This window comes from Papaver somniferum, chromosome 10, assembly GCF_003573695.1.
Source record: "Papaver somniferum cultivar HN1 chromosome 10, ASM357369v1, whole genome shotgun sequence".
Lineage (NCBI taxonomy): Eukaryota > Viridiplantae > Streptophyta > Magnoliopsida > Ranunculales > Papaveraceae > Papaver > Papaver somniferum.
The window spans coordinates 31791914-31864002 of NC_039367.1; the positions used below are offsets into that span (position 1 = coordinate 31791914).

The window sequence follows — 72089 nt, forward strand, 5'->3', positions numbered from 1 at the left end:
TGTTTCCGTTTAGGGTTCTTAACCGGCTCTTGATGCCATGTTAAGTTTCGGTAAATTTCTGTGTGTTTCATTCATTCATCACTTCTTAATTTATACAAGACCAAACTTGGGTTACAAGACACAAACCCTAGTCCTACCGATTTGAGACCGATTACTTGGGTCTCAATTTTGCTACGTACGTAAACAGCCCATCTGCATGAACTATCCAGGTCGGTCTCAGAGTCCAGACCGACTACGTAGTCCTCAAGACACAGTCTTGAGTCCAAACACTACATATCACCTATATCTCCTAATACTATTTCTTTGTCTTTCTTTAACTGGCTAGTAATCATACAGGGCATATCTAGGATAGAGGATGGATAATTTGGTAGTGATATTACTATCTTGCACAAATGGGTCATAAATTGCAATTGAATGGCTGCTAGTCAGTTATGGAAACATTTTTACTTAGCAAGTGATTAAATAAGAGAATTGAGCAAAATAATATCTGAAAACTAAACTGAAATACACCATTGATTGAAAAAGAATGAAACAATTTGTCATTACAAATTGAATGAGAATGAGTTTCAGCAACAGTCATCGTTTAAGCATGTAGATTTAAAACAAAGAAGTTCGGTTTAGAATTCCAAAACATTCGGACGTCGCCAGCTTCTAAACTCATGGCCTTGACAAATTCAGATGAATGTAGTAATGGGTATGGCCAGGGTTAAGTCCCATTTATCTATAGCTTTCTTTTACACTGGTTATAGCCCTTGGGAAACATTCCAAATTTACATTTTCCATTTCTAATTTGGGTTTTTATATTTTACTTTGTCAATTTTCTTGCAGACTCAGCTCTTGTCAACAATCTATGCTAATCTGCAGAAGGTGGCAAGGATTACTTTGCAAGTGCAGCGGGACACCAAGTAGGTTTTGAGACAGAAGGGAGACTAACTAGGTTTCCCAAATGCAGTGGGACACCATCTACTGAAAATCTAGCTTTGATCAGACAAGAAGGTGGTGCAAGGCCATCAACTACATCAGCTATTGTTGAGTTAGACAGGGAAAATGAAATCGTCTATATCAGCGACAATGAGGGATAAAATCAAGGAGACTGCTTATAGTTTGTAATTAGATGCAAATTAGAGATTTTACAATTTCTGCAACTTACTTTCGAAGATTACTTTGACTTGAATTTTCAAGTAGTTGCTGCAGAAATCTGTATTTTTCCTAGCAGCTTATTTGGATCCCCTGAACTGTTTTGGTATACCTGCACAGTATGGAAACATTGTGCATTGTTCAGTCGTTCCTTAATCCAGTAGCATTTTTCGTTTCAGTCTTTTGCACAGAAGTGCATGCAAAAGGATGGCTGATAGTCAGTTATGCGATAACATTGTACTTAGCAAGTGTATGCGTAATTATCGAAGAGAATTAAGAAAAATAGTATATGAAAACTAATAACATAAATTGCACTACACCATTAATTGAAAAAATTGTCATTAAAAATTGAACCAGGATGAGTTTAAGCAACAGTCATTGTTTAAGCATGCTTCTTGAGTAGTTTGAAAACAAAGAAATTCGACTCAGAATCCCAAAACATTCCGATCTCGTCGCCAGCTTCTAAACCCCCTGGCCTTGACAAATTTAGAACACCATCCTCTTTTTAATACGTAGGAATTAGTACTTGTCCATTTCCTGAACTGAGTCAGACACTAAAAAATGAAACGAAAAAAAAGGTTATGGCATCTGACTCGTATGATATCGAATCAGATCCAAACAAAAAATAAAAAGGTGACCAGAAGCCTCCTAGTCCTAGACTAGTAGACACCGATATTAGGGTCTGATCTGAACTGAAGGAAACTGAAACGTTTCATTCAATTTCAGAAAAGCAGCACCAATGGCACCTCTGACAAACACAGGTGGTGCTACTGTTGTAGCAGCAACAATATTCATGGCCGCCATTCTCACTTGCTTCTTACAAAACCCTCAATCAAAATATTATTCATTCAGAAAAATCTTAGAAGAAGAAGAAATGGACTCATTTGCAACACTCCTTCGATCAGAATCAACGGTCAACAGCCTTCCTGTTATGGTTGCCAAGTAAAAATTCTTAACTTCTCTTTGACCCCATTTAAGTTTTTCATGTTCTTTCTCAATTTTGATCAAAAATGTAAAATTTTTGATGGTGAGTTTGCATTTTTGTTTTGAGATTCTTGCAAATGCTGAGTTTTTGAATCCTGGGGGGAGCGTGAAAGATAGATTAGCAGCCAAAATCATTGAAGAGGTGAAGTAATCCGTAACATCATTTCATTTGAGATTTAGTTTGTTTAGACTGTCAATGGATTCATGAAATTAAGCTCATTCTAAACATGATTGTTCTAGTTGCAACTGTGATTATAACTCTTTAAAGCTGCCCCTTGCTTGAAAAGTAGACTACCTTTGGTCCTTTGGATTAAAAGCTAAAGTTTTTGTGGACCAAATAATTTGTTTTGCATATTTGGATTGAAAGCTCTTGAGAAGGTAGTTACGCCTCTACTCCTAATTTGAGATACGTTAAGTATCTGTATGACATACTTTGGACTCGAATGAGTTAGAATTCACTATAAATTCAAAGCTTGGCAATATTCAGAGTAGCATGCCATTTTTGTTACCGAAGCACATTTGGTTCGTATTAGCTATGGCTTAACAACATTATTAATTGCACATTGCTGAGCTCAAATTGGCCGGTTACTTTGCCTGATAACATCTGACCTCAACTATGTATGTCAACTCCAAGGTCTTAGACCAAGTAACAAAATGTGTGTGCATTATTTTTCATCCTTTTTGAACTCCATTGTTGAATCTAAAAACTGGTACCAGTTGCTCAATTCTGAAATCCAGTTCCGGCATATAATTTGTTTCCACATCCCTTCACCAATCCTTAACTAGAAGATAGTTCATGTTCAGACTAGTCACTGATACTTAAAATTGCAGCTGCTCGTATGTGGCGATCAAGCTGCAGACTAGAGAGGGATATTGAATACTTATCAAATAAGAACATGAAGTTGTTGTATTACAGTGCAGGGAAGAGTAGTCTTTACATATGTTGTGCTACTGAAACCAGAGCAGATAGTCATTTGTTCTTACGCTGCAAACAGTCTCTAAAGCTGTGTAACTACTTTCTAAACAGTTTTGGGGTCAGTCGAGTATTCTCTGATAGCTGAGGAAAAGCAAGGAGAACCAAATTTAGGATCTCTTACCTTCTGCAATCTGGTGGACCATTTGGAAAGACTAAATGAAAGGCTCCATGGGCTCAATTGGTCTCTTCATACGAAACTGTTCGATGGTTTCTGTTTGAGTAACTTAATATGTAATTGGGTTTCCGTGATTGACAAAAGCTAACTATTTTCCTTTGTATCTTTGGGATTTCAGCTTTTCAAGCCTGTTCATAAAGTCAACCGTTATGATTTTCTCATTGCAAAATGGCAGGGTGGAGAATATTGAGATATGGGAGGATCCTTGGTTGGCTGGTAAACAAAGTCATTTTATCTTCAAAGATATTTGTCAAGTGGAAAATGATGTCTCAAGAGTCAATTTCATGGTGCAAGTTTCGAATGGATGGAACTCAGAGCTTATAAACAAGCTAGTTCCACGTAACATTGCTGAGCAGATTATGAGTATCTATTTCCCAAACTCTGAAGACCAGATCAAGGACAAAATTACGTGGCTTCACCATCCTAATGGCAGCTTTTCTACAAACTCCTTCCAGAAGATGAAAAGAAGTAATCAACTTTCCTCTTGTCATTATCAAGTTGACTGCATCCCTTGGAAGAAATTGTGGAAAGTTTCTGACATTGATCCTAAGGTTCTGATGTTTATGTGGAGGATGTTGCAGGAGGGCCTTGCTCTTGCCACTGGCATTGGAAGATTTGTTAAAGACATAAACATGGAGTGCAGGCTGTGCAATAATGCTTTGGAAACAACTGATCATCTGATGTTGCATTCCCAAGATAGTGTTGTTCAGCTCTCCTATAAATTTCAGAAGTGCCCAAGAGTTCTTAAATTATCAGAAAATGTGGTAACCAAGTTGCTCACATTTTGGCTAATCTGGTTTCTAACAATTGGCTTCCTTCTGCTCCACTTTGTAATTGTATTACGGCTCTGCTTGAATCAGAGAGTTACTAGTTCCTAGCTTTTATGTTTTGTTCTTTCAGTGCAGCAATTTTTCCTTGGTATCTTTTTAAGATGTCATCTCTTTGACGACTCCACATTTTAATGAAATTTGCCCGGAATATGGCCATCAGACCAAGCAAGAATTACTTGAAAGAGTCACATAGCAAGGTGAGGATGCTGGATTGATGAGCCCATCTTCATATTGCTCATCCCCAAATATTATTTCAAAAGCTAGCTTTAAGGCTGTGGTACTGCCAACCACTTTGCTTGTGCACAGATGAAAAGGCTTTTGAAAGCTGCATCTTGGTAAATGAGTTTTGGCATTGCATCCAAAATGGTATTCTTTGTTTACACCAACCTAAAGTTAATCTCTTTCATAAATATAGCATCACTGACTGATAAAAATAACCCCTTTTACCCACACATAACTGCACTAAAGTTAACCTTTACAGGGGTATATTGGTAAAGAACCAACTCTGCTCAGTCTGTTACAAGGACTACTTTATCATCCATTTCTCTCTCCCTCTTTTTCAAATAAGAAATATCAGAAGTTCAACATCTTTTAAGTACTGTAGTACCTTGTTTGTTTGCAGAGATGGGAGATGAGTAACCAAACCCTAGACTCTTCTCAACTGATATCACCTTCATCTCTCTCAATAAATCCACTAGTTTCTATCTTCATCACCACTCTTAACTCATCTCGCAATCTCTTTCTAATCATCTAAGCTTCTTTTAGAAAATTCATCATCTTCAGGTATGATTTTCAAATCTACCAATTCTTCATCCATGCCTTTTCTTTCATTGTTATATGGGTTTTATGTGATTTGGAACATGGGTTTTTATTTATATTCTAATTTGAGTTCTTAATTGTCTTCAAGGGGGAAAGAAATAAGGAGAGAAAAGAAGATTAAAGTTTTGTGAAGGTATAAGAATTTCATTCCATGTTGTTTTCTTTTAGAGCCAGGGGTTTCCTATGTTCATACTCCACTTGATTATTTTGTTCTTTTAGGATGGTTTGATTTGCTGGTTCAGTATTTGATGGATGTTTTTTAGCTTTTAGATGGTGTTTGTGAAAACGGCAAGGAAAGAAGTATATTTGATCATTAAGCATGATAGAGTATGTCATCTCCTATGGATTTTTGTGTCATGCTATGTGAATATTGCTAATTTATCTAGTCAGTATACCTAAGATGTTATGATATACTTGTAGACATAGACATAAGAGTATGACTTTTGTGTGCTCTCGTATTGGCTCCTTACATGCAAGAGCATCAGTTACTAAGTTAAGCATGTAATCCCTTTGAGGTTACGCTTGTTTTTCAAAAATAAGCATAGGGAATTTCAACACAAAAATATTGATTCCTGGATTCGTCATTGATTCCTGGATTCGTCAAAAACAAGCATGTCCTACCATTAATTTTTTGTCCTTAATTGTGAATTAACCTTTTCATTTTGAGCTCTATAAATACTAAATCTCATAGGAAATCGTTTATTATACCCATTGCTCTCTCTGTCCTACTCTCTCTCATATGATGTTTGACATGAAGTCGTTTTACAATAGCAGTAGTTTGTTGGAGTGCCTAATTCTCTCTTCTAGTATCTTTATACCCACAAGTAGGACAGTACCAAGTGCATAACTCACCTTTGCTGCCATCATCGTGGTTTCACCGAGGACATGGTTTCGCTAGAACAAGAGGTACCCGTTTCATGGTGAATGGCAAGCCACTGTACTTGAATGGTTTTAATGCATATTGGTTAATGTTCATGGCATCTGAGCTATTGAATATTATGCACGTTGTCCTTGCTTGTTTAATTGTTTCTTCTGATATTAGGACAGCAAGGAAGACTGATTGGCCGTAATGATTGAAGTCTTTTCTATGGAATTTTTTTTCTAGTTTAAAGGTTCTCTATTTCAAGTTGATCTGCGGTGTTTATTTTGCTATTTCCTATTGTACAATGTGATTTGCTTTAGCTTAAAACCCCAAAGAAAATTAAACAGGGTCCCAATACAAATTGATTGATTCCATTTGCACTTGCAGGTTTCATCTGCTGCAGTTAAGGTGATTGGTTTGTCAAAAAGAGCAACTGAGGAAGATCATTATCAGATCCTGGTAACAACTTCCAACTTTGATTTTGTTTCAGTTCTTATTTGTATTTTTATTGTTTTGCTCTTGGTTGGAATTATATGTATGTATCATTCAACTTCCAACTTTGAATGTGCTATAGTGGGCACAAAATATGGCAATTATACTCTGATTAGTCATACATACATTTGTATAGTGGCTGGAGTCCAGTAAATTAAGGATAAGTGGCAATTATACTCTGATTAGTCATACATACGTTGACCAGTTTATCCTCTATTATATGGGAGCATTTGGCATGGCTATAAGGTAGGTTACTGTAGTAGTATATAATTATTTTTGGAAGTAAATATGTCGTTTTGGATTTGCAACGTGAACTGTGATGCATTTCAAAATTTTGGAAGTAAATAACTTGTTTTGTCTAACACTTCATATCTAAACATTTCAAATTTTGGGTACTCATGGTGTTGTTTTGTCAATTTTCGATAAAATGATACAAGCCAGGACAGGATGCATAATTTTTGAAAACTGTCATTTGTTTACAAGCACAAAATTTTTGAATGAGAACAAGTTGCAGAGGGGAATACCCAATATTGATTATGCATGCTGTCCTGGCACCCTGTGATCCATAGGACGATGCAGTTACAGTCGAGTACCCAGAATGGCTTATTGTTGTTGGTGTATGTACCCATCTTATCCTTTTGCCTAATGCCTGGGGTTTTGTTGTTGTTATGTCCATGCCATGGTTCTCACTACGACATTTCAGGCTGGATTCGAAAGGGCCAACCACCAAAGAATCCGGAGTACCTACTACTTTTTGGTGGATAACAAGTTTATTTATGCTTTTAGGATTTTAAACTTGAAATTTACTGTAGAATTTATTGTTTGGTGATGTTTGATTACATGAAAAAGAAAGATGGTTAAAGAGTCTATTGAATAAGCTGGTAGTGGTAAATGTTAATGATATAAAATGTGCACAAGGCCATTTTCTGTCCAAAAATATTCAGTCAGCTGGTAGTGGTAAATGTTAATTTGCTCCAAGCTGAAGCTACTGATTTGGTTAAAGATGCTACTATTTAGATGTATGGTTTAGTTTTAGATGAATGGTTCAGTCTTATTAAGTGATTAAAAAGACATTGCCTGCCTAAACAATGAATGGTTCAGTTTTAGATGTTTGAATCTTGTTAGTGATTGTTTATACTCATCATGCCTTCTTTTATTTTCTAGGTCTTTTCTTGTCCAATCTCTAATGGTAACCAAAAGGAAGTTTGTTACTGTGTATGGTGGGGATAGCTTTACCATAACCACCGATGAGCAAAAACACGCCGTTCCTTACCGAAATAATCAATTTCATACTTTTAATGCTGTAAATGGAAGAGGTCATAGAGTTGTAGATATTTTACTTGTCAATGGTTCGGCAGCTAATACCCTTAGTCTTCTGGAAGTTGCTGGCGGTAATGTGCTTAACAGCAGGGGATTTGTTTGGGATGGAGACACAATGTATCTTATAAAAGAAGGTTATGATATGAACTTGTCAGAGCTAAGAATTTATTTAGAGGGATCATTCGGCGCTGGCGTAGTCCCACCGCTAACAAGGCACAATAAGTTACTGAGGCTTTCCACAATAGCCGAAAATGCATTAAGCAGTCAAAGAGTTACAACATTTATTACGAACAGGGGAGATTTCTCCTCTTTAGGCCGGAAAGTTGTCACGTATTTATCTTTACCCTAATCCCTAGCTACTAGATTTTAGGTTGTTTTTTTCTTTTGCTTCTTATTATTTATTTTTTTGATGCAAAGAAAAATATATTACTTAGACGAAAGGACCAACATTGTTCATATCCTCCAATATTGCACCTGCAATAAAACTTGGAGGGTGGTGTAACCAAACCTTTGAAAACATATAATCCTAGCGTGCCTAGGTAATTTATATGCTGGCTTATTTAACTTTCTATAGAATATGTCTTGTAGTTTCATTACATTGACTGCACGTCTTGCACATATCACCTGTATATCCCATAATTATCTATCATGCACTTCCAAATAGATTTTTAGGTTTTTGCATATTTTGATTCATATATGTATCCGATATGTGCAGGAATGTAACTGCTGGTTTGACCACTTATACAGAAGAGGGTTTTAGAGTTGCTGATTTGAGTGAATGTAATATCGCAGTCAAGCTGATGAGGGACTGTAGTATTAGATTCAAGCTCATTGCACCTCTAGCTGCTGTCACTGGTCGCAATGCTTTTAGACAAGCCTATGTGGATTTCCTAAGGGTTTTGCGTGGTGTGAATCAAGCAGACACTCCAGTCTTGGCTGATCTCTTCCAGATGCTCACTCCTCCGGAGGATCATTTGGACTCGATTCTCTGGAGGCAAGCTGAGGATTTCGTAACAGCTCCACGATCTGTTCTTTTCCATCCATTTCAGTGGTATGGAGAAGGGATTTGCAGTTTTTTCACCTTGTAAGCAAAATACTAGAGTTTGTGTGATGGTTACAATGGTAATTATTATCAGAATTGTGAAGGGGCAGTGCGGCAGTTTTTGGTTGACATGGATAGTATTGACCGTACGGGAGCTGGTGGCAATTTGGACTGGAGTCAAACTATTCAAGCTGAATCAGCTGATGTATGGGAGATGATTGATGCTGGGTATACTGCACGTCAGCGTACTAGTCCACTACACTTGATCAGGCTTATTAGGAATAAGTATGAGCATATTGAAGACATAAACAGATTAGTATACCAACATAAATTAGGATACCAACATACATAAACAGATTTCTATTTTATCCATGATTTACACTTGGAAACTCACTTCTTGCTCACATGGTAAAAGCTTTGGACATATAAGTATAAATGTATCTCAAATTCTGCTCCAAAAGTTATCAGAAAGTGGGTTCCTGATCTCGTGTTTGCTTCTGTTCTTTTTCTTTTATCAATATATTAACCCCTCAAAAATTTCTTGTTTCAGGAAGTTCTTGAGGAGACTGCAGATACATATTGGTGTTTCTTCGACTCTCTGTTTCCGCGCCTGTTGATTGACTCATATAGGGTAGTGCAAAAACACTACCGTACGCTGGGAAGTGTTTTTAGGGGCTACTCGCATGTTGACAGTATGAAGGAGTATATTGGTTGGGGCAAGTTCTGAAAGTGCCAGAATGGAAGAAGCTCTAAAGTATGCCATTTAAGTGTGCCAGGAAGAAATAGTTTAATAGTTGATTAGAACCTGCTATTTACTCTTCCTTGTTTGTTTTTTGTTACTTGTTGCACACATGATTTATGGTATCCATTATCCACTCACTGGACTGTCATTTTGCAGCGCACAATTTTAGAATGGTTGTTTTCGTAAAATATTCTTAATTTTAGAATGGTTGCGTTCGTAAAATAATTCTTAAAATCATAATATTCTGAGAGAACTCTAAAAAGGTTGGATAAGAAGAAGAATCATAATGTTTTTTGTACCCGTATTCTGAGAGTTCCATCAAAACATGATAAAACTCCAGGCGCCTCTCTTAGCTATGGAATCGGCAGCAAAATTCACCTCACGAAATGCATGAATAACATAGCGTATAGTCTGATTGAACATGATATTAATTCACGAAATGCTTTACGACCCAAGGGATTGAACTGTTGCTGAAAACCTCTATAACGCTAGCTGGATCTGATTGAATAACAGCATACACCTCTGCCATATATTGAATCTAAATCAATATCTTCCTACGTATTTCCCCGACGAACAACCCATCTCAAGAGCATGAATAACAGCATACACCTCTGCCATAAAGCTTGTCAAAAAACCGAGTTCAATGCTTTGAGCTCCAAGAACACCACAGTCTCGCCACTTCCTGCTATCATGCCAGCACCAGCTTTTCCCGGATTGCCATTGGAAGCATCACACGGTCGATTTCAGGTGGATGCCATGTGCTTTCAGTGGGGATAATGAGCTTCACCCTTTCTAAGCCCCCCAGAAATAATTTAACACTCCCAAGTCCTCAACGTCATTATGCATATTACCACGCAAACAATGAGTAATCATGAATCGGATGATGCACACTCAACTTGAACTGAGCCCTTCGCCTTATCATTGCCATAAGCTACTTTTTTCCCCAATTTCCACAGTTCAAAGCGCACCACAAAATTCACAAGAAGCCATAGATCCTTAATTTATTATGCTCTTTCTAGGCTCTGCAGCATAAGAACTGGGCAGAAAACAAGCTGGTGATGAACCAAAAACCCCTGCCATCCAGTTCCAAGCTCTTTAGCAAACTACGTTTCCAAATAATGTGTTCTATAGAATCCATCTCTTGATCACACAGATGGCATTTAGAAGCAATTGGCAGTATCTTTCACACAGATGGCATTTAGGAGCAATTGGCAGTATCTCTCGTGAGCAGCAGAGCTTGCACATGCACCGACTTCCAAAATTGCACTGCAAGAGTAGATCAAACTGCCTTGGGCCAAATCAAACTAGCACCTAAGCAAAAGGAACATGCTTATTTCTGATCAATTCTTTGGCTGACTTGCAGAAAATATGCCCTTTTCATCTGGAAACGAAACCCAAGAGTCGTCGCAGACAGAGGGATGAGGCAACACCTGGAGTAACCATGATGGACCTGATACAATCAGGAAGCACCCAAGCATTATTAACAATCAAATCACTAACTTTGGAAGGGTAATCCAATCTCAAAGCTTAAGGAAAACCAATCAGCTTGGCTATGCTATTTTCTCCACGCCAAGCATCAAAAAAAGAAAAAAAAAATGTCTTTTCCATTCACTGCTATATGTTGGTCTATTTGGAAATGCAGAAACGCAATAACATGCATAAAACGACAAGGTTTTCATTACAATGCTCCAATTCTAACTTCTTCTGGAGCAATGAGAATAAGATCACTAAGCCTACTCTTTTTGTATGAAAACCCAAGAATATAATGCTACAACCATCCCTCTTTGGGGTTTGGGGCTTGTGCCCAAAAATCGTATACAGGCTCTTAGCTACTTTTCTTTCTCGACATCCAAATGATGACTGTATAGTGAACCTGCAAGGCAACAATTACTCGACTACTTTACATGTGCTTGCTGCTAAGCTTAGCTAGTGCGAGTGTTGGTTCAAAAATTTGGGCCCTTAGAAACCGGAGAGTGCAAGACTGTCATGCAACTTCGTAGATCCACAGCTACCAAATGTCTACCCAAGTTAACGTATATAACTAATTTACGCTCTCTCAACAACTGCAGCTTATCAGTAAAACTGAAAAGGCAAAAATGCACATGGATTAAAATTGACTATCTGCACAAGCAGACAAAACCCTTGATTTTTCAAATTATGATAACTTAACAAGTCGAGGAAAATCAATACTTTACCTTGTATGGTCCTCAAGCAAGTCTTCAAGTTTCTCTTCTTTATCAAAATGCCAGCAAGCCCCATGCACAGAAAACTGACAACTTACAGAGGCTTTAAAAATTCACCCATCCAGTTAGTAATTACAGCTTCCATATGAATGGTTTCGAATCAGTTCTTTGAAGAAAACTAGACTCGATTAGATTTTGTTCCTTCACAACTTCAATTAGATTTTGCAAGAAAATGTATACCTCTGATAAACACCATTGCAGCAGGATCCATGTCTGACATCCCCCACATTTGACAACATCCAGAAGAGAGAAAAGCCAAGGAGTAGTACTGGGATTGATTAGCTGCCTTTAAGAATTAGTTGCATACTCACAGTCGCAAAAGACAATGACCCACAAACCCTCTCTAAGGCTTAGAATTGTTCTCCCTTACTGATGCTCATAACTGAACCTAGATGCTGTAAAACATCTAAAGTTGGAAGGTTGCATAAGAATAAGCAAATGTCACATAATAAGAGCAGTACTTAAAGCTAAATCCACAGAAAGCAGAAGTAACTATGTCTCTCCCCATCCACTGCTATACATACATTGATGTTGCAATACCGAATAAGCTAAATATGCTAGTCCTTTGGAGAAAATTCAACCAATAATATTCATTAGTATGTTTCTATAATTTTGCCTGATAAAAAACTATTAAGAATTAGCAAAAATCATCCAAAAATGTAATTCAGATAATTCAACACTTTAAGATACATCTAAACGGGTTTCAATTGATTTATATCCAAAAAATTAAGACAATTGATTTCACTAACAAGATATTTGGATTGGAAATTGAAACTGGATACATGTCATAACATCTGAAATACTACTACTTACACATATGAAACCCTAATCCCCAAACTTCTAAAACAAAAGAAACCACCAATTTCTGAAAACCTAAAAAGCAGAAACAATGAATTAAGAACTGGTAAATTTGGTCACAGCTTTGGTACCCTCAGAAACGGCATGTTTAGCCAATTCACCAGGAAGAACAAGACGAACAGCAGTTTGAATCTCACGAGAAGTGATAGTTGGTTTCTTATTATACCTAGCTAATCTCGATGACTCCGCAGCAAGTTTCTCAAAGATATCATTGATGAAACTGTTCATGATACCCATAGCTTTACTGGAGATACCAATATCTGGATGAACTTGTTTCAGAACTTTGAAGATGTAGATCTTGTATGTCTCAACAGATTTCTTTGATTTCTTCTTCTTCTTATCTGTTGATGAAGCATCCTTGCTTGGTAGTTTCTTCTCAGCTCTGGGTTTGCTCTCTGCTGGTGCTTTTTCAGCTTTCTTTTCTTCAGCGGGTTTCTTTTCTGCTGGTTTTTTGTCTGCTGGTTTCTTCTCTGCTTTCGGCGCCATTTGATCGGAAACTTGAACGGAAAATGAAATGTTTCTCAGAGATAGAAAAGAGAAGGTGTTGGCAGTGTGAAAAATGAAGGAGAGAGTCAGGTTACTTATATAGGGGTGTTGGTAGAGTATGATTGGTGCATTTTGTTCATACGGATCGACAGTTTTCACCGTTGATTCTTATGAAGGTTATGAAAGGCTTAGATTTTTCATAAAAACTAAGAAGATATATTCAAAATTTTGGGGAACCATGTCCTTGGAGATTGATAAATTTGGGCTGGAACGGATCAGGAAACAAAATCGTTTTGGTTCGAAGTCATTAGAGCAAGTGCAGTGGTGGGAGTATAACCAAAGAAGGAAAAAAAGACCAAATTTTAGGTTTAGTCTGGTGCGTGACGCTACGGTGGAAAAACTAAATTTGGTCAGACGTACATTATACGTTCACCCGGTGTGGGGCGTGAACTATACCAACGCCTGGTGTGGGACGGGGACTATACGTTCGTCCGGTGTAAAAAGATTCAAAAATAAAATATAAAAAATAAAAAAAAAAATGGGGCGGAGGTATTAAGCCCGCCCCATGCATTTCAAATTTGTTAAGAGTGGGGCGGAGGTATAAACCACGCCCCACACAAAAGAAAAAAAAAAAAAAAAACGGGCGTACATTATACGTTCGCCTGGTGTGGGCGTGGACTATACGTCCGCCTGGTGTGGGACGTGGACTATACGTCCGCCTGGTGATGGGGCGTGGACTATATAAACGCCCGACTATATTTGGGTTTGGTCTTGGTCGCAGACCAAATTTGGTCTGAATTTTAGTCTTTGATCAAATTTTGATCGATGGTCTGTCCCACTACGCCTATCCACTGGACACTATATTGGGTTTAGTCGTCCATTGTGGACGCTCTTAGCAGGATCTAAATTTTTCCCAACCTATACTAAAATTTTAGTACTAAGTATTTTCTATTTTTTTGTTTCTTTAAGTTTCAAAATTTTTAATTTAGTGCAGATCTTTTAGAGATGTAATTGATCGTAATATAAGCTAAATTTTATATGAGTGAAACTGCATAGATATGGAGTAGGTACTGGATTACCTCCCAAGATAAAGTTTTACATATGTGGTTATGGTCTAAGAATTCTTCAATGTTAGGTTTTCGGTTTCGATCAGAAATAAAAATTGGGTTTTGAGTTAGATTGATTTGTTTAAATGAAAATCAAGAAGAAATCATGTCAACTAAAACGGAAATCAAATGAAAACTAAATCGGAAACTTACTTCGAGTAAGTCTCCAAATTAAAGCATCGGTAGCACGGCCAGATGACCAGGAAAATTTCATTGTGATCTTTGTTTAATTTTGTAGTAACTGACCGAACCAGCTTTTTCCTTCCAACAGAAATAACCTCAAAACCACTACCCAATATTTAGAAATGCTATTATAAAATAATCAAGTTCATGTAGCATGATGCAAGGATACTCAAATATATAGTTTTCACTGTTTGGTAAATACATCATTTGTTGTTACAGGAATTAGGAAAGAAGTAAATAACAAATTTTAGCTACAAGGGCAATAGGCTTCGTACCACAACATCAAGGCAATCCATATCTTTGGGTTGGAATACTCAAAGCAGTCAACTTTATAGGAGGTAGTGGATATGTGACGGTCATCCAAAACCCGTTTATTCAGAAAATTAACTACCATCAAAGTGAAGAACTAAGGAACACTACCACGCTTGGATCAGCAGAACCATGTAACAAACTAGCCCTACCAGCAATCAAATGGGATGTTTGCCACAGGAAGATTACATACAACCAGCGATATGAACACACTAGAAACACAGTATAAATTAGGCAAGAGCAAAAGCTGACAAAATGCAAATCATTGGTAGCTTACGGGTCAACACGATTGATACGACACATTTCACAAAAAAAATGTGGTGGAACTGGTGGTACACCCTCCGTGGGTTTTTATGGAATAATAACACAACCAATATGTTGTCATACTTGACATCGTGGATCCTCACACTGTAATAGGAGACACCAGTCACTAATAAGCAAAATAAGATCGAAGGTAAAAGAAATTAATATAGCTCTAACATGTGAGCGATTGCATTAACAGTCTCATATCCCCGTTCTCTTCAGCAGAATACAATTTTTATGGTCATCTTAACAACTAACATGAACTAGAGATGCACGTTGGTTCCGCATATCAAAGGACATTTTTTACCCTTCTAGGGTAATTAAAAAGCATTTCCTCAAACAATGCACTAAAAGATGCATTGGTGGACTTATAGTGACTGTAATTCTCGTTACATTGGTGGACTTATAGTGTCTGTAATTCTCGTATCCACCTGCATACCATATAATATATATATTTCCTAAAGTCTCTTTGTTCCCTCTCCTGGTAAACATGCTATCACAGATCATACAACAATACACATTAGTTGCAAACAATATCTTAACATTGATATTTCATCTTATAACAAACGCCAAAAACTGATGATCCTATAGTATTACCTTCAGATTACTTATAGCATGTAAGCAATCATCTTCAGACACAGAGTCACGAGCAGACTTTTGCCTTTGACAAAGTAGAGTGCAAATCTCCTGCCATTGAGCGACCTTGTAGCCAAGCAAATGTCCACGTTTTGAACCTTGTCTTAACCAAATAATTAGCAACATCTCAGCAAAAATAATAAAGTAATTACATGTTGAATCTGCGGACATTTTAGAAAGATATTCTTAGTGTACAAGATGAGTATTACCAAGTTCATAATAGAAGTCGCCAATTCCCAATAGCTCAGCCCATAATCCTTTGTTTGAAGCCAAGGGATCAACCCAATTTTTGCACACATCTCGGGGAATTGTGATCTGAATGCAGGATTCTTCCGGATATCATTTTACACCAACTATTCCTGGTATTCTTCTCATTTCTTCCCCCAATTTGAGACCTGAGACAACTCAGTATACCACAATTACATTGGATACGATTTTTAAGTCAACAACGTAAATGTGAAGGGTAAAGGAGATTAAGATGCTCTGAGTTCATAAATAAAATTAAACTTTTTTATTGGAAATTCAAATTCAAATTAAATCGATTTTCAATTCAAAAACCTAGAAAATTTGTTGACAAAATTTTTCTAAAAATTTCAACTCAAAACGGAGATCTATATGAAATAATTGTGGATCTATATTCTGGTCATCTTTTGAATAAAGATTTCTAGATGAAATCAGATGGATTAGGTTTTCAACAGTAAACAAAAAAAAATTCATCTGATATTGATTTGGAAATCAACAAATCAGGAGTTTAAATCGAAAGCAAAGATGAAGATATGTCGAACTTATTTTTATCATCATGATTTGATGATTAAATCTTCATCTCTAGTTGTTGCTAACGATTTTCATTCATTTTTGTTCACCGATACACACTGAAATCGCAAGAACACGAGTTGTTGGCGATGTTTAATTGTGAGAACTTGATTTCGAGAGAGAAATATTGTTTCGGATCTGGAAATGAAGAGAAACCATTTCTGTAGAAGAAAAACTCGTCTGGAATAGAGAGAGAGAAAATCTGAAAACGAAAATATATGATCATATTCCTCTTGTTTAATACCAAAGGGTAATTTGGTATTATTAAAATTCGTAATAATTAATTATGGGCCAGATCTGATGAAAATTTGATTTTTTGGGCCTAGCAATATCATTTTCCTAGTATGGAGTTGACAGTGAATGATCCATTTAATAGGTCTTCTATATATTGAACCCATATAATAGGGGGTTCTAGTATTTTTCACTAGTTTAAACTATCTACTTGGAATAAACAACTCCAGTTCGTGCAGAGCACGGGCACAACACTAGTTTATATAGGAAAAAGTCATGTTTGATCGGATCCGGTTTGCTGTGTAAAGTCACTTACGCAAGGTCCACGAGAACAATCTTCGCGGGTAGAGTTATAGCTACCCACAACCGACCCGTTATTAGGCGGGTCTATGCAGCCCACTTTCTTAAGAGGCGGTTCCGTCACTAGATTATATAGAGGGAAAATTAGGCTAAGTCCCAACCCCATGGATAACCCATAATATGAGGCCCTTAATTAAAAGAAGTTTAAATCTAGGCCCCGAGTTATTAAAACACATCCATGCCCTTTTATATATTGTCAAGCCCCAAATTAAATAAAATTTAAATTTAAGCCCAAAATTATTAAATCTAGGCCCAAAATTATTAAAGTATAGTGCAAATGTGTAAACAGAAGTTACACATGCATATGGCATGTGTATCCAGAAGTTACACATCCTTATGACATGTGTAACGCAAAGTTACACATCAAGAAAATAGACGTTAAAAAGAACGCATACAAAAAATACATGTATTGCTTTAATATTCATTTATAATAATTTTTTAGCATGTGTAACTAGAAGTTACATACGCACCTGTCTAGTGTAATTGAGAGTTACATATGCATCTATCTAGTGTAATTGAGAGTTACACATGCATCTGACTTATTCAGCGTCAACTTCAATTCCAGCGAGACCAATACCAAAAACAAGCAATTAGCTTTTATGAATTTATCGGAAACCTGAAATATAACAACAAACAAACATGAAACAGTAAGAAAAATTCAAAAGAATATTGTTCAATATTTAACCAATGCCAAAACAATAATGCAAATGAATATTATTCAGTATTTAAGAGAACAACAAAAATAAAAGAGAAGAAAAATTGAAGATGCATCTGGCTAGTGTAACTAGCAGTTATACATGAAATGACATGTGGAAAAGCTGAAATATACATGAAATGACTAGTGTAACCTGAAATATAACTAACAGTTATACATGAAATGACTAGTGTAACTCTCAATTAGTGTCAAGTCTGAAAAAGAACAACAAAAATATGCACTGAAACGCTACATAAACACTATTTCATGGGACTGTATACCTGGCGATATGTATTTATAAGTTACACATCTAATTAGCATGTGTAACTGGTAGTTACACATCCATTTAGCTTGTGTACCTATAAGTTACACATCTAATTAGCATGTGTAATTAATAGTTACACATCCAAAAAAGGTCAGATAACTTACAACAAATCAGCATCCAACCTGATTAAACTCCGGCAAGTCCTCAACTTCTAGAGCTAAACGGCCATGGGTTTCATATACCTGGAACCACAAGAGTTAAAAATGCATCTTACTAGCAAAAAATCACATCAAAGCATCATATTAACAAGGTTCAAAGACAAGTTATCTGAAATTACAATAACAATAGTTGATCCTTGATTCTCAGCAGAATAAATCATACATGTCAGAGCTAAAAACAAGTTTTAAATGACACGGGGTAACTCACCATTAATTATGTTATACCGAATCAGGATCCAAAGAAAGACGCATGCAAGTCTCACAATTTTATTCTGCATATAGTTGTCCTGCAAAGTATTAAGACAAAAAGGTACCATAATATCAGATTAAAATGAAGTTTCTGCTCTTCTTGTTACATGAAATCTCCTGAATTGCAATCACACAACGAAAAAGTTGTTTTTATGGTCCCAATAACAAGGCAACGTAAAAAGGGAAAAATGCACAACTGGCAAATAAACTGCTTTACTAATTTGAAGGAACTAAGTGAATAAACTATAATTAAGAGATCAGTTGCAATAAGAACTTAAATATATGTGTAATACGACTTGTGATAGACACATTTTCGTGTCTAATTTGTCCTCAATGTCCGTATTGTTGGAACTCTATTTTTGTACTAATATTGTGTTTTTATGTATTTTTAGGAAATAAACATTTTTTGGAAAATTCGGCTCGAAAAGTTGATTTTGGCACCCGGAGGACAAGTTTTATTTGGACCCTCGCTTTTGGATAAGGGGTAACCTAATTACTAAGGGGCACCCCAGGTCACCCCAAAACAGGCAGATGCTATTCGCACCCCACATCTGGTTAGGGGGACACCACCTTCTTCGTTTGAACTTAAAAATTGGCGGGAAAAAAAGAGCAGCTCTCTGGTGAATTTTTAGATCGAAATTTGAAGGATTTCTGGGTAGACTAAAGGGCTGAAACTTAATGGGTAGTTGTGATATTCCTAACAAAGATGGTATGGGTGTTTGTTTCGATCGAAATTGGATGGAAAATTCGTGAAAAGAAAACAGGGCAGCCCGTGCATGAAAAGAATAATTCACGAGTTTTTGAAGATTTATGCGTGTTATGCTCGTGTATGATGACTTTAGAAACACTCTGAACCGTATATAAGGAAAATAAGGAAGGTTGGACAGCTGCAGATGCTCGAATGAAGAAAAAATATCCGGAAAATATTTTCTTTAACTGCCGAGTTTAATGAAGAATATTGAGAATTTTGGCATAATTAAATGGGGCTAAGGAGTATAAATATGTTGGGGGAGTTTAGAGAACCAGAGGAGACAAAATCACGAGTTGCAGGAAAGATGTTCTGCTGGTGCTGCTGAAGAACATGAAGAACATCAACCCACGGTCAACAGTCACGGAATACAGTCGTTGTTCTACAGCACTCCGCTTCTATCGTTAATACAACAGTCTTATTTTTTATGTTTCTCATGTAACAGTCAGTCTGCAACACATATAAACGTTGCGATTGAACTGTTTTACCCCTTTTGAGTCTATTCATCATTGTAACACATTTGTGAGCAATGAATACCAATTTTGAGAGGTTTTCCAATATGATGAGCTAAACTCAACACTGGGACGATGGAGGAGGCCGAGCTTCATACATGGGTAATTTTATTAATTCTTTTTCAGACTTAAATTGGTTGTTAGATGGGTCATGCTTAGCTTAGGTGATTTGATTTACCATGCTTAACATATACAATCGATGTTTTGAGAATCTACCCTGGCAAAAATAGAGTCCATGTTTATATTTATTGAGCTAAAATTGTTGAGAATAAATAAGTGAACCTCATGTTATGAAGATTGGCTAAACCCTAAGTCCCAGTACCTCTTGCCCATATTGTCAATATTTGTGTATATATATTTTCCCTTATTTTCTTTATCAAGTCTTAAAACAAATTCTCAACAAATATGAGTGAACGAATCATCTTACTACAACATCATTGAAAAATACCATCAATTTTTGGCGCCGCCGACGCGGATTTGTTTATAGATTTTTTTTTAGGTTTTATTTGTTCTTTTTTTACGCGCTTTGCTGTTTTTGTTTGCTTTCATATTTGGAGCTAAGCTAAAGGAAAAAAAAGTGCTGAAAAGAAAATCCCAAAAAGGAAAGAAAAGAGAAATCCAAAAGGAGTGAAGAAGAAGAAGAAGATTTTGTATATTATTTTATTTTATTTTATTTTAGAAATTGTAATTAGGGTTATATTTTTGTAATATTTTTATTTTTGGACCTTTTTTATTTTTGGACTTTATTTTTGGACATTGGACATTAAATTTTTTTAAACCCTACGGAAGGGTAGTTTCAAATATAAACTGCACAGGGAAGGACGGCGATTACGATATCTCCTCGGCCCCTCGGGTTCGTACATGACATAAGAGTTGTGGCCCGAGTCGACTTCAACGGTTCATCCCCCGTCTGGAACGGGAGGTAAGAATTCTAAACACCCGCGAATCCCCTGTCAGCGGGTTTACTGGATGATTTTGTATGCATATATGTTGAGGACCTGAAATCGGATTTAATTTTCTAGTAAACGGCAAGGCCTGGCCAAATCAAGATAAGGACTCGGATTTCATCACCGTTTCCTTCTTGCCCGCCTTAGGAACACGTAACCTACGCAAACCTAAGCTTAAAATACTGACTAGAACGATACCGATAGGGAATCGAGCTTAACAAGACAATCATTTGAAAAATATTGGTTACTCTTTTAAGCACACCTCAAAGTTCTTGACGGTTTCTGCGAGTTGAATGCGTGACTGCGCCGCCTTGTATCGGTGAGGTTTTGGGTATCAAAGCTCCACTGAGCTTCCCTCTCCTCGATTCAACTTGCTTTAACTCAGATTGATTCCAGAGGGGTTTGCTTAAATTGTAACGAATTACCTTTCGAAGGATTAGAAGCTGGTCTAGAAACAATCTAAGTGGAGCCATCATGCTTTTTGTTTGCTAGATAAATTAGGCTTGTTGTGGTCGAGTCAGCCTTCTTTGTGTTTGTGTAGAATTCCCTTGCAGTTAGGATATCAAACTGGTATTATAATAGCCATCACAATGAATATGAATATCCAACTGAAAAATATGGACATCACTCTTTTTATGACCATAATGTGAATAGTGGTTGGGAACGCCAACCTTTCGAAGGTTATGGGTTATACCCTGGTGAGCCAAATTATTATCCACACGTGCATCACTCTTACGAGCAAGAAGATTATAGTACTAGTTCTTCGTCTCTGGAGGATAGAATCAAACTATTGAAAAGTAGTCCTTTTTATGATACCTGTGTTCCTATTCCTCCTTTAGAAGAGTCCCTCAGGAAGTTAGCTGAGTTGACGCGTAAGTTAGCTGAGATGAATAGTATAGACGAAAGAACTACAATAATGAGTGAACCTTCTTTAGAAGACCACCTCAAGCGGATAGCTAAGACGAACGAAAGAATTGCTCGAAATTACTTGAATTCCCAATATAGTGTATCCAATAATACCCTTGAGAATGAAGATAATTATTTACATAATCAAGATAACGAGGTTAGAATTGGTAGCACTACTTGTTTTGATGAGGTTCGATATTTTTCATGTTATTATGATGAGGATAGTGTTGATGGAGAATCATACATATGTAGGAATAGTGGTCAGGAAATGGTTACTCCAATTGAGCTTTACAATGATAATATTATTTCTAGTTCAAATCCAAATAATTTTAATAATTATTCACCTATTCAAAAGGACGAGGATTTGACTAGAGATACCCTCATTTTAGACGATGTATTATTTCCTGTTTACAAAGCCGATAATGATTTAGAGGAACGAGTTTATTCTGAGAATAATGTTTTAGTCTAGCGATTTAGAAACAATAGTCTTAGACGAAGAAGATGAACTCGTAGAGATTTTAAATATGAGTGAGGATGCATCACCTGAGTATAACCTAAAAGAAGCAATTAACCATTTTCAGGATTCCGATGATCTAGAAATTTTAGTTAGTCTATCTAGAGACACCCAAAACTCTAAGTTTGGGGGTGATTATCATTTTCCCTATGCTTTACCTTTAACTCTTAGAAAGTCTCCTCGTGTAGGACTTGACATTTGTGCCTCAACCATCTTACAAGATTATCTTCATACACATTTTATCTAACCTAATGATGTCCAGAAAGAAGCTCAGTTGTTAGAATCCCATCCTCTGGTTGATGTGGTTTACCTAGGAGATAATACCCAAATTGACTTTGTTTTCCCGCCAAAAACTTTTCTTCCAATTGTGGGAACTTATGATTTTCAGATGTGTCGGATATTAAGTTTTGAGACTGAACCTAATTACTTTAGGAGAATAGGGTCGACACATTTTCTTAAGGAAGACCACCTCTTTCATTGTGGTCAGCTGTGTGAGTCAAATCTTATTGACTTAGAGGATCCCCAATTATTCAGGTTGTTGTTATGTGCTTCTAAGTTCTTAGTTGAGTTTTTCCAGACTCTAGTACCTGAACCGGATCTTAGCTTTGAGGAAATCCAACCGATGAAAACCTTTTATTTAGACCCTTTTATATAGCCTAAACCTGAACCGCAACTAGATGTAGTTGTCTTAAGCAAGGGTATGCTCAGTATCTTCTTGGTCTGTTGCAGTTTCCTCTTCTTGTGGGTAATACTTTTTGATCCAGATGACCCACAATTATTCCGGCTATTGATATATGATTCTACGAGGTGACTAATTCTTCCAATTTCTGGCTGAAGACTCCAAAATTAGCACTTCTTGGGAGGTAACCCATTTCCATGCAACACGGTAATATCTTTCCTTAACTCTTTTGCTTCAAATGGTAACAGTTTCTCCTTGTTCATGCTTTTAATATTATCTTTAGAACATTGAGGACAATGTTAGACTTAAGTTTGGGGGTATAGGAGAAACTTTTTAGTTGCAATTATTAAACTCCAGAGCCTAGAGATTTATGCCTATTAAGGTTGACACTAACCAATATAAGTGGATGGAAACATCTTGGTTGTAGGAGTTGAGGAACCAATCTGATTATATGGAAACATCTAAAGAGTCTATTCATAAAAGCACAGAGTTCAGGTGTTAGAATTAAAAAAAAACATGATAGTTTCGCCATATTTCGTGATGGAAACATCGAAAGAATCCTGATCACTTCTTTTTCTTTTTATATTTTTATCATTACTTGGGTGAAATAGAGTGACTGAGATACCCAAAAAAAAAAATATTTGAGACTAGACCATTAGACCAACCAGAATAAAATTCAATAAAGTCAACCACTGAAACCCTTGTATATGCCAGTTGGATTGACCTAGAGTTAGGATTATCGACCACTGGTTCCCTTGTATATGCCAGTGTGTTGATATTAGTCCAGACCAGTATCTCAGTCCATTAGGATAGGTTCACCTTAGTTAAACTTCATTTACGTTTTTTTTCTCTTCTTAATCTATGTGATTGGTTGACTCCGATTTATGATGTCCAGAAACTATCTGAGTAGAGCTCTGTCACTTTATATGAATTTCAGTATACTTGAGTGCAAACTCGTGTGCACCAATTGGAATTTCGCATCAGGGTACTTCCTCCTATAGTCAATGATTGTATGCCAACAAAGGGGATTCTTTAGTGCCTTCCAAGGTTCTGTGTAGATAGCTAGGGTCTGGAATATTGGTTTTTGTGGGTACACCTCTGATAAACCCACCCGAGATTAACTCGGTCACTTTTCAAGAATAAATTTTGCTCGAGGACTAGCAAATAATAAGTTTGGGGGTATTTGATAGACACATTTTTGTGTCTAATTTTTCCTCAATATCCGTATTGTTGGAACTCTATTTTTGTACTAATATTTTGTTTTTATGTATTTTTAGGAAATAAACATTTTTGGAAAATTCGGCTCGAAAAGTTGATTTTGGCGCCCGGAGGACAAGTGTTATTTGGACCCTCGCTTTTGGTTAAGGGGTAACCTAATTACTAAGGGGCACCCCATGTCACCCCCAAAACATGCAGCTGCTATTCGCACCCCACATCTGGTTAGGGGGACACCTTCTTCGTTTGAACTTAAAAATTGGCGGGAAAAAAAGAGCAGCTCTCTTGTGAATTTTTCGATTGAAATTTGAAGGATTTCTGGGTAGACTAAAGGGCTGAAACTTAATGGGTAGTTGTGATATGTACTAACAAAGCTGGTATGGGTGTTTGTTTCGATCGAAATTGGCTGGAAAATTCGTGACAAGAATAAAGGGAAGCCCGTGCATGAAAAGAATAATTCACGAGTTTTTGAAGATTTATGCGTGTTCTGCTCGTGTATGATGACTCTAGAAACAGTCTGAACCGTGTATAAGGAAAATAAGGAAGGTTGGACAGCTGCAGATGCTCGTATGAAGAAAAAATATCCGGAAAATATTTTCTTTAACTGCCGAGTTTAATGAAGAATATTGAGAATTTTGGCGTAATTAAATGGCGCTAAGGAGTATAAATATGTTGTGGGAGGTTAGAGAACCAGAGGAGACAAAATCACGAGTTGCAGGAAAGATGTTCTGCTGGTGCTGCTGAAGAACACGAAGATCATCAACCCACGGTCAACAGTCGCAAAATACTGTCGTTGTTCTACAACACTTCGCTTCTATCGTTAATACAACAGTCTTATTTTTTCTGTTTCTCTTGTAACAGTCAGTCTGCAACACATATAAACGTTGCGATTGAACTGTTTTACCCCTTTTGAGTCTATTCATCATTTGTAACACATTTGTGAGCAATGAATACCAACTTTGAGAGGTTTTCCAACATGATGAGCTAAACCCAACACTGGGACGATGGAGGAGGCCGAGCTTCATACATGGGTAATTTTATTAATTCTTTTTAAGACTTTTGCATTAAAAATTAATTGAAATATGATTTGATTAAATTGGTTGTCATTTGATTAGATGGGTCATGCTTAGCTTAGGTGATTTGATTTCCCATTATTAACATATACAATCGATGTTTTGAGAATCTACCTTGGCAAAAATAGAGTCCATGTTTATATTTCTTGAGCTAAAATTGTTGAGAATAAATAAGTGAACCTCATGTTATGAAGATTGGCTAAATCCTAAGTCCCAGTACCTCTCGCCCATATTGTCAATATTTGTGTATATATATTTTCCCTTATTTTCTTTATTAAGTCTTAAAACAAATTCTCAACAAATCTGAGTGAACGAATCATCTTACTACAACATCATTGAAAAATACCATCAACTTGCGTAACCGGAAGTTACACATGATACGACTTGTGTAACCGGAAGTTACACATGCATAAGGCATGTGTAATCGGAAGTTACATATCCAATTAGACTAGCAGTTACACATTCAACGAATTCTAAGGTTTCCCGACCGTGTCATATCCTGAGTATCCCTAGGAAGTTAACAATGCAACGCATTGTAGTTGACAAGTTATGCTGACAATAATAAGGTAAAGACTTATGAGAAAATAATATACAGTCACGTTCAAATAAGCGAATTGAGAAAGACCTTTTATGAGCAGCTAGACCTCGTATGAGCAGATAGAAGGGAATGACACAGTTTATCAGAAGATATAATTTGAAGGATAGTAGTTCCAGTAATATTCAAGACTGGAAAGAAGTTTGATCAATATATTACTGTAAATATAACATAAACAAACTACCAGAAAAATAAATTATATTAGAAAAGAAGAAAAACCTGGACAGCTCCAAAATTTCATTGTGATCTTTGTTTAACTCTATAAGAACTGATCGAACCAGCTTTTCCTTTCCAACAGACTACCCAATATCTGAAAATGCCATTCTAAAAATAATCTAGGTCATGTAGTTTTCACCGTTTGGTAAATACACCATTTGCTGTTACGAGAATTAGGAAAGAAGTAAATAACAAATTTTAGCTATAAGAACAATAGGCTTTGTACGACAAGGGATCACATCAAGGCAATCCATCAACACGCCCATATACTCGTTCTCTTTAGCAGAATACAATTTTTATGGTCATCTTAACATCTAACATGAACTAGAGATGCACATTGGTTCCGCAACTCATACATGTGCAGATAAAAGGACATTTTTTACATTTCTAGGGTAATTAAAAAGCATTCCTTCAAAAAATGCACTAAAAGATGCATTGGTGAACTTATAGTGACTGTAATTCTCGTCGCATTGGTGGACTTATAGTGTCTGTAATTCTCGTCTCCACCTGCATACCAAATAATATATCTATTTCCTAAAGTCTATTTGTTCCCTCTCCTAGTAAACATGCTACCACAGATCATACACCAATACACATTAGTTGCAAACAATATCTTAACACTGATATTTCATCTATTAACAAACGCCAAAAACTGATGATCCTATAGTATTACCTTCAGCTTACTTATAGCACGTAAGCGATCATCTTCAGACATAGAGTCACGAGCAACCTTTCACCTTTGACAAAGTAGAGTGCAAAGATCCTGCAAGTTGATCAAACCCCAATTGAGCGACCTTGTAGCCAAGCAAATGTCAACGATTTGAACCCTTGTCTTAACCAAATATTTAGTAACATCTCAGCAAAAAAAAAGTAGTTTCATGTTGAATCTGCGGACATTGTAGACAGATATTCTTAGTGTAGAAGATGAGCATTACCAAGTCCACAATAGAAGTCACCAATTCCCAATAGCTCAGCTCAAAATCCTTTGTTTGAAGCCAAGGGATCAGCCCCAATTTTTGCACACATCTCGTGGAATTGTGATCTGAATGCAGGATTCTTCCGGATATTATTCTACACCAATAAATTTTAACGTCTCCATATAATTAAGTCCCAAAAATAAATAATATTTACATATTTAGAAAATAAATAAATGAAACCTTATGTTTGCGAGCGAAATCCTCTAATTGGGAACGAAAAGTGGTGAGTTGTTCCTTCATAAGATCTGTTCTGATCTTAGCTACATTTTCTCCAAGTAATCGATATTGATCCCTAGAAGCTGCTGCTTTCTGCAACCCACCAATTCCTGGTCTTCTTCTCATTTCTTCCCCGAATTTGAGATCTGAGACAACTCAGTATACCACAATTACATTGGATTCGATTTTTAAGTCAACAACGTAAATGTGACGGGTAACAGAGATTAAGATGCTCTGAGTTCATAAATAAACTTAAACTTTTCTATCGAAAATTCAAATTAAAAATTAAATCGATTTTCAATTCGAAAACCTAGAAAATTTGTTGACAAATTTTTTCTGAAAATTTTAACTCAAAACGGAGATCTAGATGAAATAACCGTGGATCTAAATTCTGATCATCTTTTGAATAAAGATTTCTAGATGAAATCAGATGGATTAGGTTTTCAACAACAAACAAAAAAAAAATTCATCCGATATCGTTGGAAATCAACAAATCATGAGTTTAAATCGAAAGCAAAGATGAAGATATATCGAACTAATCTTTACCATCATGATTTGATGATTAAATCTTCTTTTCTAGTTGTCGCTGACGATTTTCATTCAGTTTTCTTCACCGTACGCATTGAAATCGCAAGAACACAAGTTGTTGGCGATGTTTAATTGTGTGAGAACTTGATTTCGAGAGAGAAATATTGTTTCAGATCTGGAAATGAAGATAAACCATTTCTGCAGAAGAAAAACTCGCATGGAAGAGAGAGACAAAATCTGAAAATGAAAATATATGATGATATTCCTCTTGTTTATATATTAAAGGGTAGTCTTGGTATTTTTAAAATTCATAATAATTAATTATGGACCAGAGTCGAAAAAAAATTGATTTTTTGGGCATAACAATATCATTTTCCTAAAATATGGAGTTGACACTGGATGATCCATTTAATGAGGCTTTTATATATTGAACCCATATAATAGGGTTCTAGTATTTTTCGTAGAGGTAGAAACTTTTTAAGGATCGCAGTTTTCTCCTCTCAGATCACGTTTTGCACATCTTCCTTATTTGTCCTTTGAAGTAAACTCTTTTTTCGCATCTTCTTCCTTAAATATCTTTGAAGGTAATCTAGGGTTTGTTTTCGTTTGTTTAATTATGTCATGAATTTCTGAATAACTTCGTAGATCTAGTGTTTTTCTGTTTGATTCGTCTGACAATTCTCTCTTTTGCGCATCGACTTCCTTAAAGTATCTTTGAAGGTAAGCTAGGGTTTATATTCGTTTGTTTCATTATGCCATGAATTTCTGAATAACTGTGTAGATGTAGTGTTTTTCCCTTTGATTTTTTAATTAGTAATATCATGTCTCCCAATTCTCTCTTTTTCGCATCTTCCTTATTCTCTCCTTGAAGGTAAACTCGTTTTTTTTTAATCATGTTACAAAGTTCTGAAAATAATTTTGTACATCTAGTGTTTTTCTCTTTAGTTCGTTTATATTAGTAATATTTTTTATTTTCTCAACAGTTAACAGAAAAACTAAAACTATGCCAGAATCAAGAGCTGGGAAAAGAGGAGGGAAAAAAAGAAGAAGTACGGCAGAAAGTGGACAAACAAAAAAAAGAGAGGCCGAAGTGATAGTTGGGTAATTAACACAATCCCTCTGCTCTTTGTATTATTAGTTTCTTTATTGCAGTTATAAGATTCTTAATTCTGTATATATCCCTCGGAGAGTGATATTTCATCAATTAAAATATTTCCTTTTGCCTGCACTTCCTTGTTCTATTCCAGGTCTGATATGCATGTTACACAGTCAAAAAAATTTACCAAGAATACTAGTGTTTAGGGCTCCCACAGTCATAATTTTAGCAGTACTGTATGGTCTTGCAAACATTATTGATAACTATTTCAGTCAATGTAGTAAGTGTTGAAATTTTATGAAAAACAAGATTATTTTGTATGTGGTCGACATTGTTTGCAAGTACTGTATTTTAATCTTAATGACTTATCGCCGGCTAAATCCACAACCGAACATAAGAATTAAGTACCAAAATTACTTCTAGTTACCTGCTTGGGGGCCAAACATTATTTTTGATCATTTTTCTATTCTCCAACCTATCCTATCCGGTTGTTGGAGCGGGATACCATAACGAGTAGTAGCTGGGGGTTACATACCAATCCACAGCTTTAAAAGATTGTAAACGTTAGGTGCTATGTTTATATATTAAAAAGACCAATTACCTTTAAGAGTTTGGCATAGTAGTATATTATGGACGGCATTTCCGTCCTAGGGATTGAACATAGCCAAGGTTACAAAATGTCAACTCGGATGGATGGCATCGTAAGTAAAGTGTATGCATGTAAAGTGTTTACAAAATGTCAACTAAATGCAGAAAAGAGTTTTACATGTAGTTCCTTGCCAATCTAAACTAAGGGTCATGGGGGGTCATCGAAAAGTCTGGTAGCGCCGGAGGCGCACAAGCGGTTGAGTGCAGGCCTGATGATACCCTAGTGACTCATATTTCCTGGTTTTCTTGTTTCTTTCAGTATCCAAGAGTGATATTTCATCAAACTAAGTTGATATTTCTTTTTGCCTACAAAACCTCCATCTATTCCAGGTCTGGTAAGGATGATAAGGACAAGTTGATTAAGTGGACAAGTTTTGAAGAGGTGGAAAGATTGTGGGGCCCTATGTTCGTCAAGTGATTAACAAGACATTGAATGGTGAATACGAAAATGCCAAAGAAGTATATGATGATTACAGAATCTTCTATGTAACCATTTCAATACCTACATTCATACTTTATTATCATCATCATCATCATCATCATCATCATAATAATGATTACTAATTGAGATTGTTTTGTATTTTCCTTTTTAGGTTCTTCGTACCAAGTTGATAAATAGACAGGATGACCTTCATGTTGCTATCTACCTTGCCGAGTATTTAATTCAGCATGCACGGAAGGAAAAAGCTTTGGTTGGTTCCTTTACTTGAGATATTTTCTTTTCGTATCTTTAGCTGCAATGCAATGAAAGATCACTCAGACCAACACTGCTGTTTATATGATTCCCTGAAAACAGATGCTTTCTACCATCTCCTCATCTGATGCACTTGAAGATCGCCACCAAGAATGGCTCTCTGAAAAGCTAAAGGAAGATAATCCAGAGGATCTTCTCAAGAGTGCCAATCATGTTATAGCACGTTTGGATGATCGTATGAACAAAATGGACAAAAATGTTCAGAATGAGATAACTAAACAAATGGAAAACAAGCTCAGCTCTCTCGGTGACATAAGCGTTCGATTCCAGGCTGGTGACCTTCATGTAAAGATGGATCTGTTTGAGGTATTACTAAGAAATCATATTTGTAAATGGTCCATCATTTATTATTCTTTCCCCGCAGCCAGGACTTTATGTTATTTTCTCATCTTATTCAGGAGCTCAAGCGGAAAATTTTAAGCGAGAAAGAGCTTCTGGATTTGCTAGTTAAAAGTTCCAATACTTACTATGAGACATTGGACGATGTAGAAGGCCTAACAATCTTACGCTTGCAATTGGAATTTAATAGACTGTTACGTGATGACGAGGTAAACTGAAAATTGATTTATATATATTGCAATTATTTGCCAAATCATGAGTTAATGAGAGTAATGATGCATGGCTTGATCATCTGTAATCGTTTGTTTTATTGTTGACTCAGAAGGATCTTTCATCGAAGTGGGTGGAGACAACACGAGGCGTGATGAAGCTAATCCAGGAAGAAGAGGAACGAATGCAAAAGGCAAGGTCAAGATCTCTTTACATACCAAGAAAATAATAATAAAAGGTTAAGATCTCTTCTTGACTTCCCTAGAACTATGGGTTGATGTGTTTATATAAGCTCTTGGAACACAATACTTCCTGAATTCTGGATTCTGCAACTGTGGAACCCAGTGTTAAGGGCTCTGGATACATTTGAGTATTTTATTGTACCTTTACTTTGGACTATTTATCAGCTCCACTTTTACTTGCATACCCAACCCAAGACCAAACATGTAGAAATATCATAAGAATGTGTTGGCATTAATTCGTAACCGTCTTTGCAGCAAGTACTGGCCTAATGATTGTAGCCAAAATTTGAAACTGTTCTTGAAGCCATTTTATTGCATCGTTTGAATGCTGCTGATGTCCAAAGAAATTTCTCGTTTCACATTTCTCAAATAACTCTTCGAATCTTGATGTGTACTCATAAAGTAAAAAGCAAAAAACTACACGTTGAACGACTTGTCACAGCGTGCAGAGTTGGGTCTGTCCAATTAGTCTGCCTGTAGTAATTAGTTGAGTGTGTTTAACAAATCTGTTATTGGTTATACTGTCCATTTGATGAAGAACATGTGCTCTCCATCATATGTCGTGCACGGCGCCTTGCTTGTAACAGTGAAAGTACTACAGAATGGTGGATGCTTTGACGCTTCAAGACGTGGTTTTCCATCCATATGTTGAGTATATTGATTTTTCTCATGTCACGGGTTACAACAGACCGTTGTTTCACCCTGGAGGTTGTACAATGTATAATCCTCGGAGAGTACTGAGAAAATGTTCCTGCATCCAAACTATCCCAAACGAGGACAAATTCAACTTCAAGGTGACGAAGCGAGGAACCAATAACACCGAAAAGAATTTTGATCCCAAATACGATCCTACTCATCTGTGGTCCATTGGAACAACATGGCGCAGTTTATTGTTCCTACTGTAGACTTGCCGGATTCCATTGATGATCCAAATGCTATTGAAGTGGGTTACATTGAATGTTATGAAAAATGGTCTCATCCTTTGGTAATAAACAAAGTCTAACAAGCTCGTGCTGACAAAGCGAAAAGTGAAGATAGTGGAGAAAGAGGCTCAGAAAATTATGAAGAATACGCCTAAATGTGGTGATGAGGCTTTGATCTTATAGAATGCGCCGGTAAGATATTTCTCTCGTCTTTCATTTCTAATCATTTATTTATGCTTTTGATTGAAAATAGAAAGAATAGTCGTTTATTTATGCTTTTGTTCTCTAAATAGAAAAAGGCTAGTGTTAAAATGTTGAAGAAACTGATGGAAAAGATCTAGAGTGGAGACCCGATGAACACTAAAGAACAAACAGACCTCTACACTGAACTGACTCATGTTTTTGCATCCCCCTACTGTTGATCCAATTCCGGTGAAGAGGAGTCGCCAAGAAGGTGAAGGTACAAGTCAAATGGTTGAAAAACAAAGCAGTGGAGAGGACACTCAAAGTGACGAGGGAAATGCTAGAGCTCCTAAACGCAAGAATAGAAAAGTTTCTCATAGTGGTCGTCGTAAATGAGTGATTGCAACAGTTAATACTTTGGTTTCTTATGTTTTGAAGACTTTTTTAGTTGGGATTTCGTAGTTTGTTTCTTATTTTGGGAAGACTTTTTAATGGCGGATTTGGTTGTCTTATGTTCTTATGTTTGGAAGACTTAAAACAATTAGTTATGGTATTCTTATGTTGTTGTTGTTACTTTCATGCTTACATTAAAATTTTGCAATTTTTGAATTTTTGGATTCAACACAGGTAGTTCGATTTGATCGCAAATTTGCAGTGTAACCGAACTGTGCGTTCGATTTGATCGCAAATGTGCAGTGTAACAGAACTCAAGGGTTGAACAAAACGAAAACATGCCAAAACATCCAGAGTCAGGTTCGGTTAACTGTGAAAAACGGCAGGTCACCGAACTGACCTGCAAAAATGTATGTTGTAACCGTACTCTAGTGTTCCAAAAACATGACACTGTTCGGTTACCTGCAGAATTTTACCAGGGAACCGAACTCAAGCCCGGAACTTCTGATTTTTTTCAAAGGTTGAGTTCGGTTATTTGTTTAAATTTATAAGCAACCGAATTCAGTCTTTGACACAACATTGTTCTTGATATGACTCAAAAAACGACTATTTTTATATCCGTTTGACACCTAAATGCTATATATATGTGTCTCATGGTTAACATTTCTTTCAATCAAAATGGAAATTCCTAGTCATAAATTTACTCTTGAAGAAGATCTTTCTATTTATAGAAACTACGTTCTATGCTTTCCAAAGAGGGGTGAAGAAAGAAGAGTCAATGATGTTATGAGTACTAGTTTTTTGGAGAAAGTTCATGAGAACTTCTGCGACGAGATACGTAACGTTGATAACCTTGACCAACTTCCTTTGTTCAATCGATTTGAAAAGATTAAAGAAAGAGTTGTAGATTTTATGATTTTGTATCGGATTGTTGCGAGGAATCGACTTAGGAGTGAAACATACGAGGAAATCATTATGATGTCAAAGAATGAATGACGACGATGGAAAGGAAAGGATTTCAAATATGAAGATCATTTCCGCATCCTTAGAGACTTGTTCATAATGAGTTTTGGGTATTAAGTTCTTAGTAATTTCATTTCGGAAACGTCATGTATTTTCATTTCCTAACAGAAATCATGTCAAGAACTAGTTCGATATTGTGTTGTAATCTCATTTCCTAACCGAACTTCTATAAAATGCATTGCCCAAAACAACAAAATATGAGCAAATAACACAAAAATAAGACCAAATACCAAAAAAAAAACAATCTTTCATTCATATGATGATGTTCAAAAGCATACATATATTCTAGCCAAGGGTACATCTAATCATCCTCAAGGGAAATTGCATGTCCGTGTGTAATTTTGCTGAGATCAGAGGCGTAGGAGTGCAACTGTACCTTGAATTAGTAGAAGACTAATTGGGGTTCAACTACAGTCCAGTCCGAAGTTAATTTGCAGTAGGCTAGTGTTTGTAGCGGCTTAATACAGTGTTTATTCAATCCGGACTAGGTCCCGGGGGTTTTCTGCATTTTCGGTTTCCTCGTTAACAAAATTTCTGGTGTCTGTGTTATTTCTTTTCCGCATTATATTTTATATAATTTAAATAATATACGTTGTGTGTTAAGATCATCAATTGGAAATCCAACCTTTGGTTATTGATTGAGGATCCTTGGATATTGGTCTTTGGTACCGTCCAAGTTATCTCTCTTTGATAAAGACTCGCAAATTCCTATTTGCTTGAGTAAATATCAAATCGAGAGATTGAGATATAAACTTTTTGATATATCTTTTTATTGATTGAGTCTGACTGTCTAGTTGATTCTCATAAAAATTATATTGGAGTTTGTCCATACAGATTGCTAATCGAATTATGGGGTGGTGTTGTTAGACCCCCACTTTTTCAACTACAATTCAATCTCTCCACTACATTCTCAACCAAGTGAATTCAAATTCTCGCAGCCATTGTAATAGTCAGTTTTCTCTCCTCTAAAATGTCAGCATGAGTAACACATATTAAAACAATGAATTGTATAGCGAAAAAGTCTGAGTGATAGCCCAAGATAGGAAGCACCATAAATATCAATTGCTCATAAGAGAAATCAGCAGCTGAACTGACAACGAAAATTATTTGCGAAGATACATGTACAATAACTACATACCGAATTCTACTAATCTGGACAGACCAATTATCCCGGGCCTTGGGAAACCACAGCGCAACATGAAAGAGATTCCATAGTGGCAGATATAAGAACTCATAGTGAAATATGATGACATTATTGAATATAATAAACTCATAGATACAAACAAACCTCCCTAAATGAATCTGAGTGATTACCAATAACCTGAGAGAATGAACTACAATCTCCTGATGAAAACTACACCGCAGCTATAAAAGAAAAAACTCTCCTCTCCAAATCTAAAAATCACTTGAATAAGCAATTTCTCATAAGAAATACAGGAAGGAAATCCACACTTACCTCGATCATATATCCAGCAAGCAAATAGCTGACCCCCATAACTATTGTCGGAAGTTTTGAAAAATATCAACCCAATGAAATTCATAAACAACAATTGAAATTGATACTCATGTCTACAAACCATCTTTTGAACAATTTCAGCTATAGGTGTATGGAACTTTTTGGAACTAGGATAATCACAATGAATCCTTAATTTATAATCAGATTTCATATGATGTTTTCCACGATCAAATAAGCTAGAGAATAATCAAAGTGAAGAAATAAATATCGTTTATAGAACAGTTTGGTATGGTTGTTGATTTTCGAACTTTGTCTCAAATTTATTGGATTGAATATCTAGGGAAAAACCATATACCTCATCGATTTTGATTTGATTCAACTTGGAGAAGTTCATCTCTGGTATAACAACTTCCTCGGATTGGGATCGTACACCATTAAGTGAACCAACATTTCGTTTTCAACAAACAAAATTTGAGGAATTAAATCCAATTGGATAGAATCATCATCTTCTTCAAATAAATACGAAGGAATCAACTCAAATTCTGAAGATTCATCCCCATCTGTAGAAGTGACTTTAACTCGGCAAGGAGATGGAAGAGATGGAGCAGTATCCCTAAGGAACAAGATTTGTTCCAATTTCTTCTCTGCCATGTCTAACCAGTTGATCATTCTTGGAAAGTAGTAATCTCGTGATGGACAGTTAGGTGTTTTCAACCATATCTGATACATTATCCTACACATATCTAAATATTCTCTTGCTAACCTTTCCATCTTCAGAATTGGAACAATTTTACCCTTTATTTCTACCCATTTTTCCCTTAATAAATTTGGAATTGCAGAGATTTGTTGAAGTTTCGCCATTGATAAATGATACACAGGAAAGTGAATCTGATACCAAATGTTATGTACCTAGATGTACAATAACATGGTTTGGATCATAAACACTGATAATATCTCAATTCTTACGAATCAAGCCTATCGGTTTCGAAGAACACGACCAAAATCGGTTAAACAATTCAATTGATTATAATTTGTTTAAACTGTTCCTACAGACTCGTTCTAGATTATAAAGCCATCCTTTCCTCACCTAGCATCAACGGCTCTCAATAGCCCAGGTGTTCACATCTCAACCCATCATTATATCTAAGATTAACTGATTAATTAATCAATCTACTAAGCTAAACATAACTAATTTTAAAGACCGGCGATCGATACGATAAGGGCACCCTCTTTTTAGCTAGGAACATGACAAAATTATTGGTCATTAAGCTATAAGGAAAATTAATGAAATTTGTTTTTCCTTGGGTGCGCTTAACAACACCGATTTTGGCTTAAATCTCTGGTTCCAGAGGTGTTTATCAACATTTTAACCCTTTTCCATCAATATGTGTGTTTAAGTGTTGTGAAATCACAATAATTGGCATCAGAGCCATTAAATCCGTTCAATTTTTTTCTACAATGACTATCAAAGAAGTTTCTGATAAAGCTGATGCTAACACAATAACCATCACTCAACTCAGATCTGTATTCAAAACCCTTACCACGGATGTTACTTATCAGATCGATTAATTTCACGAGAATAATCGAAGTCTCATCCAGTTATTCAGTGAACTCATCAATAATCATTGTCTTGAAGACGAAGGTGGATGTCATATACATGATGATGAAATTTGTTAATCACCATCATCGTCTTCCAAAGTTGGATTTTCCACGTTTTGATGGAGACAATCCACGAGGCTGGATCCAGAAAAATTAACGGTATTTTTAATTCAATGACATTGAGGAAGAAAAAAAGGTCGACACTGTAGCCATTTATCTCGAGGGTAAGGCTGGAAAATGGTTTTTAAATATTCAATTCAATCGAAATAGAGTTATGTAGAATGATTTATCTCAACATCAATGTGCTCGATTTGAAAATCCTATTGAGGAGAATTATGTTGGTAGCTTTAACAAGTTAATCCAAAGTTCATATTTGGATGACTATTATGAGGTCTTTGAGTCACTCAGGGCATTAATGTTACGCATGAATCCTTTCCTGGGTGAAACTTACTTTGTTATGAGTTTTCTTAGGGGGTTGAAGGATGAAATAGGAAAATCTTTATCTATGTTTCACCAACGAACTATAGTTGATGCTTTTTCACTGGCTTGATTACAAGAACAAAAACTTCATCTAACCAATCATCCACTACCCAAATCAATTCTCACTTCACCTAAATCTTCTCCTACAACTCTCAAATCTTTTTTCACCTCTACACAAAATCCTAGCCCTGCAACTCCAGTTATTAAAAGACTATCGATATCTCAAGAAGAGATGGACAAAAGAAGATCCCAAGGGTTGTGTTATAATTGTGATGTTGTATATAAACCAGGTCATTTTTGTAAAGGGAAGCAAAAACTTTACATGGTCCACATGGATAATACTGAATTATAGGATACTGAAGAGGGGGGGGGGGGGGGGGGGGGGTGGGGGGGGGGGGGGGGGGGGGGGGGGGGGGTGGGGGGGGGGGGGGGGGGGGTGGGGGGGGGGGGGGGGTTGGGGTGGGGGGGGGGGTGTGTGGGGGGGGGGTGGGGTTGTGGGGGGGGGGGTTTTTTTTTTGAATAAAAAAATGGATCCCCGGTACAATCTGATATTGAAGTATCTCTCCATGCCCTCACAGGCAATATCACTGATGACGCAATCATAATTTCTGGTGTCCTCAACAAGAAAAATGTTTCTATTCTTATTGACATAGGAAGCACCACTAGCTTCACTGATAGTGATTTAGCTTTTTCACTTTAATGTTCCACCAGCCCACCTTTGATGGTTACTATTTCCAATGGAGAAAAAATAGTCAGTTCATGTATTTGTCCTAAACTCCAATTGAGCATGCATGAACACACATTTATGAACTATTTGAGAATTTTACAATTGGGAGGATGTGACATAGTGCTTGGAGAAGATTGGCTCATGAAACTAGGTGATGTGATTTTCAACTTTGCAAAAATAATTATTTATTTTCAATATAACAACCAGAAAATCACTTTACAGGTAACTACTCCTAAAAATTCCTTCTTAATGATGAGTGGAGAAGCAGTCAAAAAGTTTTTCTACAAAAACTCACATTGCATGGTAGCCCATTTGTTCTCCATATCTCCATCATCAACACTCCCTTCAACTCTTGAAGTTTTACTTCCATTTTTACAAGAATTCAATGATATATTTCAAGAACCCACTCAACTTCCTCCAAAAAGGAGTTTGGATCATACAATTTCCTTACAACCTCTTTCCTATCATGTCAATCAAAGAGCATATAAATGTCCATATGTACAGAAAGGAGTAGTTGAACAATTGATTAAAGAAATGCTTCAAACTGGGATAATTCAGCACAGCCACAGTCCATTTTCTTCTCCCATACTTTTGGTAAAAAAGAAAGATAATTCTTGGAGGGTTTGTGTGGATTATAGGAAACTCAATAACATTACTATTAATGATAAGTTCCTTATACCTATTGTGGATGAGTTACTAGATGAACTATATGGGTCAATAATCTTTTCAAAGATTGATCTTAGAGATGGATATCATCAAACTAGAGTTCATGATCTAGACATCTACAAGACAACATCTAGAACTCGTCAGGGACACTATGAGTTTAAAGTCATGCAATTTGGTCTCACCAATGCCCCTGCAACATTCCAAGCACTAATAAATGAATTTTTTCAGCCATTTTTAAGAAAAATTGCGTTGGTATTGTTTGATGACATCCTCATTTACAATGACAACATGAGTGAACACTTGGAGCATCTCAGGATAGTTTTTTCTCTTTCTCAGACAGAATCAACTCTTTGCTAAGTTTTCCAAATTTTTCTTTGGAAAACCTTCATTGGAGTATCTGGGTCATATAGTCACATCTAAAGGAGTTTTTTCTGACCCAAATATAATTGCTTGTATGCAATCCTGGACACTACCTAAGACTATCAAGGAACTGAGAAGCTTTCTAGGTCTCACTAGCTGCTATAGAAAATTTGTGCAGCATTATGGAGCTATCAACAAACCTATCACTAACCTTCTCAAGAAAGATTCCGGCAGTAAATGGTAAGTGGTTAAGGAGAGACACTCCGTCAAGAGATGTAAGGATCAGTCTTGTACATAAGATACTTCTTGGTGAAAGTATAGGCAAAAAGGTCCATCAATGACCAATGGGAACGATGCTAGATAGTTATCCAAAGGGGATGCTGATGCATGAAGAGCGATGGGTTACCAAGTTAACTTACGTCAAGATCTTTCCCTTTGTAGGAGAAACCGATCTTGGTACTCTTGAGGCTTATTTAAACTGGTTCATATACTCAACCTGATGTTTTCGACATGATAACGTCGAAGTGTATTTCTATTGATTCAAGAAGGAGCCACCTGTCTTGCAATTCCGCTTGAAGCACCCCGTCTCGGTGGGGAATAAAGAGACCAAGGATATCCAGTTCGCCTTGGTGCCAACCCCGGTGAGTTCTGATAACATTAGGACACCCACGTTTAGCAACATCCATAACAATGATTTGGAAGAATTTTTGCACAAAATTTCCCGAAACTCAGAGGACTTGCAAGCTAGATGTTGTCAGAAGTGGGGTTTGAACCCACGCCCTCTGACGAGGACCAGAACTTGATTCTGGAGCTTTAGACCACTCGGACATCCTGACTTTGATATTACATAGGTGGATGAACTTATAGGCCGGAGAAATAGACTTGCTACCTGCATAAAATTTAAAGCTTAATGCTCCAACAAGTGAAGATTAAAGATTAAAGTGCTACATGCAATTTAACATATGAAATGGAATAATATTTCTGGGATTCATTGAATTTTCGGTTATTCAAACATCATATTGATCTTCTGCATAAAAAACGTTCATTTCTTATGGTGGAAAATTGGGTTAAGATCGGGCAACGCCAGTGCCTGGTTGTAAACATTTAATATACATTCGATGAGAAACATAGCTAATTACCAGTAGCAGGTGTTATTTTACAAAAACCCAAAACTACAACCTACATGTTTTTGGAAAATAAAAGAGATCTGATGTTGTGTGATAGCTAAAGATGAAAGTGACAATTAGAAGAAGCATATGTGGGATGACGGAAAGCGCTCATCAGATGCGGAAATCTTGTAGATTGTTAAAAGATATGGCAAACCAGAAAACCCATTTACCAGGTAGGTATCTCACTGAGGTCCAAAAGAAAATAAGCTGTCTCTGCTGCTCCATGGACATATCCTCTACAACCTTCCAAAACCGGAAAATCTGTTCATCAATTTCTCTGTATCCCTCGTACTAGGTGTGTGCCTTTCAATCTTTTAAAAGAACGGTATCACCTCCAAATAATGCACAATCAAGACCTTCAGATCTATTGCAACGCATCTCAACAAAACCTCTTGCAAAATAGGAAACCTTTGATTTGACGAAGAAATGCTGAATAAGAAGACGTACATATTATTCTCTGTTATTATTATTGATAATAATGTTGTTCCCTCCATATCTCAGCTCAACAGTTTCCCATGTCCAAACTCTTAAATTTACGTGACAAATGTTAACCCCGTAGCATCTGAATCAACAAAGTCAGCATCCATCTCCGGAATATTTTTGCAACTTTTTTACATGATTGGATCCGCAGATCTTATGTATTCCAAAGATATTTACTCCACTGATAATCGTAAGAAAAATACGGGATTAAATTCAATGTCTACTTGCACTTTATGCATCACGGCTAAAGCAGAAACTCGACCACATAAGCCACAAGGTTTCAGTTGTTCGGGTTTGAGCTGTGCATGGTTGGAAAAGAACCTGCAACAGTCCTTCGATAATTCTACAAAAAGGAAATTTCTGGAGCAAATAGTTCTTGGAATAGCTTTTTTTTTCCTTTCCCACTTACAGCTTCATCTGCTTGTCCCTCAAACACAATCTTTTGTCCGTTCTGCATTCCTTTTTCAACATGTACCTCCAGAACCTTCTTTTCCTTGGTAACTTTATTCCCTTTGCACTGTTGACATTTATATTTCTCATTGATGACCTCACCTACCATAAACAAGCAATAAAAATAAGTACCCTTTATGGTAACCAAAACAAATTAACAACCCTACCAAAATTTGGACAAACATGTTGCATTTGCAGGATCATCCCCGGACCAATTTGTCGGGTTGATATCTTCGTTCCCAAACCTTGGCAGCCGGCACATTTACTTGATGCCCCACTCTTTGACCCGTTGATGCAAAGATAAAATAAAATAGGTTGTAAGAAAAAAGGGAACTCCCCATTTAAAAAAAAAACCATTCATAAAAGAACTCTCGGATCCCCATTTAAATGTTTTTCGTACTATCAAACTCAGTAACCATCCCTAGATATTGAAAATTGATAAAACTTCGTGTTGCAAGAACTCGAGAAGAGAACACGGTAATCATATGTTTGGAATAAGCAGAAGTTCGTCCATCAACAACAACTTTCTAAACATGTAAAATAGAAGTCCATCTGTATTGTCCATGAGAAGTCCACATGTATTGTCGGTTCTTTGTAAGAGTCCAATGTAAACCAATACCTAATATCTCAATATAAATACTTTTATCTATAGCCCTATAAGGGTAACAAGAGTTTATACAATTGTTCATGGTATCAGAGCCAGAACAATCTCTTTAACCCTAGCCACAAAACAATCATCTTCTTCAAAACCCTAGCCTGATTTATTTTTCATCATGTCATCATCAGCTCAATCTTCTTCTTGTTTTTTTTCTTCTTCTTATTCCATCACTATGTCTCCTCACCAAACAACAGGAACCCCAACTATCTCTCAATCTACATCAGTTAGTGTAGGTTCTCTTATGTCTTCTACCTCATCTTTGTTTGAAAAATCACCCTTATTGCCTTCGTCAACTAAGATAATTCTCTTGGATAATACTAATTATCTTATCTTGAAATCTTAAATTCTCCATATTCTCAAATATAAACGTCTTTACAAGAATCTTGAAGATTCATATGAAGAACCAACAAAAGAACTTGTTGATGAAGAAACTCAAGCTACCAACCCAAATCCAGCGTATGAAGACTGGGAAGTTATTGATCAAACTATATTATCTTGGATAAAATCCATTCTTAACGAGACAATGAATTTGAATGTGCTTGTCGTGGTAATTGTCGTGCCATATGGAAATATCTTCGCTCAACTTATGCAACAATCAATCCATCTCGTATACTTCAACTGAAAGCCAACTTATCAACTATCCAGAAGGATAACTCCCCAACTTCTGAATATCTTTTGAAAATTAAAAAAATATCTGACTCTCTAGCAGCTGTTTTTCAACCCGACTCTGAACTAGAACTTGTTTCTACAACCTTGCGTGGTTTGGGTGCTGATTCATCAAGCATATACACTGCAGTTATAGCACGCAATACTATTCCAACTTTTACTGAACTGCATGCTTTACTTCTTCACCATGAGTCTCACCTTCAATATCTTCAAAACTTACAAAATAATGTTGTTGATATTCAAAACCCTGTATCTTTCTTTCATGGCTCTACATCTGGTCGTGCTCAAGGCCTAAATAATTCAGGATGTGGTCGTGGCTTATATAATAATTAATTTTCGAGGAGGAGGAATTGGTCGTGGAAATTCTACAAATAATTATCGAGGCAGTTATCAAAATGGATTGAACAACAATGGGAAAAACGGATGGAACAACGATGGGAATCACAATGGTTGGAATAATACTTGGAACAATGATGGTTGTTCCAACAACTCTAATGGATATCATCCTACCTCCTATGGTCGTGGTCGTAGCAATAACACGTGATTAGTTCTTGGTCCTCCACCACAACCTTTCATTACCGCATGTCAGTGTTATGGTGTAAATGGTCATATAGCTCAGGCCTGCCATCGTCTTGCTCAAGTTAATCCAAACTTTGAACTACCACAAGATTTTTCAGCGATGCAAATCCAACCAATTCCATATGAGAATCAGTGGCTTTCCGATACTGCTGCATTTGCACACATGACACCAGATTCCTCTCAGATAGCGAACCGCTTTGATTATTACGGTAATGATAAAGTTCTAGTTGTAAATGGTAAATTATTACCTATCACAGGGATTGGTGATGTTACTCTGAACTCATCTTCCTCACCATTGCTTTTGAAAAATACACTTCATGTTCTATCTCTTGCTAAAAATATAGTATTTGTTGGTCAACTTACAAGATATTCTGACTGTGTTTCTCTTTTGATCGTGATGGTTTTTATATTCAGGATCGACTAACAGGAACTCTTCTGTACAAGGGCAAGAATGAAGATGGAATGTATCTTATCCTTGCTAGTGCTCACCCTCAATTGTTTTCCGTTCCTGCTTTTTTTGCTACTACTATCGGCATTCGGACAAGTCCAACTATATGGCATGTGTTTAATTCATCTTAATAATACTAGTTTTCAGTTTCTAAAAGACACATTTTTGTGTCTGATATAATCTCAATTGTATATATTGTTAGTGTTTGATTTTGTATTTATTATGCCATTTTTTGTCTTTGTAGGTGTTTTCGGAGAAATAAGCATTTGCAGAGAAATTGGCTCGAAAAGTGGTATTTGCGCTCGTGGGAGAAAATTACTAAAAGCACCTTTCATTTGGATAAGGGCTACATAATTACTAAGGGGTGACCAATTGTTATTTGCACCCCACCAGTTAGTTAAGGGGTACTCCAGTGTTATTTTCACCCATGATTTGCTATTTACACCCCATGGCTATGGGTACCCACAGATGCTTAAGGGGCATCCATGTTCCTTCCATTTGAATTTTGGTGGGAGATTGTATCAGTCGTCTGCAAACTTTCCTAGACAAGATTAAGTTGAGTAGTTCTCGGATTCCTTGGATGTTTTGGATTGATATCAACCTGTTGCATCAAAACAGATTGGTAGTTGGCTTTGAGTCGAAGAAAAACAATACTTTCCATGTATACCTCGGTGAATCTGGGGAGGAAAGAGTTTCGTAAAGGGATAATACGTGGAAGAGATTTAATCGGATTATTTGTTGGATTTGGACGTGGGATGGCCTTATACATCAAAACAGACCTGGTGATGTGTGTTGATTTGAGATAAAGGAGTTTGTCATGTACAAGTGCTAAAATAGAGAATGAAGATATATCGGGATTTTCTTGGTTGTATGCCTGGAAGATACGTGGAATTGGGAGGATATAATCTCTATCTAAGTTTGTAAGGAGTTTCGGAAATTCAGGATATGCATACAACAGAGGAAAGAAGAGAGGAAAAATCCAAGTCTGGTGACTTTTGTCCTGGGAAAAAGAATTAGGTTTGCAGAGATTTCCGCGGATATTTTAGGTCATGTGGTATATATATAGATGAGGAAATATACATAGTGAGTCATCGTGAGTTTGGGGGACCGAGAAGAGGCTACAAAGACGGGAAAATCAGAGTTGCAGAGTGAAGCTGTACAAAAAGAAGAAGACTAAATCACAACCTTAATAAGATTGTCATATTTACTTTGTAACAGTTCAACAATTGTAACAGCGGGTTCTGTAACGCCTTTACAACGTTGCGAGTATGAGTACAATCATATTGATTGGCTTGAGATTGATATCTCTGATAGGCAAGATATAAAAAGTAATCACAAACATGTTCGTCTCATTGTTTGTGATTCCGCAACATCTTGTTTCGCTACCATAAGATTAAGACTGTTGTGAGGTGATTGATAACTTTAGGCTGTTCTTCGGTAATATAAGACCGGATTATCAATTTGTTCTTGTTCACCTTGATTATTATCAAAAGACGGAACAAAACCTTTTAGGGTTTCTCCGTGGGAGACAGATTGATCCTTCGATAGACTTGTCCGTGTGAGACAGATTTGTTTATCATCAAGTTTTCGACTTTGTGTCGTAGCTGTTAGAGCATTGCTCGGTCGAACTCGCATATGTTGCTATCTCATGCATGTTTGTAAATTTTTGTGATCAAAACTTTAAGTCTTAATTTTTCTAGTCTATTATAGATAAGTCGCGGACTAGGATAGTAAGTGTAGTTGAGCTCAAGGACTCCACAACGATTCATCATACAAGACGAAGGACTACTCAAGGAACCGGTGAAACTTCTCGAAAAAAAGGTATGTGGAGACTTGAACTTATCTATCACTCAAAAGTATATCTATTTTATCTCCTATTCTTTGAGACAAAATTCGTATGTTATATATATATATACTAGATTATACAAATTTGGTATTTCAAGCCGAGTATACCTCGCCTATATATATCTTGAAATATGAGTTGGTAAGCTTTTCGCTTCGACCAAGTTTATCTTTACCTAGTGATGAAAGTCATGATAAGTTTCAATCACTTTGAAAATTTCTTTGACGAGAAATGGTGTAACAACTGTATAAAGTCCTCTAAGAATGTTTCAATGATTGAAATGAGAGTTTGGATTACATAACCAATGGTGGACATAAGTATTTTTTTTGGAATCACATTATGTATAAGTCTTATTCCTTGAACCTAAGTTTTAAAACTTTGTTGATCAAGAGAACCGGAAGTATGGCAAGTGCCAAGTCCGCGAACTGCCGAAGTTCTCAAACCCGAGAATTTCTGCTGGAGTTGACAAACTACTTGCGTGAGCTAAGTCCGCGAACTCAGTTCGTGAAACCAGTCCGCGAATCAGCGAAGTTCTCATCCCGAGAATTTATGCTAGAGTTTGTAAACTCTGTCCGATATCTTAAGTCCGCGAACCTAGTCTGCGAACTTGAGAAGGATATATATCTAAAGATGATTTCTGAACTTAATCTTAAAAGACTAAGGAATGCTTTATGCAAACCGTGGCTATAAAATTTCATGAACCGATTCATGTGAATCAAATCATCTTTGATTCAATTGTGTCTTGTGTAGTTACATGAGATTTCCTTGCAATTGAACAACTCTCTAACTAGTTCATTTGAGTCACTTGAACTAGTTATGGTGAAGAAGAACATGGTTGATATGAAATGCTCATATGGCTAACCTTTTGGTTTACTATTGTTGAACCAAAAATGTACACGTTGGGGTACGGTTAACAAAACTAGAAGCGTGCATTTCATTTGTGTATAAGAAGCTAAATTTTTAATCTAACTGTTGAGAAATATTAGCTTGAATCTAAATCAGGTTTTCATCTGACGGTGGATATTGATTGCTTTGTTACCAAGGAAAAAACCTGATTTGAAAGACTATATAAGGGGACATCTAGCAACTCTGCAAAAATAATCCCCACACCTTACGTGTGATACTAGTTTGTGTGCTAGAGTCGGTTCTCCTTTAAGATTTGGTTTTCTTCTTCTAAAACCAGGTTAACGACTTAAATACTTCATTGGGATTGTGAAGCCATACCGATACTAATTTTATCGTAGTTGTGTGTTCTGATCTTGCATCTTCTATCGTACAAGAAGAACTCACTCGTCTCCATCAAGAAGTTGAGGTTTTGAAAGAGCAGGTGATTATGCAGAGACAACCTATCCTGAACTGGGTGAGAAGTTATATGTAATGGCTATGGATTTTTATGAGATGAATGTCTAATTTCACCTTTCTTCTTCAGTTCGAGTACGTAAGAGAAACCCAACAACTCATGTACTAATCCCTCGTTTCTTAACCAGTTCGTGTTTTGTTTGTGCCATTAGAATCAGAAGAAGATTTTTCACGTTGGGTCGAGAACCTTCTCAGTTTTCATCATAGTTTTGTAACTCCACCATTAACGTCTCTTCGTGTTCCAAGTAAGTTTCTCAACTCTACTTCGTGTTTTAGTTCTCCACTATGAGTTCTAGGAAGAGGCCTAGTTGTGGAGAAAGTTCGGATACTCAAAATCGTGAAGATACCTTTTACAACCCAAGCCTGAGAATTAGGTTCGTTGACACTAAGGCTCGTGATTACTATGTGGAATATAGTACAAAGAAACCCATTATTGAGAGGTTTTATAGACCCTATGAAATTAGGGTATGGTCATTCTAGGTTCTTTGAGAATCATGAATGAGGAATTATTCATCGTCCCATGGGAACAACATATATTGAGTTGACAACCCAATTTTATGGAAACCTGCATGAGCCTGATATTGTAAACTGCTCCTTCAAAACCATTGTTGAAGGAAGAGTTCTTCTTGTGAATCGTCTTGTTGAACTACTGAAATTGTCTCATGGTGGTGATTTTCCATTACCACCCTCTGAGCATTTGAGAACTTCTCGAAATGTGCTTTAAAACTTCATTCTTGCAAAGAATGTTACCTGGTTTGGGGGGTAAGATTGATGTTCATGATGCTGCATTGTTCCTCAAAGTTGCTGGAAAGCTACTTGCAGCCAACTTGATTCCCAGCACACTTGACAGACAACTATGGTCCAGACCTCTTGCATAACTTGCTTATTATGTTTTTGAATGGAGGAGGATTGATTTCGCTGGCTTCATCATTCGTTGGACGATAAGTGTCAAACATATTTCGAAGAAGACTCATGGATTTCCTTGTCTCATCTCAAGGATTTGCAGTCAATTTGGCATTGTGGTTGTTGGAACCAATCTTGGAGGACCAAAGGTCTTAACCATGAAAAGAATTGCAAAAATTACCAGAGCTCTTGCAACACCCAACTCTGAACTAGTAAGTTCATAAACTTGGTTGTGAACCGAGAAGGAAATTGCCAGGTGTTATTGGGTTTGTTATTCATTGCATATATTATGAACAACCAATATGTGTGATTGAGTATAACCACTCACAACTTGTTTTGTTCTTGGTAGTACGATTCACAAAGGCCTGACTTATGTATTGGTATAACTTTTATTAGTAAAACTGATCTTAAGTAATCACATGTGGTATGATCGGGTTTATATGTCTGACCAATTAAAAGGAAAGGGGAACCGATCCTTGTAAGGGGTGCAGTACATCAAGGGGAGCCGATCCTTGTATGATCAGAATCCAATTTCTGTTTTCTTTAATGATTGTAAAGGGGTTTCTTTGCTGATCAGAAACCAATTTCTGCAACTTTCGAGCGACACTTTTCTTCTTTGTATAAAAAATAAATAAAAAACCAGACACTTATGAGTTGTTATTCTTAACTTCATTCCTTTGCGAGGAAATTTCTAAGTTCTTTCCAAGAATCGATCTACCATGTGAACCAAGTTCTGGATATTGATTGACGTATAATGTGCACATACTATCCATTTTTTATTGTTATAAGTTATCTTTAAAAGTAATTTACTTATGGTAATTACTCTGTGTTAAATTAGTCTAATATTTTAATCTATAGAAAAAACATCGACAAAAATTAAATTTAACCAGAAAAATAGTTTCTCTAAATCTAAAGAAAGAACCTAGATTTACCAGTATTATGATTTACTTAGGTTGCAGGAAATCGTTTGCTTAGATCTAAAGCAACTATATATTAGAGACATCCAACAACACAAAAACTTAATCCCTTACTCGATGTTTATTTTGTTGCAAATCCACAAGCTCTGCAAGATGGATTCAACAAAATGAGGTAATCACTCCGGTAAATATTTTTTATAATATGAAGTTTTTTTTTCCTATGATTATTTAACTTAGTAAAAAAAATTATTGTTGAAGTATTATAAAATAAAAAAATAAATATCTTGGAAAATATGTCGATGCCTTCGTAGTGTCTCAATGTATTTACTTTGTGTATTAGTACAAAACTAATAATGGAAATGTGTCCCCTGTGTTAAAATCACAATGTACTAAAGATATAATTAAAAACCAGTTAAATATTGATTTATTTATTAGATATGGATATGGATAAATATTCAGAAGAGGGAAACATGTAATATAGTTTGGTTGAAAAACGTAGATACCTCAACATTGTGGTAATAATTACAATAATGTGTAAGAATGAAGGTAAACGCATTTCTTTTTAAAGTTTTATGTATGCACTCTATTTACTAGTTTTATATACTTCTAAGAACAAGTTGTTCATAAGAGTTTAAAACTTGGTTTCTCGATACAAAGTCTAATGAAAAAAAATTTAGTTATAGTATTTGCGTCGATGATACATACTAAAAAAACATCAGTTAAAATGGGTACAAACTCCGAACTAAACTTATGTAGTTTGAGACATATCCTAAATTATCTATCTGAAACATTGTTTTTCCCCTCACAAAATATTCTTGAACAACAAACTTTCTCACTTTATAACATAACATGAAAATGTAAAACCAAATCTACCCAAACCCCCTTGTTCAAAATCATAAAAAAACATTTGTAGACCAACCATTCAAAGTCTTTCAAAACAAGTATCGGGATTTGCGAAAAAAAAAATCTTGTCGGTGGTGCATTATTTCATCTCTTCATAAAGGGAATTGACAAAAATTATGTTGGCAAGCTCAAAATAGATTTGAGGTACATCAATCAATATGGTGTAATTAGCATACCCAACAAGTACGTAACATGAAGCGAATCTGATCTGATTAGACACCAAATGGAGCATTTTCAGACTAGAACAACCAATCAAGAAATTAATGTGATTAAGTTTGCGTTTGGAAGTGTGATAAAGAAAGAAATAGATTTAAAATATGGATATATTAACATCAGAGTCATAAAATAAATGGAAAAGTGACAAAGCACAAATATGACCAATTGATGGACATCGTTAAAACATAATATCCTTAAATGAGAAGGAAGTAGAGGAGGAGAGTGATTAGGAATAAAATGGAACCTTAAATTTTATTATTTATGATGTAAATTTATTATGCCGTAGATGCACTAAAACGTATATATGTATTAAGCTTTGCTGCTCCATTTGATATCATAGACTGTTAATTAAAATATTGATTTTTACTGTTAGTTAAAATATTTCAAATTTCTCAACTAGGTCCATGAAAAGAACCGATTCAGATTTTAATCAATTTGTTTATTTTTTGGATTGAGTAGCATCATAAACTGCTTTATATATGCAATTTAAAGACAAATGTTTTGCAGTTCAGAACTCGCTCTAAGTTATTTTCCTATGCTTGTTTGTGATAGGTTTAAGTGGATAATTGTACAACTCATTGCTTCTACCGGAATATGCATGTTTTTAAGTACATTTTCAAAAATAAAGAAATGATGTTGAAGAAATTTGATAAATAAAATGTATACTAGGCCATATGGTTTCTAAAAATGTCCTCTTAAGAATGAATTAGAAACTTGAAATAAGATGTAGAATATTCACTTCTTGAAAAATAGCAGGGATAAGTCCTTTTAACGAGCATGATAGATGTTCCAAATATTTTCATGTGGTGGCTTCTAATAAAAAAAAAACATAATAATCCCTCTGCACCTGACTAGATGACCTATTCATTTTTAAATTTTGTACTATAATAAGTGAATACATCATTAAACAAGAGATATTTTTAAAACCATCATTTTAGTTGATTATTGTTAGTATAAAAAAATGAGCATAATTTGATTATCATTTTATGTTCATTATGTAGGTGTTTTAAAATGATTTCTAATGTAAATTTCACAAGTACCCTGGTATAGTTTGAGACATATAATGATTTTTAATTAACTAATTCTTATCCACAAGGGAGGGAGGATACACTCACATTCTCAAATTCATACTATCTCACACTTTGAGTGGCATTTTTCTTAGTAAAATTTTAAAGGTGATGGATTTGAAACTGATATTTCAGGGATATGTTCGTCTTACAAAGATCTATGTTCCTACTAAAACTGAGCACATCTCGAGACGTATAACAATACCATCTGCTATGTTTAAAATCAACAACCTTTGAAATTAAGATCGATAGATAGTGAGGTTTGGTATTTTGGAACATGCTCATTTTTAGTAGTTATATAAAGATTTATAAGAGGAGCATATTTCAAAAATATTAACTTCAAATTCGTCATGGTTTAGATTTTATTAGTAAAAATGTTATCAAAAGTTTGATATAGTATGAATTATAACCATGTGAGTGGATCCTTTATCACTATCCATAATGGTATAATTGTAATAATAATTAAAAATACATTCATCTCCTCTTTGCCTTAAAAATTGTGCAAACTTAAACCAGATCATCTATTTAGGGACATAGGGTATATAATTCATAACCTTGAAGTGTAATATGGTCTTTGGATAGATGGGAAAAACCAAGTAAATATCTTTCTTAGAAACCATTTTGCCAACACTAATAACTACTGATAATAATATTGATCTTAACATAATTCCTAATGCGATTTTTGGTGATGAAAACATTGAGTTGACTAAAGTCCCTACTTCCGAGGAGTTTAAAACCATCTTTTTTTATATGAATCTAAAATGACAACGGTACACCATAATCTTTTCAATATCAACCTATAAGTCTGATACCTTGTGTGATCGTCTATAGACAAAGTGGAGATAATAAAACAAAGGTAATCACTTGATAATAGTTATAGTACAAGACTGATATACAATAGCATCAATATCAAGTGCTTTCGATTAACGTACAAGTATATTTACTTTTAATTATAATAAAATAATTATAATTGTGGAAAGTAAAAGTAAATCACATAAGAAGATTTTATTAACGAGGAAACTGCAAATGCGGAAAAAGGATATCCCAACACGGCTTTGTCAAACAAACTCCGTACACATACCCATGATGTATGCAGGCTATTTTCACGAACATAGACACAAGAATCGGTTCTTAGCTTGATAAGCGGACTTAGAACACAAGAATAAGATACAAAAACAAGTTAATAATGAGAACAGATTCTTGTCTAGATCAAGATAGAGCATTAGGAACCTTTTCACACCCCTTTTGGACATTATGGTTCTTGTCCAAGGGAAAAACAAGAACAACCTCAGAAACTATTACAACTTGTAATTTCTCCAATCCAGTAAAGGATCGGGTGGTTTCTCTAAAGGAGAGGATGATTTCCTTATTCCTTGTCTTTGATTTCTCTTTAAAGAGGAATGGCCAAAAGAGCAGATCTTTCTTTCCTGCAATGTTCTGAATGCTTTGTTTATTGATTTTTTTTCAATCTATGAATGCTTCTGAAAATCTCTTCCAAAAGTGAAGGTTATTTCTTATAAGACTTTCTTTTCTTCTTCTGATGATATAGTAAATTAATAGAAGAGGGTTTCTCAAGAACCTTTGTGCAATTCATCTTTAAGTGATTCTAGTTTTTACACAAGGAAGATTTATGATTTCTTATGTCCTTGTATTTTATTACGTCTTTTTTTTTTACAAGAACAACTTGAACGTGACATGTTTCCAGAAGCAGTATGCTGATTGAGTTTAAAAGAGCGAAGTAAATGGATTCTTCTTCTTGTGATCACGGTTGCAAAATATTGCATTTGCTTGTCTTAATTTTTTCATTTGACATTCCATATTTTAAATCCTTTTAATCCAGGCTTCCTTCTTTAGTTGAAACATACTCTTCATTCAGTACAGATCTTTGGTCAAGATATCAATTTTCTCTTATGGGGAAGTTAGATTGTTTATCATGGAATAATCAGAGTTGTTGTAGAGACAAGTATGATTATCAACAAAGTAAGTGAGAGAACTTTCACAGGCTTTTTCCTCGGGACAGTAGTCGAGAGTTGCCATCCATGCTTTGGTATTCTCATTAACCTCCTTATTGGGACAACCAAATATGTAATGCGCACATTTGTAGCACTTGGAACAATTTCCATTATCATAGTCTTTGTGAACTTTCCCATTCAATTCACCGATTGATGATGAGGACTTTTTACGAGACTTTATTTTTCTCCGTATAAGAGTTTTCTTCAACTGTTGTACAAACAGTGAAAGGGTAGAATTAAAAATTCTCATCCTTCATATCAATCAATTCAGGACATATATACTTTCCATCAAGTGCAACAACAGGATTGCAAGGCACGTGCATTTTTTCTCTTTTACTTAGTTCAAGATCATAAATCTTCAGCTTTCCAACAAGAGTATTCCTGGAAAGTGTTTCAAGGTTATTTCCCTCAACGATGGCATGTTTCTTGAAATTGTATCTAGCTGGTAGCGATATGAGAATTTTCATCATAGTGTCCTTTTCAGGAATAATCTTACCTAATATAAAAGATGCATTAAAAATTTCAGACACTTTGTGATTAAACTCATCAAATGACTCTTTATCAGCCACATGCAGGTTTTCCCAATCAAAATTTAGGTTTTGAAGCCTAGCTTTTTTCTCAGAGATATTCCCTTCAAATACGGTTTCTAAGACATCCCAAGCATATTTAGACCGAGAGCACGTAGTCACATGGTGCTGATGATCTGGGGTAATGCCATGGATGCCTACATTTAACCCGTCAGAATTTTTCTTTACAGTGAGAATTTCGACAGGATCATACTCACGAATATCCTTTGCAACAGTTACACCGTCTGCTGTAACTAATGGAAGATTATAGCCATTAACAAAACGAACCCATGATTGAAAATCATGCGCTTGAAGAAAGGCGCGCATAACAAAATTCCATCATAAGTAATTCGATCAATCGAAGAGTGGAGGTATGTTTATGGAGATAACACTTTCATAGAGTCAGATTGTTACAAACACATACTTATGAGGTCTTGGCATGTTTGCTTGCTCTGATACCAATTGAAAAAGCGGGGGTATAACAACCACACCCAATAACTCATTCTGAAATCTATATGAATTAAAATCTAACTTAATTTCGAGAAGACCAACTTAAAAGAAAGACCCAATCAAGGATTAAATCAAAGAGTTTATACCTTTTTCTCAATACAATCAGTGAATCAAACAGATAGAAATCTACGATCCTGATTGATATGAGAAATAACTTGGACGGTACCAAAGACCAATGCCCAAGTGTCAATCAAGTTCTATAAAAAAAAAACAAGGTCGGATTTATCAACTGATTTAACTATGCACAACCTGTGACATTGCGAAAAAGAAATAACACAAACACCATAAGTTTTGTTAACGAGGAAACCGCAAACGCAGAAAACCCCCGGGACCTAGTCCAAATTTGAACACCACACTGGATTAAGCCGCTACAGACTATAGACTACTATAAGTTAACTTTATACTAGATAGTTGATTCCTGACCAAGTCTGACACTGATTGAGGTACAGTCGTGTTCCTTACGCCTATGGAACCACGCCGGATTCTGTGTAATTGATTCCCTTAGATGTTGTCACCAACAACTAAGAGTTGCTACGACCCAAAACTGAAGACTTATACACAAATCTGTCTCCCATGGATATGTCTATTATTTATTCGGTTTTTGTTTCATTTTTTGATAAATCAAGGTGAAAATGAACCAATTGATAATCCGGTATTATAATCCGAAAGAGCATCCTAGAAATATCAATCACCTCACAATAACCCAACTGATTAATAGGAAAAGTTATTGCGGAATCACAAGAGTCCGAGACGAAGAAATGTCGTGAATTACATCTTACCTATTAGAGATAAAATCTCGAGTAAATCTTAGAGAAGATAAATCTCAATATGATAGAACATGTAAGATCAGAATACGCAATCTAGATTCACAAATCCCAATGAAGTCTTCAAGTCGTTAACCTATAATGACTTTAGGAAAAACCTAGGTTAAAGGAGAATCGACTCTAGTACATAACTAGGAACACGCAGAAGTGTGAGGATTAGGTTTTCCCATTGCTAGATTTCTCCCTTATATAGTCTTTCAAATCAGAGTTTCTTTCAATCAAAGCTAAGATAGCTTAGTAACAAAACATTCAGTATTCACCATTACATGGTCTTAGATTGTTACACACAAATGAAATATACCTTTATTATATGTGGATTATTGTACCTAAACGTGTTAATTGAGTTGGCTCAATAATAGTTAATCAAAGTTAGCCAAATGAACACTTTTTTAGCTGTATTCGTCTAACACTTCTGAAAGACACATTTTTGTGTCTAATTTGATCTCAATACTATATATTGTTAGTACTCGATTTTGTACTAATTTTGGTGTTTTATGTGTTTGTAGGAATTTTTGAGAAATAAATATTTTTTGGAAAATTCGGCTCGAAAAGTTGATTTTGGCACCCAAAGGACACGTGTTATTCGGACTCCCAAGTTTGGTTAAGGGGCACCTCAATTACTGAGGGGCATCCCAGGTCACCCAAAAAGGCATCTTCTATTCGCACCCCTGGTATGGATAAGGGGAGGTCATCTTCAATAATTCAAATTCCAGATTTTGGTGGGAAAATGGTCTCAGGGAAGAAAAGATTAGGGTTTGGATTTTAGTCGAGTTTTATAGAGATTCAATCCCTGAATTTTTCTTGGTCTGGGTTCATTAAGACTAAACAGGGTTGATATATGCAATGGACTCGATCAGAGTGGGCAGCAGAATCATGTTGGAGCAGAACAGGAAGATAAATATTCACGGGCAGTTTCAGGCAGATTTTGGATACGAATTTCAGGGATGTTCGGGAAAGATTCAATCGCTGGATTGAGTTTTGTTGGACCTGTTAACACTAAACAGGATTGGTGATAGATTTTGATTCAACCATAATTGGCTAGATAATTCGATTGAGAAAATCAGAGAAGATAGGTATTTCTCGGGTTTTTAGTTTGAAGCAGGGAGTGATTTGAGAGAGATTATTTCGGTGAGTTGGATTAGTATGATCCTGTTACGAAAGAACAAGATGGGTATATTGGTTAAATTCGATTAACAAGGGCCAAATCATTGCTTTTGGATGAACAGAGTAACCCGAGTTTTGTATGTTGATTTGGGTGGTTGCGTGTGGTTGTTGTGCGTTTAACCACTTCTGGGATGCTGACCGAGCGCCTTTGGAGTGTTTCAACATGAGAAGACTGCGTGAGAAGATAAATTTGAGAATAAAATATCTCGAGGATATATTCTTTTACTGTCGATTAATGGAGGAAAATTTGGAGTAATTGAGCGAGATTTCTTGGTGCTTCTGGCTATATAAAGGGTGCTGGTGTTGCAGAGAAAGGGGATGGAGAGTTAGGGGTGAGAACAGAGTATAGAAATTAGAGTTGCAGAGAGTTGTTGCTGCTGCCATTAGAGAGGAACACGAAGAACAATAGACTGCAAGTAGCAGTCGTTTTCTAGTGTCTTAAAACCGTTTCGTTTTCTTCCAGAAAAAGACTTTTGCTTCTGCGACTGTTTTGTGCTATAATTTTGTAACATCTTTTTTGCAACATTTGTAACACCCGTAGACCATTGCAAATTTCTATTTTATCTTATTTCTCCAATAAAAACACCATTTGAGTTATGAATGACCTTTTTTTAGTGTGTATTTATCATGAGAAGCTAAACCCCAACACTGGGACGACAGACGAAGCTGTATTTCATCCTTGGGGTAATTTAATTAATTCCTTATTTACTTTTTGCACCGATTTTAAATGATTTATGATTTCTATTAATCAATTGTTATCTTGTTTGATAGTGTATGCTTAGTCTTAGGTGCTTTTGATACACTGCTTGTAATTTACAATTGATGTTTTACAAAATATATTTTGGCAAAGAATAGAGTTAATATTTCATGTATTTGGAGCTATAATTGCCTAGGATTAATCTCTGAACCCCTTGAATATGAAAAACAGTGAAGTCCCGAGTCCCAGTAAATTCTTCATCCAGTGACATATTTTGTATATAATTTTATTAAATCTAAAATTTCATTTCCTTCACAAGTCTGAAAAGAACCCATTTTTACCACTATTATTACAACCATTTGAAAAACCATCAAATTTTGGCGCCGCCGACGCGGATTTGTGCTTAGGTAGAATTTTTAGTTTTTTATTATTATTCCATTTGTTCTTTTTACGTCTCTTTGGTGTTACTTTGTATTACAGGTTTGAAGTTGGATACTAAAGACCTTGGAATCAAAGCTTAAAGCTAAAAGAGAAGGAAAAAAGACAAAGAAAAAAAAAAGAAAGTTTATTTTTATATTTTTTAATATTTTTAGAAACTGTAATTAAGATTTATTTCTGTAATTTTTCTTTATTCTTGGACATATTTGGACTTTATTAATTTTAAACCCTACGGAAAGGTTATATATAAAAAATAAAATTTAAATATAAATTGTTTGCAGGGAAGGACGACGATTACAATATCGTCTCGGCCCCTCGGGTTCGTACATGACATAGGAGTCGTGGCCCGAGTCGACTACAGCGGTTCATCGCCCGTCTGGTACGGGAGGTAAGTCTTTCGAAACACCCGCGAATCTCCTACAAGCGGGTTTACTGTATGCCTTAAGGTGATTATTCGTTGAGGACTGAACCGGCTGATTTAAATTCCTAGTAAAGGGCAAGGCCTGACCAATACAAGATAAAGGTTCGTATTTCATCACCGTTCCCTTCTTGCCCGCCTTAGGAAAACAAAACCTAACGCGAACCCAAGCTTAAAATTTGATTAGAACGAGACCGATAGGGTAACGAGCTTGGTAGGAAAATCATTCGAAAGATATTGGTTACTCTTTTAAGCATACTTCAAAGTTCTTGACGGTTTCTGTAAGTTGAATACGTGACTGCGCCGCCTTGTACCAGTGAGGCTTTGGGTATCAAAGCTCCACTGAGCTTCCCTCGCCTCGATTCAACTTACTTTAACTCGGATTGATTCCAGAGGGATGTGCTCAAATAGTAACGAATTCCCTTTCGATGGAATAAAAGATGGTCTAGAAAACAATCTAAGTGGAGCCATCATGCTTTTTGTTTGCTAGATTTTATAGGTTTGATTTGGTTGAGTCAGCCTTGTTTGTGATTGTGTAGAATTCCTCTGTAGTTTGTATTTTTAGGGTGATGAATCCTTTTCAGGAGACGCCACCTGAAATGACGTTACGAGAATATAAGCTTAGAAATTCTCATTATCAGGATACGTCATCTAAAATAACTCTTCATGAATATATGGATGGGAAACGACATTGGGATATTCCAACGGTAAGCGAGGAATCACCTCTAACGATCTACGAGAAGTATTATAAAAATAGACCGCTTAGTTTGGAACAAAGATTGAGAATTCTTGAATGTCAAAAATTATATTATGATGATGAGGATAGTGATGTTGAATATTCTGAAATATGCAGGCATAGTGATCAGGAATTTGTTACTCCAATTGAGCCTTATAATGATAATGTTATTTCTAGTTCAAATCCAAATAATTTTAATAATTATTCACCTATTCAAAAGGAAGAGGATTTGACTAGAGATATCCCCGTTTTAGACGATGTAGTATTTCCTTTTAATTACGAACCTAATGATGGTTTAGAGGAACGGGTATATTTTGAGTCTAGGGATTTAGAAACAATAGACTTAGAAAAAGATTATGAACCCGTCGATATGAGTGAGGATGTACCTAACTTAGAAGAATCAGTTGCCCATTTTCAGGAATCTGATGACCTAGAAATCAGGGAAGTTGTGACTAGTCTTTCTAGAGACACTGAAAACTCTAAGTTTGGGGGTGATTATCGCTCTCCTTATGCTTTAACTCTTAGAAAGGTCCCTCACTTGGGACTTAACATATGTGCCTCAACCATTTTACAAGACTACCTTTATACTCGTTGTCCCGAACCTAATGATGTCCAGGAAGAAGTTCAGTTGTTAGAAACCCATCCTATGGTTGATGTGGTTTGCCCAGGCTATGATCCCCAGATTGACTTTGTTCTACCACCAAATAGTTTTCTTCCAACTGTGGGAACGTTTATATTCCAAATGTGTCGAATATTAAGTTGTGAGACTAAACCTAAATGCTTTAGGAAATTAAAATCGACACATTTGCTTAAGAATGACCACTACTCTCATTGTGGTCAATTATGTAAGTCAAATCTTATTGATTTAGAGGATCCTCAGTTATTTAGGTTATTATTGTGCGCTTCTAAGATCAAATTTGAGTTTTTCCAGACTTTAGGACCTAATGATTCGGATCCCACTTATGAAGAAACACAGCCTATGAAAATTTTCTATTTAGACCCTTTCATAGAACCTGAACCTGAATCACAATTAGATATAAATTTCTTAATCAGGAAACTAGGTAAGGGCTTGCTAGTCTTGTTCATTTTCTTGGTTCATTGCAGTTTCCTTTGGTAAGCTCTATTTAGTTTTGAAGACCCACAGTTATTTCGACTGTTACTTTATGGTTCGAGTTGACTAATCCTTTCCTAAGTCTGGCTGAAGACTTTAAACTTAGCACTTCTTGGGAGGTAACCCATTCACACGTAACACGGTAATATCTTTCCTTAACCCTTTTTGCTTCAAGTGGTAACAATTTTTCCTTGTTCATGCTTTTAATTTTATCTTTAGAACATTAAGGACAATGTCAGATTTAAGTTTGGGGGTATGGGAAAAACTTTTTAGTTGCAATTATTAAACTCCAGAGCCTAGAAATTTATGCTTATTAAGGTTGGCACTAACCAATCTAATTGGATGGGAACATCTTGGTTATAAGAGTTGAGGAACCAATCTGATTATATGGAAACATATAGAAGAGTCTATTCATAGAAGCACAGAGCTCAGGTGTTAGAATTAACATGGTAGTTTCGCTATATCTCGTGATGGAAACATCGAAAGAATCCTGATCACTTGTTTTTATTTTTATGTTTTTACCATTACTAGGGTGAAATAAAGTGACTGAGATACCCAAAAAATTTTTTTGAGACTAGACCATCAGACCAACCGGAATAAATTCAATAAAGTCAACCACTGGAACCCTTGTATATGCCAGTTGGGTTGACCTAGAGCTAGGATTATCGACCACTGGTTTCCCTTGTATATGCCAGTGTGTTAATATTAGTCCAGACCAGTATCTCAGTCCATTAGGATAGGTTCACCTTAGTTAACATCATCTACGTTTTTCTCTACATCCATCTTCTTAATCTATCCATGTGATTGGTTGACTCCGGTTTATGATGTCCAGAAACTACCTGAGTAGAGCTCTATCACTTTATATGAATTTTAGTATGCTTGAGTGCAAACTCGTGTATAGAAATTGGAATTTCGCATCAGGGTACTTCCTCCTATAGTCAATGATAGTATGCCAACCAAGGAGATTTTTTAGTGCCTTCCGAGGTTCGTTGTAGATAGCTAGGGTCTGGAGTATAAAGGTTTCGTGGGTACACCTCTGGTAAACCCTCCGGAGAGACACTCCGCCGCTAGGGCCACCTAGCGGTTTAACGGCTTGATGCACGTGCTAAGTGTAGTCATTTTATTTTCTAGAATAAATTTGCTCGAGGTCTAGCAAATAATAAGATTGGGGGTGTTTGATAGACACATTTTTGTGTTTAATTTGATCTCAATATTATATATTGTTAGTACTCGATTATGTACTAATTTCGGTGTTTTATGTGTTTGTAGGCATTTTTGAGAAATAAATATTTTTTGGAAAATTCGGCTCGAAAAGTTGTTTGGCACCCGGAGGACACGTGTTATTCGGACTCCCAAGTTTGGTTAAGGGGCACCCCAGGTCACCCCCAAAGGCATCTGATATTCGCACCCCTGGTATGGATAATGGGAGGTCATCTTCAACAATTCAAATTCCAGGTTTTGGTGGGAAAATGGTCTCAGGGAAGAAAAGATTAGGGTTCGGATTTTAGTCGAGTTTTATAGAGATTCAATCCCTGAATTTTGTTGGTCTGGGTTCATTAAGACTAAACAGGGTTGATATATTCAATGGACTCGATCAGAGTTGGCAGCAGAATCATGTTGGAGCAGAACAGGAAGATAAATATTCACGGGCAGTTTCAGGCAGATTTTGGATACGAATTTCAGGGCTGTTCGGGAAAGATTCAATCGCTGGATTGAGTTTTGTTGGACCTGGTAACACTAAACAGGATTGGTGATAGCTTTTGATTCAACCATAATTGGCTAGATAATTCGATTGAGAAAATCAGAGAAGATAGGTATTTCTCGGGTTTTTAGTTTGAAGCAGGGAGTGATTTGAGAGAGATTATTTCGGTGAGTTGGATTAGTATGATCCTGTTACGAAAGAAAAGGATGGGTATATTGGTTAAATTCGATTAACAAGGGCCAAATCATTTCTTTTGGATGAACAGAGTAACCCGAGTTTTGTATGTTGATTTGGGTGGTTGCGTGTGGTTGTTGTGCGTTTAACCACTTCTGGGATGCTGACCGAGCGCCTTTGGAGTGTTTCAACATGAGAAGACTGCGTGAGAAGATAAATTTGAGAATAAAATATCTCGAGGATATATTCTTTTACTGCCGATTAATGGAGGAAAATTTGGAGTAATTGAGCGAGATTTCTTGGAGCTTCTGGCTATATAAAGGGTGCTGGTGTTGCAGAGAAAGGGGATGGAGAGTTAGGGGTGAGAACGAAGTATAGAAATTAGAGTTGCAGAGAGTTGTTGCTGCTGCCATTAGAGAGGAACACGAAGAACAATAGACTCCAAGTAGCAGTCATTTTCTAGTGTCTTAAAACCGTTTTGTTTTCTTCCAGAAAAAGACAGTTGCTTCTGCGACTGTTTTGTGCTATAATTTTGTAACAGCTTCTTTGCAACATTTGTAACACCCGTAGACCATTGCAAATCTCTGTTTTATCTTGTTTCTCCAATAAAAACACCATTTGATCTATGAATTACCTTTTTTGAGTGTGTATTTATCATGAGAAGCTAAACCCCAACACTGGGACGACGGAAGAAGCTGTATTTCATCCTTGGGGTAATTTAATTAATTCCTTATTTACTTTTTGCATCGATTTTAAATGATTTATGATTTCTGTTAATCAATTGTTATCTTGTTTGATAGTGTATGCTTAGTCTTAGGTGCTTTTGATACACTATGCTTGTAATTTACAATTGATGTTTTACGAAATCTATTTTGGCAAAGAATATAGTTATTATTTCATGTATTTGGAGCTATAATTGCCTAGGATTAATCTCTGAACCCCTTGAATATGAAAAACAGTGAAGTCCCGAGTCCCAGTAAATTCTTCATCCAGTGACATATTTTGTATATTTTTATTAAATCTAAAATTCCATTTCCTTCACAAGTCTGAAAAGAACCTATTTTTACCACTATTATTACAACCATTTGAAAAACCATCAACTTCTAGATCAAATATGAAGATCAATCAATCATGAATGATAATTGAATGAATCTAATTGTGTTTCAAATAGAGTTATACAATTGTTCACTATCTCATATAAAAATACATGAACAAATTGAATTTAAATCGGTTTGATTCGTAATCGTACAAAGTATTTATACAAGAATCAATTCATGAACATTAAGCCACGGTTTATAAAGATTTCATTCATTAGATCATAAATATTTTAGTTCATGAGTATGATAATGATACATAACCGATTATAAAACTTTACCACTGTGTTCGCCAACCAGGTACGCGAACAGCAGCTCCGGACCTTAGCCTAGTCAAGCCGTTCGCAAATCCGGTTCTCGAACAACCATCCCAGACCCAACTATGGTAAAACCTTTCACATAATAGGTACGCAAACAAGGTTGGAATACCTTCTCAGGTAAAACCGTTCGCATACTAGGTACGCAAACAAGGTTCCCCGACCTGAATCATTACAAAACAGTTCGCATACTAGGTATGCATACCGTGTTGTATCCATACATGGGTAATTGTTATAAACTATCATTTCAATCATTGAAATATCCTTGGAAGACGAAAATGGTTGTCTCACACAAACCATTAGCTTCAAGTAATTTTCAAGTAGTCGAATGATCAATGCGAAACTTCTCAAGCTAACATCAAATGACTGTCTCACACAAATCATATAAGATATTCAAGATAATTTTCACATGATCATCTTTTAAAATTATATTTAGTCTCCAGTAAATAAATTATTTCCAACTAAACTCGTCAAGAATATGATGAACAAAGCTAAAGCAAAAATCTTCTAACACATATTTCGAGAAATAGATAAGCGAGATAAACTCGGCTCGAAATATTAAATGTGTATAATGTAAAAGTATATATAGATATACGACTTAGTCTCATTAGAAGATAGAATAAAATATACTTTTGAGTGATAGATAAGTTTTAGTCTCCACATACCTTTTGCTGATGAAGTTCCTCCATGCTCCTTAGTAGATATTCGTCTTCAATTGGTGAACGTTGTGAAGTCTAAAACTCAACTACACATAGGGATGTAAATGGATGAATATCCAAGGACTTACTCCAATATAATTTCTAGAGAATCAACTAAATAGTCAGACTCAATTTAGAGTAAAGTATATCAAAGAGTTTTAATATCTCTGTTTCACAATGTAATCATCAAATCAAAAAGATAGAAATCCGCGAGCCTGATTATCATGTGAAACAAATTGAACGGTACCAAACACCAATGTTCAAGAGTCAATCAATGTAAATCAACAACCAAAGGTTCGATATTCTAATTGATTGATATTAACGCACAACCTATGATATTTCAATTATATGAAAAAATATAATGCGAAAAAGCAATAACACAGACAACATAATTTTGTTAAAGAGGAAACCGCAAATGCATAAAGACCCCGGGACCTAGTACAGATTGAACAACACACTATATTAACTTCGGACAAATTAACTTGAACGGCTACATACTCTAGCCTACTACAAACTAACTTCGGACTGGACTATAGTTGAACCCTAATCAATCTCACACTGATTCAAGGTATAGTTACGTTCCTTATGTCTCTGATCCCAGCAGGATACTACGCACTTGATTCCCTTAGATGATCTCACCACAACTAAAAATTGCTACTACCCAAAATCGAAGACTTGATAAACAAACTTGTCTCACACAGAAAAGTCTATATGATTGTCTTCCATAGAAATACCCAAAAAATTTTGTTCTGTCTTTTGATAAATCAAGGTGAACATGAACCAATTGATAAAGAGGACTTATATTCCCGAAGAACAGCCTAGTATTATAAATCACCTCACAACAATATTAATCGAATACCGAAACAAGATATTGTGAAATCACAAATGATGATACGAAGGTGTTTGTGACTACTTTTCTATCTTGCATATTGGAGATATAAATCTCAAACCAATCTTAAGGTTGCATTCAATCACGATAGAAAGATCAAGATCAGATCACGCAACTATAAAGAGAATAGTTGGGTCTAGCTTCACAATCCCAATGAAGTATTCAAGTCGTTAACCTACAGGGTCTCGAGAAGAAACCTAAGGTTAAAGGAGAATCAACTCTAGTTATGCAACTAGTAACACACAGGAGGTGTGGGGATTAGTTTTCCCGGTTGCTAGAGTTCTCCTTTATATAGTTTTCAAATCATGGTTTGCAATCCCAGTTACCTTGGTAACAAAGCAATCAATATTCACCGTTAGATGAAAAACCTGATTCAACCATGGTAATATCTTTCAACCGTTAGATCGAACTTATCTTGTTACACACAAATGAAATGTACCCTCATTTAGGTTTATGTAACCATACCTAAACGTGTACACCATGTTGGTTCACAAATAGTTAACCTAAGTTAGCCATATGATTACTCTCATATCAACCTTATTCATCTTAACCATAACTAGTTCAAATGACTCAAACGAAACTAGTTAAAGAGTTTTTCAATTTTTATATATATTCTCATAAAATTATACAAGAACACAATTGAAGCAAAATCGGTTTGACTCACTCTAACCAATACATGAACATTATATCCACGGTTTGCAAAGATTGCATTCCTTATTAAGAAATGTTTAAAGTACACACCCGATGTTAGAAAGTAACCCACTTAAGTATGCGTACTCAAGTAATCGGATTTGAGTTTGGTTTGTTTTTCAAACTCAGCAAAAATTCACGGACGTGAACTTTCCTCTAGTATGCGTACGAGTACGCATACTTACCCATTGTGTATACATGAACCATTTTGTTCCCGGTTTGAACTTACACACTAATGTGCGAACACACTATGCTTATTTCCAAGGATGGTTACAAGATTCTAAACTCTTTATTTCAATAGTTGAAACATTCTTAGAGGATGAAAATAGTCGTTTTCACACACTATTAGCATCAAAGCAAATTTCAAGATATTGAAATAATCATTATCGAAACATTCCAAGTCTACACCAAATGATTGTATCACACAAATCATGTAAGATGTTACTCGTCAATTTTCTCATAATATAAGATGAAATTGGTCGAAGCGAAAGCTTACCAACACATATTTAGAGAAACATGTAAGCGATATATACCCAGATCGAAATCTCAAATGTCTATATAGAAAACTATATCGTAACATGACTTATGTCTCAATATAGGAGATATTAGAAATAAACTTTCCAGGTGATAGATGAATTTAAAGCCTCCACATAAATTTTGTTAATGAATTTCCATAAGCTCCCCTTAGTAGTTCTTCGTCTTCAAATGATGAACGTCGTGAAGTCTAAGCTCAACTACACAATCTATGTCCTAGTCCGAGACATTTATAAATAGGCTATAAATCAAGACTTATAGTTTTGATCACTAACATTGACAAACATGCTTGAGATAGCAACGCATGCGAGTTTGACCGAGCAGTGCTCTAACAATCTCCCCCTTTGTCAATTTTAATGACAAAAATATCAATACATATAGATTAAAAAATAAATAAAAATTGTAGCTTCTCATCCACATGCTTGATTTCCTTGGCATCTTCAACATGACTCGAAATATTAGTCACTTCCAAGTACTCCAATGATTCCGAAGGTTGTAAGTTTAGCATCATCGTTGTTGAGGATCCGTAGTGATAACAATGAGAAAACAAATACTCTCAATCATTTTTATACGGTTTCATAATATTATTACGCAGCATCAAAGTTCAATCGTACACAACTTTAACAACAATACTATGGTGATATGTATCACTCCTCCTTAGTTAATACTTCATATCAACATGAAAACCACTCCCCCTTACATAATGATTCGTAAACCATATGTATTTTTAGTATCACACTACACATTTATTCTCCCCCTTTTTGTCAATATAAATTGGCAAGGGTACGAAAATTTGTGGGATCTTCATGAAATTTTCATAGAGATACTTCATGAACAAAAGAGAATACCATATCAACTTATTTAGATGTCATCATAAATCCGAAGATAAATGTGTTCATCAAGGAGTTTATAGAGATACAAGATAACCCCTATAATATTCCACATCTTCATTCCCCACAAAGATTTGGTAATTAAGCACAAGTTCAAAAGAACTCTCCCCCATAAATGTCATTCCTGAAAGAACAAAAAAGACGAACTTTCTTTTACAAGAAAAGAAGGATTTCTTTTGGATATAATCAAATCACATGAAAACATGAATCTGTATCCAAAATATATTGAATTATCTACGATATAACCCATGATTAATTCAATCGAAATGCACAACTAAATTAACCACAAGAAAACCCATGATTAATTCAATCGGAATACACAACTAAATTAACTACAAGAAAGTGGTCAATTCAATTGGTCATGATCGTCATAAGAGAACTTACAGAGATACAACTAAATTAACCACAAGAGAATAATCAATTCAATTGGTCATGCTCAAACATAAGAAAACTTACGGAACAACACAGTATATGCACAAAAATGTGAATCGAAAAAGACCAATACTGCGGAATAAACAAGGATTCATTATATTTTTCATCACTATTTGCACAGTGACATATAATAGAGTTAATCCTTGTAAACAAAAGTTTTATCCTTTCTTTTTAGCAATGTAATGACATAAAAGGATTTAACTTTTGTATTGTCAAAAGTTCATTCTATCTTTTAACAATATTTAATAGAGATAACTTTTGAACAAGTATGGGAAAGTCACAGGTTCAATGACGTAAACAACATATCCCATAACAATTTGCAATATATAAAATTATAAAGATTAAAATTGTAAAAATCATCTTCCAAATAACTTAGAATTTAAATAAATAAATCTAAAAAACATTGAAGATGAAAAGTCGTTGGACATAGCTATGTGTACTCACAATAATGGCTATTCCAAACCCTAGTTATTCTTCTAAAAACACAAGAAATAAATTCTCAAAAGAAGATTTACTAGACATTGAGACCTCTGAAAAATTCTTTATCTTCCCTGAAATCCTTGTCTTCAACAACCATGGAACATAAGGCTCGTGGAGAAAGGACTTAATTCCAAAAAACCTTCTAGGCTGATGATGTCAAACCAGGGCCTTCTGAATTTCGAGAGTTCTCATAACAAAAGCCTTTATTTGCTGAATCTCCTTCCTTGTTTCCTTCAACTCTTCAAGAACATTAGAAAATTTCTGATAATTTGAAGGAACAACTCTTGGCTTCCTCACATTCCTTCTTTTTATTTTGAAAGTTGGAGGCAACGGAGATTTCTATTTTTCCTTCATGATTGATGTCTTAACAATCATATTAACATCTTTTCCGTCAGAAAATATATTTACAATCTCGTATATATTAACATATATCCGAATTCATCGACTCAACCCTATATATTAACATATATTTACAATCTCGTTCAAGAAGGTGTGCTAGAGTGAATACTCAGTTAAAGTGCATGCATGTTTTTGGTATGTCAAGTTTAAAGTTCATGCATGTTTTTTTCTATAGGTTTTGTAACAAAAAATTGACGGTGTACTTGGTACCTCATGTTTTCAATGTGTAATGAAAACAATTAATGTAAAGATTGAAATAATATAGGTAGTTATAATGAATCCAGGAATATACAACACTCGTTTGTGAATGTTGTTGGATTACTTTTATGATTATGTAGTTGTTTGACTTTCAACTTTCTTACGTGTTTATCATTTGGAGTCTTTGGACAATGCATAATAGGGTTTTCGTGCATAATGTCGACAGAAGGGGAGAATCTGTCCAGATTTGTCAAGGTATTCAGAATTCGGAAACAAGCATAGATGAGAACTAAAGAACTTTTCACACTTAGATAATTTTTGTAGATGAATGTTTGTAATACAGACAAATGGGATAATCCGCTGAGCAGTGACCGTATATGAGAATTTTGAAAGATACATATGAATTCTTATATTTTAGTTATTAAAAATTGAAAGAGTGGATTCATAGTATCTTAATTTTTTATAATATTATATTTATATGTGGAACATGCTCATAATAATAGCTCAAATCCTTGTAGGATTTTATATATCAAAGATCTATCAGGTAAAAGATAGTCTAGTCGGACTTCAGGAATCCCAGGTGAAGTTTTCAAAGTCGTAACCTAGTTATGTTTCACGAATAAACCTATGTCTGACTCTATCCGCAACTAATGTACATCGTGTACGGATTGAGATTTTACTTTGCAGAGAGTCCTCTATTTACAATAATAGAACATGCTAGATTGCTTAAGGTTCAAGCAAAATTTTTTTGTGTTCAAATCAACCTCGTGAACTAATTTTCATGCTAAAGAATTACTTTGATCCCAAAAAAACTAAAATACCCAACATAGACTACTTCCAAAGAATAGAAACCATGTAAGCACGTGAGAAGTTTGCCTTGAAATACAAAGAAGAATATGCACCCGCAAATTTTTTGATTAAAGAACCGTGCATAAAAGTTAGCTCACGAATAACCAAGTATGGTTCGTGAACCCACAAGAAATGTTGGAGTTCGGTGACACCCAAAAACAGACAACTTCGCGCACTAAGAAAGTGGTTCCTGAACTCAATATGTTTGAACTGTCTAGAAACATAACCAACAACACATAGCTCGAGAACTGAAAAATTAGTTCATGAACACAAGAGCAATTTTCAAAAAGTGTCTTGGAACACCTTGAAATTACATAGTTAGCTAACTGAAAAATCATTTTGTGAACACTTGTGCACCTTGGAGTTCAGTAACATAAAAACAAATAATCAAAGTTCACGAACTAAAAAATCAGTTTGTGAAAAGTACAATTTGACGTTTTTAGCTAGGCTTATATTTCGCATACAAGCTTTTTGAACAATAAAAATTATTCTCAACCTTAGAAGTGATATGACCTATGAACATCCAATACTTGAGTTGATATCTTCTTCTTTGTGATACGTCAAATACTAAAGTCATGTGACATTGTCTTAGAAGATTGAATGGTAGAAATAATAAGTAAATAGGATAGTCAGTCTTCACATACCATTGTCAATGAAATTCTCGCACATGTCGTCGTTGCTCTTCATTTTTTAAATTTTTGAGGGTATTTAGTGATTTCTGATACTCAACTATCATGCCTTAATCCAAGGCCGAGACTGACTTTAGTATACTGTAAATCAAGATATAATTTTGGTCATCCAACATCTATAACAAGCTTGACATACTAATACTTGTGGGTTCAAACGAGCGATACTCTAACAGGGATATTGATTTCAAAGAGTTGATACTTGATGTTTTGGTCTTTTCCAGTTTGATGATTTTTGTTATAATATAATTTTATAGTGGGATTTTTCTGCAAGAATTCCTCAACTATCATGATCATATCAATGCCACAACCTCTAGGAACAACTTCAGTAGTAGAAACATGGGCCATACTTTTGGTAGTCAGAACAACAACAAATAGACAATGAATTTTTTTTGCTTAGAGTCTAACTCACAAAAACTCATTCATTTCATCTCGTATTCCGGTCGAGACACCATCATACTTGCGAAATATGATCAACAAAACCGGAGGCCTGCTACGATCCCTTACTGTCATGCATCCCATAATATTTATAGAGAGGCCAACCAGATGGCTGATGCACTAGGAAATCAGGCAGCATATATAAGTCAATGAATATCTTTTGAAAATAACCTTTGAGAATACGAACACCCTGCTTTTTAAGATTATATATAATTATGACTCAATGGGTTGTAACGTACCCACTAGTAATCTCTTTTTAGTTTAATCTATATAATATACTTCAAAAGAAAGAAGAGCGATTGGATCAAAATTTGAACTTTTTCTAATGACAATATTGATATTCATCAAATTTTATATGAATTTACCACGAAAGAAGACACCCAAATTAGTTTGATGAAATTACTCAATACATTAAATTATAATGTTCTTAGATAAAAGTGTGCAAAAGTAGATAGCTAGATGGAACCGGAAAGCAGTAGAAGGTGCCTACAGTACAAACAACATCTAATGCTTCAAAAAACAAAACAAAAAAACAATCAAGCCTAGATGGCCTGGTCTACAAGACGGCTCTGCTTGCCCTATTATGCTTGAATCACTCATCTGCAGTTGACATACTTGAATGAGATGGGTACTCCCACTGGATATCTGCCCAAGTTCTTACTCCATCAGTAACATCCCGCACCACGGATGCCACCTTCTCGATTTCTACACGGATTTGATCCTTGCTGTCTCTTTCCCGGATAGTCACTGTTGTAGTAGTATCAACAGTAATGGCAAATGGTACACCAAGTTCATCTGTTCTTGCATATCGTTTCCCAATTGATGTGCCTGGTTAGTTAAAATTTCAATTAAGATCGTTAACAACAACAAAAAAAAAGTAAATGCAAATGCAAATACATTCACATCTGTGTTGTGTTTCTGTGTGTTAGGGGTGGCGCGGGCTTGAAGCATTTCAAGAAATTATGTTGGAAAATTCAGATACAATCCATACCTGTTATGTCAATTCTGTGAGAGATTCCAGCAGCAGTTAGTGATTTTGAGATTTGTTTGGCGACTGCCTCGTATTCTGGATTCTGAACAAGTGGAAAGACAGTGCACTTGATGGGAGCTACAACAGGGGGGAAACTAAACACATTCAACTGTTCATCCCCTGCTTTGCTTGGCCTCGTGTAGAATGAATGCTCAAAGAGGCAGTAAATTATCCGCCCAATACCAAAAGAAGGCTCAATCACAGATGGTGTGAAGACCCTCTGGTGTTCTTTCTTTATCTCCTTGGAAATTGAGATCATGTTCGATTTAATGGTGACAGCCTTCCCTAGAGTGCATACTTGGAACTCCACCTCCCCTTTTGATTCCAAAGCAGCTTTCACTTCCATAGCCTCTTTTTCATCCATGGCCTATCCGACACAAGAGATGAAATGAACAGCAAGCATAGGGGAAAAACGCAAGACCCCAGAAAAACGAACTGATATGGACTTATCTCTGGTATGGCCTTATTATATCATAGTAAAGAAGAGATCCCAATAGTTAGAAAGAGTATTGGTGTATACCTCTAATGCTTCCACTATCTTCTTTTGGTTACCCTTGAATGCAAGACCTAGCTCCTTCTTCACTGGAGTAATAACCAGTTTCTGAAATTGAATATTAAGAAGTATTAGCACAACAAAATACATAATTATAAACTGAAGTCTGCAATTCAATGAGAATAGGGAAGCGTACCTCCACTTCTTTTGGTACTGAGAACTTCTCATGAGCAACAAGAGGAGTACCACTTTTTTCCTGCAATATAATGGGATACAGCATCAGCGTTCTATCAGAATGCAGTACATCTTTTTTCCATATATTACTTCATTTTTGCAAAGTGCAACAAATATAAATATGATATTTAGCTACATAATGCTAAACTCCCTTGTCCATATTTCAAACTAAAACCCCACACGAACAAAAGAAATGTATTGCTTTATTTCACTTCGTGATAATAAAGGGTGAGCACATGCCATGAGAGGATTTCTATAGAGCAACATCTACAGTGGATCTATTGAAATTTAGAAGAGCCACCCAGATGACATAGATAAAATACATCTTTTTCTAAAAGAGAAACATCTCAATTAAAGTAGCCAATAAACTCTTACCGAGTGCGCGCGTAGATCGTATGCAGATCTATCTGCAATACCAACACACTCTATCCAGCCATAGGAGCACTCAATCTCAGCATCCCAACAGTCAGCAGCATAGTGGGCCATCTCATTTGCAAGATGCTGGCGAAATCGTAGACGTTCTTTACTAATCCCAAGGCGTGTAAGGAATAGATATACCCTCCCAATGAAGTAACCAAGAGTTTCATTGTTCACAGTTCCCTGAACCAGATAAAATTAAATTAATATCACAATATGGGTACATAAGCAAGAGGAAAGCCAACTTTTTATTAAAAATAAAATAAAATTAGAACAACTTAAAAGCAAAAGAGGTCACTGACGTTTGATACTGCATCACCAAGGCGAAGTTTAACAGCATCCTTCCCCGTCATTTGTTCATCCCTAGGAAACATCAAGAATTCCAAGTCTACAACCTCGCTATACTTGGGATGAGATTTGTCCTCTGGGTCGACGAAATGCTCAATCTCAGCTAGAGTGAATTCACGAACTCGGAGAAGACCTTGGCGAGGAGATATCTGCATTTGCCAAAAACGATTATTTGCCTAATTAAGCCTCATTCATTTTGTTCAGTCATTAATAAAGGAAGACTTAAATTGCAAACTAATAAGGAGATAGACGGAAAGAAAAATCCTCCAGTTCTGAAAGAACACTATCTGGTTCCATCCTATCTAACAATAACATTTTTCTTCTTCTTCCATCTTTTCAAGCTATATAGAACGACAACTTGCAAATATATTATAGTTTAACGGCTAACAGAGCTGTTGCCATGCC

At 35.8% G+C, this 72089-nt stretch overlaps 5 protein-coding genes and 1 pseudogene across 17 annotated transcripts in view; 3 read left to right on the top strand and 3 right to left on the bottom strand.

The window, feature by feature from the left end:
* Positions 1–3160: 3160 nt before the first annotated feature.
* On the top strand, positions 3161–4164 carry LOC113315188. The gene is made up of 2 exons (XM_026563490.1): positions 3161–3278; positions 3391–4164. The coding sequence occupies exon 2, from the start codon at positions 3422–3424 to the stop codon at positions 4148–4150; it is 729 nt and encodes a 242-aa protein (XP_026419275.1). The 5' UTR covers positions 3161–3278; positions 3391–3421; the 3' UTR covers positions 4151–4164.
* Positions 4165–4656: 492 nt separating this feature from the next.
* LOC113319488 lies at positions 4657–9571 on the top strand. Of its 7 annotated transcripts, none has more exons than XR_003345546.1 (6): positions 4657–4885; positions 5010–5054; positions 6171–6242; positions 7440–7925; positions 8311–9108; positions 9188–9571. XR_003345546.1 is itself a non-coding variant. In XM_026567740.1 (6 exons), exons 4-6 carry the CDS (start codon positions 7462–7464, stop codon positions 9252–9254), a joined length of 867 nt encoding a protein of 288 aa, XP_026423525.1. In that variant the 5' UTR covers positions 4657–4885; positions 5010–5054; positions 6171–6242; positions 7440–7461; the 3' UTR covers positions 9255–9571. The 7 variants fall into 7 exon arrangements, 1 of the variants encoding a protein (XP_026423525.1); XR_003345547.1 differs by having other exon boundaries at positions 8311–8922; XR_003345548.1 differs by having other exon boundaries at positions 8311–8865.
* A 2738-nt stretch (positions 9572–12309) lies between these two features.
* LOC113315299 (histone H2B.3-like) lies at positions 12310–13027 on the bottom strand. Its single transcript, XM_026563595.1, has one exon. The coding sequence runs from the start codon at positions 12964–12966 to the stop codon at positions 12517–12519; it is 450 nt and encodes a 149-aa protein (XP_026419380.1). The 5' UTR covers positions 12967–13027; the 3' UTR covers positions 12310–12516.
* Positions 13028–14221: 1194 nt separating this feature from the next.
* Positions 14222–27057, bottom strand: LOC113315487 (annotated as a pseudogene).
* An 868-nt stretch (positions 27058–27925) lies between these two features.
* On the top strand, positions 27926–31006 carry LOC113314969. Of its 7 annotated transcripts, none has more exons than XM_026563295.1 (8): positions 27935–28043; positions 28169–28179; positions 28443–28560; positions 29534–29689; positions 29797–29895; positions 30000–30263; positions 30356–30505; positions 30619–31006. In XM_026563295.1, exons 6-8 carry the CDS (start codon positions 30000–30002, stop codon positions 30733–30735), a joined length of 531 nt encoding a protein of 176 aa, XP_026419080.1. In that variant the 5' UTR covers positions 27935–28043; positions 28169–28179; positions 28443–28560; positions 29534–29689; positions 29797–29895; the 3' UTR covers positions 30736–31006. The 7 variants fall into 7 exon arrangements, with proteins under 7 accessions (XP_026419077.1, XP_026419080.1, XP_026419076.1 ...); XM_026563291.1 differs by having other exon boundaries at positions 29534–29639; XM_026563294.1 differs by having other exon boundaries at positions 28470–28560; positions 29534–29639.
* Positions 31007–69506: 38500 nt separating this feature from the next.
* The window catches only part of LOC113317919 (glycine--tRNA ligase, mitochondrial 1-like), a 4803-nt gene continuing 2220 nt past the window's right edge, over positions 69507–72089 (bottom strand). The window contains exons 4-9 of the mRNA XM_026566031.1: positions 71639–71833; positions 71295–71519; positions 70882–70941; positions 70713–70793; positions 70154–70559; positions 69507–69990 (exon numbers count right to left, since the gene is read on the bottom strand). Of these exons, the coding sequence (XP_026421816.1) occupies positions 69755–69990; positions 70154–70559; positions 70713–70793; positions 70882–70941; positions 71295–71519; positions 71639–71833 (1203 nt within the window). The 3' untranslated portion in view covers positions 69507–69754. The remainder of the gene's footprint in view (positions 69991–70153; positions 70560–70712; positions 70794–70881; positions 70942–71294; positions 71520–71638; positions 71834–72089) is intronic.

Coding starts and splice junctions, on each gene's coding strand:
- LOC113315188 (XM_026563490.1), top strand. CDS start 3,422: ATGATTTTCTCATTGCAAAATGGCAGGGTGGAGAATATTGAGATATGG.
- LOC113319488 (XM_026567740.1), top strand. CDS start 7,462: ATGGTAACCAAAAGGAAGTTTGTTACTGTGTATGGTGGGGATAGCTTT. Junction 7,926..8,310: donor TTAGGCCGGAAAGTTGTCAC/GTATTTATCTTT, acceptor CGATATGTGCAG/GAATGTAACTGCTGGTTTGA. Junction 8,647..9,187: donor CTTTTCCATCCATTTCAGTG/GTATGGAGAAGG, acceptor TTCTTGTTTCAG/GAAGTTCTTGAGGAGACTGC.
- LOC113315299 (XM_026563595.1), bottom strand. CDS start 12,966: ATGGCGCCGAAAGCAGAGAAGAAACCAGCAGACAAAAAACCAGCAGAA.
- LOC113314969 (XM_026563292.1), top strand. Junction 30,264..30,355: donor TAAAGATGGATCTGTTTGAG/GTATTACTAAGA, acceptor CATCTTATTCAG/GAGCTCAAGCGGAAAATTTT. Junction 30,506..30,618: donor GACTGTTACGTGATGACGAG/GTAAACTGAAAA, acceptor TTGTTGACTCAG/AAGGATCTTTCATCGAAGTG.